General features: G+C 44.6%; 1 protein-coding gene across 1 annotated transcript; it reads left to right on the top strand.

Moving 5' to 3' along the window:
* Window positions 1-35,334: 35,334 nt before the first annotated feature.
* Window positions 35,335-41,796, top strand: Aldh3a1 (aldehyde dehydrogenase 3 family member A1). Its single transcript, XM_027922300.2, has 9 exons — window positions 35,335-35,496; window positions 36,900-37,131; window positions 37,713-37,798; window positions 38,084-38,292; window positions 39,108-39,225; window positions 39,485-39,626; window positions 40,223-40,389; window positions 40,956-41,055; window positions 41,468-41,796. Exons 1-9 carry the CDS (start codon window positions 35,335-35,337, stop codon window positions 41,794-41,796), a joined length of 1,545 nt encoding a protein of 514 aa, XP_027778101.2.
* Window positions 41,797-72,089: the final 30,293 nt, after the last annotated feature.

Consider the following 72,089-nt stretch of genomic DNA (forward strand, 5'->3'; position numbering starts at 1 on the left):
AGATCTTGGGTATTCTCAATACACACACACACACACACACACACATACACATACACACACACACACACTCAGAAGAAAATGGTGACTGAGCTGAAAGATAAGTTGAGTAATTTGTGCTGATCATTTCACAGTGTATCCAAACATCATGTTCTGTACATCAATGTATACAAATTTAATTTCACAGTTACACCTCAACAACAGTGTTAACAAAAACAGTAACCAAGAGTCTGCATGGTGTGGGCACCAGTGCCGAAGGATGGAACAAGGTCAGCCATTCTCAGGGGATGCACCCAAAGAGCCATTCAGCAGGACAGTGCCTTCTCACTGCTGAGAAGCAATCTGTCTCTTTAGGAGGTCTTGGGGATTGTTTCCAGGGAATATCACCACTCTCTAGATCAAAAAGCACTGGTGGATTTGCAGCAGGAATTACCTCACTGCTGCCCACAAAGCTCCTATCATCAGCATGAAAGGTTTATGTTTTAAGTAGGATCAAAGCTATAGCTACTTATTTTCCTTATTAATTGCTCTGTTTTTGAAGATTCTGAGTTGGTAAATTATAATTTCCTCTACTGTTCACAGTAGGTCTCTATTTAATCCTTCCATAGATAAGTAGCTTTTGACAAATCCAACAACTGAGGTTGGCCTGCTGGATGCATAAGGAAATACAAAGGAACAAGAGTTAAATATAAAATGCTTTGGTTATTGATACTTTTCATGTCTTCAGTGGAATAAAGGGATAGACCAAGCTTATATGGTGACCCAAGCAAACTGTAGCCTTTAACTGAGAACCCCTTTTGGGAAAGATGATTACAGTGGGTTGTTTCTCTTCCAGAAAACTTTATATGCAACTCTTAGCATCAGAATCTTCTCCAAAGGGGAAACTATGCTTAAACTTCACAGACAGAAGTTTCAGCATAGTTTTATTCCTAGCCTTCTTCACAGACATAAGAAGGCTAGGAAAATTCCCAAGAGAATAAGCAAGGACAGAGTAGAGTCAAGAGAGTCAAGGAGAGAGTCATATCAGCAGGCTTTAAACAGTTCTTAATAAATGGGATGAAGAAATCAGATATTGATAGAGTAAATAGCAAAGCTTAGTACAAGACTCCCAGAAGTTGTGTGGCCCCATAAGATCTCCCAGATTGTCCCAAGAAAGAATCTACTTTGTCCAACCTAGTTGGTTTGAATCCAGAAAACTTGGCCCTGAGTTTCCTGGGAAAATAGTCCCACCATCTGATCAGCACAGGGCCTGATGGAAAGGAGAAGTTCTCTTATGTACACAAAAGAGTGAAAAAATGGTCCAAAGATTGAAAATAGATATTTCTGGGACTCTTTCACACAGGATCCCCATGCACCAAACCCACTGGGGAATATCTAATTAGGGTATACTTAGCTTGAGAGGATAGAAAGCTGCCAGGTTTGGTAGAATTAAAGGAAAATTGTGGATGAAAACAAACGTTTTAAATTCTTCATGAGAATATTGTGTTTCATTGAACTGAGTGTTTTATGGAGATAGATACTGTTTGAGGAATTTTTTTAACTAGTGTTGTACAACAGAAGCTGGTAAGTGTCATCTTTTTAAAAAATTTTTATTCTAATTTCTTATATATGACAACAGAATGCATGACAATTCAAGTTACACATATAGAGCACAATTTGTCATATCTCTGGTTGTGTACAAAGTATATTCACACCATTCATGTCTTTATACATGTACTTAGGGTAATGATGTCCATCTCATTCCACTGTCTTTTGTACCCCTGTGCCTTCTCCCTTTCCCTCCTATTCCTTTGCCCTATCTAGAGTTCATCTAATCCTCCCATGTTCCCCCTCCCAACCGCAGGATGAATCAGCCTCCCTATGTCAGAGAGAATAGTCAGCATTTGTTTTTTGGGGGGATTTGCTAAATTCATTTAATCTCCAACTCCATTCATTTGCCTGCAAATGCCATGATTTTGTTCTGTTTTGCTGCTGAGTAGTATCCCATTGGATATATATACATTTTCTGTGTCCATTCATCTACTTTAAGGCATCTGGGTTAATTCCACAATTTAGGTATTGTGAATTGTCCTGCTATAAACATCGATGTGTCTGTGTCCATGTAGTATGCTGTTTTTAAGTCCTTTGGGTATAGATCAAGAACTGGGATAGCTGTGTCAAATGGTGGTTCCATTCCTAGTTTTCCAAGGAATCTCTATATTGCTTTCCAGATTGGCTGCACCAAATTGCCGTCCCACCAGCAATCTATGAGTGGGCATTTTCCCTCACATTCTCGCCAACACTTAACTGTTGTCTGTATTCTTAATAGCTGCCATTCTGACTGGAGTGAGATGAAATCTTAGAGTAGTTTTGATTTGCATTTCTCTAATTGTTAGAGATGTTGAACATGTTTTCATGTGTCTGTTGATTGATTGTCCATACTCTTTTAAGAAGTGTCTGTTCAGTTCCTTGGGCCATTTACTGATTGGGTTATTTGTTTTATGGTGTTTAGCTTTTTGGGTTATTTAAGTATTCTAGAGATTAGTGCTCTATCTGATAGGTGAGTGGTAAATATTTGCTCCCAAGATGTAGGCTTTTTATTTACTGATTGGGTTATTTGCTTTGTGGTGTTTAGCTTTTTGAGTTATTTAAGTATTCTAGAGATTAGTGCTCTATCTGATATATGAGTGGTAAATATTTGCTCCCAAGATGTAGGCTTTTTATTTACCTCACTGATTGTTTGTTTTGCTGAAAAGAAGCTTTTTAGTTTGAATCCATCCCATTTTTGATTCTTGATTTTAATTCTTGTGCTATAGGAGTCTTATTAAGAATACGACATGATAGAGATTTGAGCCTACTTTTTCTTCTGTTAGATGCAGAGTTCCTAGTTTAATTCCTAGGTCCTTGATCCACTTTGAGTTGAGTTTTGAGAATGGTGAGAGATAGGGGTTTATTTTCATTTTGTTGCATATGGATTTGCAGATTTCCCAGTACTGTTTATTGAACAGGCTATCTTTTATCCAGTTCATGTTTTTAGCACCTTTGTCTAATATAAGATAATTGTAATTTTGTGGGTTAGTCTCTGTGTCTTCTATTCTGTACCATTACTCTACTAGCCTGTTTTGGTACCAATACCATACTGTTTTTGTTACTATTGCTCTGTAGAATAGTTAAGATCTTGTATAATGATGCCACCTGCTTCACTCTTCTTGCTAAGGACTGCTTTATTAGCTTTTCTGCATTTCTTATTTTTCCAGATGAATATCATGACTGCTTTTACTATTTCTATGAGGAATGCCATTGGAATTTTGATTGGAATTAAGCATTAAGTTTGTATAGTGCTTTTGGTAGTACAGTCATCTTGACAATATTAATTCTGGCTATCCAGGAAGAAGGAAGATAATTCTGTCTTCTAAGGTCTTATTTAATTTTTTCTTTAGCATTCTGTAGTTTTCATTGTAGAGGTTGATTGCCAAGTATTTTAAATTTTTTGAGGCTATTGTAAATGGTGTAGTTTTCCTCATTTCCCTTTCAGAGGATTTGTCACAAATGTACAGAAATATCTTTGAGTTATGGATGTTTATTTTGTATCCTGCTATTTTGCCTAATTCATTTATTAGTTCTAGAAGTTTTCTGGTGGAATTTTTGGATCTTCTAGGTATAGAATCATATTGTCGAGAAATAGTGCTAATTTGAGTTCTGTATCCCTTAATTTCTTTTGTATGTCTAATTGTTCTGGCCAGTGTTTCAAGACCTATATTAAATAGAAGTGGTGAAAGAGGGCATCCTTTTCTTGTTCCAGTTTTTAGAGCAAATGCTTTCAATTTTTCTGCATTTAGAATGATGTTGGCCTGGAGCTTAGCACAGATAGCTTTCATGATCTTAAGATATGTTCCTGTTATCTCTAGTAATGAGCAATATTAATTAGACATTCTAAATTTGAACAAGATGATTGCTTGAGTCCACACAGAGAATGGGATTTGAAGATCATAGGCTAGAATCTGGAGTACTGGAATGGACAGATACTTTATAACATTGTTCTGGGTAAAGTGTAACCGGGTGCTTGCACAAAAAGCTGTGAGCCACCTCCCAATGATAACTGATAGAACTTTGACAAAGAGAGCGTTCATTCAAAGGGTAATTACTCCCTTGCTATTAGTTGAAAATGCCCCTGTAACTGAATAACAGAAAATATCCCTGAAACACAAAATATGCATGATGTCTTAGGTGATGTTGGAGGCATGGTGTAATGGGGAGGGCTGGTAATAAATGAAAAGACTTGTGCAGAAACCTACTCTCAGGAGACAGAGTTAGTTGACATATTCCTGAGCAGTTTGGTCTTTTCCCTAGGACTGACTTTAGAGCAACCTGTGGAATTGTGGGATTCTATCCCCACTTGGACTCTTCCCTTTGAACAGCTAGTGATTGACAAGCAAAGAGCTGGTTGGTTTCTGGGTGGCTGCAGGACACATGCAGTGAAATTAAGAAAAGGTAAAAGCAGATCAACTTTGTAGGTTGAATAACATGATGTTTGCTCTGCATTTGGTTTTTATCCTGACTGATGGGAGTCAGGCTCAGTCACCTGCCCTAATTATGAGGCAGAAGGACAAAGGAAAGCTGGTCTATTTAGGGATTGCCTCTATGGGGTACAACCCATAGAAATCACTAGGGGATGTGAAAGGTGCATTGAAGTAGGAGTTGCCATTGTTTACCAGAAGACCCTCCGTCCAGGATTGGGACATAATTTGAATTGACAAGTAGGTTTCCCAGTGTGCTTGCTTGAGTTGGTCACCTGGGTGCATGGTAGAGGGCTGTAGCAACACACAGATGGGCTGTTTCCAGACATGTTGAATTTGCACCCTGTGAGGTACAAGGTATCGGTAAGAACTGTCCTGTCTGTGAGGGAGGGAGGAGGATGGTGCCTCTGACTATGGGGCAGATTCCCAGAAGAGAAGGCCTTGCCCAGAGCTGGCAATTCTGTATCCCTGGGACACTATGGTCTGTACCTGTAGGAAGAGAAATAGACTCTGGACTGGCTCATGTGGTCTTGAAAGCTGATGAGTCCCAAGATCTGTCTTCAGCAAGCTGGTGGCTCAGGAGAACCAATGGTGGAATTCCAGCCTGTCCTAAAGGCCTGAACACTAGAAAGCCAATAGTGTAGTTGAGGTGAGAAGGTGGTTGGATGATACCCAGGAAGTGATGTTCCAGTTCATATCTGAAGGCAGATGAAATCCACATCATGGCTCAAAGGCAGTTGGGCAGGAGCAGAGCAGTTCACCATTACTCAGTGTTTTTTCTCTATCCAGGCCTTCAACTGATTGGATGAGGCCACTCCTGATGGGCAGGACAGTCTGCTTTACTTAGTTTACTGACTCACATGTTTCTCTCATGGAAAACAACTTCACAATCACACCCTTACTCAGGTTTTCTAAATATGTGAGACCCCTATGGCCCACTGACGTGTTGACCCTTGAAGTAAACTGATAACAATCACTTATGTTTCACTTAGTAATAAAAAACTGTCTGATACATGAGCTGTTAAATGTTTCTCATCTTCTTGACAATAATACTTCAATGACTTTACAAAACCATAAGAGATTACCCCATAAATTCATAAATCAATTTATGATTAGGAACAAAAATATACAGAATTTATATGAGTCATAAAGTCTAATTTTTCACTAGTTAATTCACAAGCTACTTGGATTAAATGTGATATAAAAATCTACAAATACATCCAAGCTGTATATAAAATATGAACAGATACATGGTATATGTTCCCTGATATATGATATTCTATCAAAGGCAAAAGTATAGGGACAAGGAAAGGATCAGTGGTTGCCAAGGATTAGGCAGAGGGAGGGGTAAATATGTGAGGCACAGGATTTTGGGGGCAGTTAAACTGTTTTGTAGGATACAATAATAATGGATACATATCATCATACATTTGTCCAAACCCATTGAATGCAGGATAGCAAGAATAAAATCTTTCATTGGGTGATAAAAATAAGTAAATGTTTGTTGTAAGAAACATATCACTTTGGTGGGGGATGTGGACAACTGGGAGCCTGTGGTAGCCAAGAGATGTACAGGAAATCTCTACCCAATTTTGATGTGCACCTAAAACTTCTCCAACAAATGAAGCCTATTAAAAACAGCAACAGTATTACCCTATATGCATGTATGATTACACAACTGGTATAACTCTGTCATGTACAACCAGAAGAATGAGAAATTTTATTCCATCTATGTATGATGTGTCCAAAATGCCTTCTACCATTGTGTATAAATAGTTAGAATAAATTTAAAAATAACAACACATTACATCCCCCAAAATAGAAGAGAGCCATGTAAATTAAAATTATTTATAATTGATAGAAATGAGAGAATGCTTAGTACTTACAGGACATGAATATATAGATTACTACATATTATTAAATAATGAGAATCAAAATATGTTTGAAGCCAAATACTAAATAACCATTAACAAGTACCCATTTTCATTTCTAACTATTGTAACCCAGCATTTCCAAGGCACATTTATAACAATATCTGTCAATGCAATTAACAAGTAAATGAATATGGAGTTTCTTGAATGTTAATCCTGCACAACAAAAGGCAAACACATCAGTTTTTTAAAAACTATTATTTTTAAAAAGACAAAGCTAATATGCAAATGTATATAATATTCTTCATATTCATGCAAATTAAAACCTCTCTACGAAAAAAAAAATACTCTGAAGTCTAAAGTACAATGAAACTTTTATTTCACATCAAAGTTTTTTTCCTACTTTTCAGTAGATGTTCTTAGTGGATTCAACCACAAGATAGTGAAATTTGGGCTCTACTTTAGGGTCCAAAAGATTGTGGCCTGTGGAATTAAACATTGTCAGGACCACATAGGCACAACAAGTTTTGTAGCAGGCAAAATCTCACCCTTGCATTTGAAAGAGAAAAGGAACTTTCTATTTTCTATGGAAGCACTTCTTGCTCCATTGCATTTTTAATCTTTACATCAGGAGTTGTAAAAATGCCAAAAAATTATGTGAAAATAGAAATTTAATACATGTATATTGTGTCATTTATTTCAAAGCATACCTTGAGAGCATATTTAAAGGAATCTGATAATTTATTCCATTTCAATGTGTGGCTATATACCATAATCTATAGCATATAAATATTTACAAAGGGCTTTGGTTCACATTTTGAAGTTTCCATGCTATGATTTGCTATTCCAATTTTTATGATGATATATAAGGAACGAATTAATCTATTAATGTTCTACCAAATTTCACTGAAGAATTTTGTTAGAGCCTAGCATTTTAAAAATATCACAACTCTGAATGCATACTGAGCATGCATATAAATCTAGTGAACCAAAATTGGTTTTCAAAAAGATCAACAAAAGTGAAAGTCCTTTATCTGTGTGTTTAATAAAAAGGAAGACTCAAATTACTAAATTATGAAAGTGAGAACATTACTATTCACTTTACATTCATAAAAAATTTATCTGTGCACAGTGGAGATGGTTGCAGTCATAGCTACTCAGGAATCTAAGGCAGACAGAACACTTGAACTCAGGAGTTCAAGGTCATCATGTTCAATATGGACCTTGACTCAAAAAAATGTATTATTAGAGAAAACTATGAAAAAGTATATTCAAATAAATTGAATAACTGGTAGTAAATATGAAATTCTAAGAAACACATCACCTTCTAAAGACTAAATCTTGAGAAATGATAAAAAAGAGAATACACATAAAACTCACAAGGAGGTTAAACTAATAATCCAAAACAACTTTCCAATGAAAAGTTCTAGACCAGAATATCAAGTGTACCAGATGGTTGATTCTGAACCACATGGATGGTTCTGAACCAGATGACTTCACTAAAGAAGTGTATCAGGGTTGGGGTTGTGGCTCAGAAGTAGAGCACTCACCTAACATGCATGAGGCACTAAATTTGATCTTCATCACCACATAAAGTAAAATAGATTGTGTCCACATATAACTAAAAAATAAATATTTAAAAAACAAAAATCTATCAAATGTTTAAATAAGGGCTGGGATTGTGGCTCAGTGGCAGAGTGTTTACCTAGCATGTGTGAGGCCCTGGGTTGTATCAACACCACATAAAAATAAATAAAAAAGGTATTGTGTACCATCAACAGCTAAAAAATTTTTTTTTAAATATTTATATAAGCATTACCAGCTTTCTTTTCCAAACTTTTCCAAAATTCAAAGAAAACACATCTTATGCATCTGAGAGGCCAGAAATAACCTGGTACTGAAGCCAGGCATAGAATTGACAGGAGAAGGAAATTCTAGATCATTATTCCTTATGGATCCTGGTGCAGAAATGTTCACAATGATAGCAAGTGCAATTCAGCAACTTATTAAAGTGACTGTATAATATGACCAAGTACAGTTTATTCTAGGAACACAGGAATAGCTCAACATGTGACCATCAATCCTTAAACCACATAAGCAGACTGAAGTAGAGGGGGAATATCATCATCTCTGCTAAAGTAGAAGAAGTGTTTGAAAACATTCAACACCTTAAGAAGAAAAAAAATTATGGTTAACAAAGTTGAACTAGAAGGAAACTACCTCAACAAAGATATTACATGAAAAGCCACAGATAACACCATACTTAGTAGTAAAAACTTGTTTGGTAAAATTGGCAAAATGTTCAGGATGCCTGCTTTCCCCTTCCACTCAATATAATATTGAAAGTTCTGGCCAGAAGCATAAGGAAAGAAAATGAAATTGAGGCATCCAAACGGGGAAGGAAGAAATAAAAGTATGTCCCAACACAGAAGACATAACACATATGTAGAAAACCCTGAAGATGTCACACAAAAGTGTTGGAACTAATAATTTCAGTAAAATTGCAGAATATAAGGGTAACATCCCAAAGGAAATTGAAAACACAATTCCAAGGCATCACACTTGCTGATTTCAACTATGAAAAGCCAGGATATCAAGACAGCATGGGACTGGCAAGAAAACAGGCACATAGTCCAGTAGAGCTGAGCTGAGAGCCCAGACTTCAACCCACACATGTGGTCAAGTCATGTTTGGGGGCCAGAAGTGCATGAGAGGGCAAGGAAAGACTGGGCACCCACACACAGAAGGATGAAATTGGACCCTTATTTTATGTTCCATACACAGAAAGGAACTTGAAATGGAAGACAGAGTCAAATATTTATCAGCCCTGAAACTCTCAGAAGAAAACCGAGGTGAAATCTCTTGATTTGGGTATTAGCAATGATTTTTTGGACATAACACCAACAAGATGGGCAACAGAAGAAAACTAAACAAGCAGGGCTACAAAAAGCAAAGGAATCCATCCATAAAATGAAAGGGTAATGACCAAAGTGGGGGACATATTTACAAAGCATATCTGACAGGAGTTAAGATGTCTCTAATAGTGGGGAAAAGGCCTGCCTTGGCATTTTCCCAAAGGAAGTGAAAGGTTACCAATAGGTATGAAAAGGTGCTCAGCATCACTAATGGCTGGGAATGCAGATTCAAAACCAAAATGAGGTGTCACTGAGCACCTGTTAGGCTGGCTCTTGGCAAGAAGTCTAGAGAACAAGCGTTAGCATGGCTATGGATCAAACGGGGGACCCTTGTACACTATTGGTTCAGAATTTCAGCTTTACAAGTAGAGAGTTTCTGGAGGTGGGCAGAGGTGGTTACTGCACAATAATGTATTTAATATTATTGAAAACATAGAAATTATAAAGATGGTTAAATTTTATAACACATGCTTTTCCCATAGTTTAAAAAATTAAAAATTAAAAATTCATGTTGAATAAAGGACTTGGAAAACAGACTTGACCTCAAAGCTCTAAAGTTGATTCTGAGCATTTGGTTTTTGCATCAGCACGTTATTCATATTCATAACAGCTTGGTACTTGGCAACAGTGCTACCTGATCATTGCTATTATTTTGATTATGCTGAAGGATCCACATGTCTTCTGTAATTTGTGGTTGATTTTTTTGGTTTCAGCAACATTGGGGTCATCTCTTTCCTTCCCAAAGAAGTTAGTCTCTTGAGAGCCTCTTCCTGTTACCTCCATGTGCAGCCAGCTTGATGGGAGCCTTGAGAAGCCAGGAGACATGGAAATCAGGGGCTGCCTGCAGCCCAGATGTTTATAATGAGGGGAGTTTATGTATATAAAATTATGTCATCTGCAAACAGGGATATTTAGACCTCCTTCATTCCTGTTTGGATGCCTTGTATTTTCTTGTCACCTCTTATTTCTATGGCCAGTACTTTCAAAAGCATATTGAATATACATGTTCTTTTGTTCCTAATCTTACAGAAAATGATTTCAGCTCTTCTCTAGTTAGTGTGATGTTGCTTTGGTCGTGGTCTCTGAACATCCTTTCTTCATGGTCCACTTTATTTTCAAGATCATTTATTTTGTCTTTGAGGCCTCAAACCTGTCTTCAAAGTGTTTTAGTCTGCTGGTGGTGTTTTCCATTGAATTTTTAATGTGGTTTATTGAGTCTTTCACTTCCAGGATTTCCATTCAGCTTTTTTTTTTTCAGAATCTCTATCTCTTTATTCGAGGGGTACTTTAGTTCCCATATTGTCTCTTTACTTTCACTCCATATGTCTTCTTTTAGCTCATACAACAATTTAACTATGAACTCTCTAAATTATTCTGACATTTCCTCCACTGCAGTGTTGATGGGATCAATTGTTAAAGCATTATCAGTTGATGGGATTGGTTGTTAAAGCTTTTGGGATGGTTCCCTTGCCTTTTCATATTGTTTGTATGTCTACCCATCTGTTGTGATAGCTGTCATTTTTTTTAAAAAAGGGACTACTTTGTGAGCCCTCGGTTGGGTGAATATGCAGATATTGGTACTTTAAGTCAATATGAGACTTTTGTTGATCCCAATATCAGCACCACTTTGAGAAATGCCACCAAACCCTGTTTACTATAATCACTCATTACCAAGCCTCCTGCTATTCAACCTTATGAGAAACACAATGTTGACATTGTTGTCCACAGCTCCTCAAATCCAGGTCTAAGCTGTAGTGAAGTTCTGGAATAGGTTAAAATTAGTTTTTCAATTGACTAAAATGCTATAATTTTAAATGAGGGCTAAAATTGGGGAAGAGGAAAGATTGGGGAAAGAGATGAGAGGGAGGAAGGAAGGAAAAGGAAGGAAGAAGGAAGGAAAAGGAAGGATGAAGGATGAATGAATGTGTTTGAGATAGTAGCAGATAACCAAAGAAGATAAATATAAAGGGTAAGAGGAGCAGCTGTAAACTGAGCCTCTCAAATAAGGATATGAAGATTGATTCCAGTTAAACCAGTAGATAAAACAGTCAAATGTGTTGAATCTTGGCTATTAGCATAACCACTATTATTCAATTGAAAAAGTTCAATGTAGACATTAGAGTTATTTATAGTAAATCATGCCAAGGTGAAGAAAATTCTTTTTGGATCTTGGTTTGGGTTTCATTGGAGTTCAGACCCAAATGAAAGATGTGCATCCTTCTTTGGCTGTGGGTCCCTCCATCATTGCTGGGGCACAGGAGCCACTTCCCTGTTTGCTGTGAACCTCCCACTGGCCAGTTCTGGTTTATCAGCTCGGGGGTCTGAAGTTGATGCTTGGAGAGTTCAGTGTTGTGTTCTAGTTGTTTCTATTGTGAGCAGGAATTCAGGAGGCAGACTGGAGTGTACCACTGATTGCCATGGGTCACTGTCTACTGCTCCCCAACACAGGATCCTTTTCATGAATGTGAATTTTCTGCAGGTACCCCCTGGCCAGTGCTACCCTCTGGGTTACTGAGGTAAAGGGACTCAGGTGGTTCACTTGGGTTCTAGTTTCCACTACTCCAGGTTATGAATGGAGGGTATTGATTCCCTCTGGTGACTCTGACTGATACAAAGTCCAGCCAGAGTCTAAACAATGCCTTTTCCTTCACCACTTGTGAACACTGGTCAGGCTGGGAGCACACATTCCCTATTGCCATGGATCATGCAATTTTCCACCTTAACTAACCTCCCTAATGTACAGTATAGAGAAGGCACTTGATGGCAAATGACTGAGACTTTTAACAATGAAAACAAATCTTTACTTTTAAATAAAATAATAAACACATACAATAAAAATGAATAAAAAAATGGCCTGGGAGTAGACCAGAGGCTCTGGGTTCCTCTCTAGATGCAGTGCTGACTGAAAGGCCAGCAGGAGATTTTCGCTTTGATGGTAAAAGGAAAGTGTGTCCAGCTCCGGTTCTCTATCAGATGGTGGAGATGTTGGATCTCGAACTGGAGCTTCCACAAGCACCAGAGCTGCTAGAGGAGTAAAGGTCCACAGACTATCCATGTTAGGTCCAGGGACAGAATATTCCCTACTGCCTTTCATACAATTCCACGCACAAACCCAACACCGGGCAGTGTTCCCAGAATGTATGAAGACAATGACAGCTCTGCCTCTCATTGTTCCTGCCCCGCCCCAGTTCCTGTGCAGTATGCTCTGCTTGTCCCTCCCTGTCCCATTGTGACATACTCATACCCCACCTCAGTCCTCCTCACCTTCAGCCTGTTCCTCCATGGGCTCAGGGTTTTCTGTCAAGGCTGGGACCTGGTGTCCTTGGTCCTCCTCCTCGGGGCCTGTGACAGTGACCTGGCTGTGGACATTACCAAGTGGGTAGTGAGGCAAATGCAAGTGAGGGAGTGAGGAGACCACCAAGAGGGATGGGGGGCAACAGTATGAGAGGCCTGGCCTTTCCTACCATGAGGTCAGTGTTCTTGGCACCCCACAATTCAGAGGAGCAGGCTGAGGCTCAGAGAGTCACAGGGCCAGTATCCGGACTCCCAAATGTATGTGACCCTGTCACCCTGGGCAGGGCTTACCTTCCCAACATTTGGCCCATCTCCTCTTGGATGGAAGAACTCGAGATGTTTGAGGCCGAAGAGAAAGAGTCATAGAAGGTGGGCTCCAGGGTCTCCTCCAGGTCCCCTGGGGAATACGCCTGTAACACATATCCAGTGCTGGCATCATCCCCTCTGTAGCCACCTTCTTGGTTGGGACATTGAGGAAACATATAGTCAGTGCCAAAGTGATCCACCAGAAGTGTCTGGGGATGGAGTCCAGTGCAATATCCAAAGCACATAGGGGCTTGTCCCACAGAGGGGCAGGAGAGCCCCAGCAGGGCAATGGCTGGCAGAGTTCAAAGAGGAATTGCTGAGGGGATAGTTAGAAACACAGCAGCTTCAGGCCAGTTTGTTATCTGAGCAGAGGTGGCAGCTCTGTGCATTAGGAGCTTATCCCCTGAGTCCCACCAGCACACCACCTTCTGGAGATGGGAAAACGGGCTCATCCCAGACAGGAGGGTCCCTGTGTGAGGACACCCAGAACATCATTCTCTGTGGTGCTGTTGAAATGGCTCCAGAACGGAATGAGGTCCAGGTCCCATAGCCCTGAAAGGCTGAATGACTGTGGAACCTGGGTCTCCCTGGAAAGTGGTGAGGCCCTGGGGGCCCAGCTCCTGCTTCCACAGTCTGGGGTGTGTTCCTTGAGGCAGCAAGTATCAGAGAAGTGGACCAATTGGCAGGAGCCTTGTGATATTTCAGCTAAACGCAGCCCTAGTAATCCTGATGATGTGTAAGACTTGGAGAGAGTGTGGAAGGACCATCAGGCCATTGCCACCTGGACACCTGGGTGTAGGAGTTATAGTCAGTTGGATGGCAGAGTACAAATCATCAGAGAATGAAAATGAAATAATGTCCATGTTGCTGTTCTGTTGTTGTTACAAATATGGGAATTGTGACCTTGGATGAGTCCAAGAACGAGGCAGGCAGAGAGGGTGAGGAGGATGGGTGAGGATTTGTTGTTCAGATTCCTCACGGTGGGGACTCTGCCCCTCCACCTCCCATCCCTACCAGGAAGGTGGTCCTGGTGGTGTCTGTGCTCTTATTCACTTTTATTCTGCTCTGTGCCCTGCCAGTAGAGTCCCCCCTGTCCCGCACTGACCCTGAGGCCAAGCTCCTGCCCATTGGTGCTTGGCTCTGGATATTCCTCAGTGGACGTGGGGTTGGAGCTGAAGCTGCAGCTCCAGTGCTTATTGAGGATAAACTGTGGAAAGAATGGAAGACAGTGCCTGGTAGCTGGCCGGGAGCCCCAGCCCCTGCTCGCCTCCATTCAGGGTGTTTGTGTCTCTTGTGGCCTTCTGCTCCCCCGACCTAATACAGACCCTGTGTCTCAGGTTTTACCCTGTAGGACAGGAAATGATACTGGGTGCCCAGGCCGTACCGTGGACACTTTCATTCCCCACCTTTTTCCCTGTCCTGGGGGTGACCATGATAGGACACGAGGCTCACAATCTCCCACCACCTTTTCCTGCCTCAGGTCCCTGTTCTCCCCTACTGAGGAGCAAGGTGGTGGGACTCTGCAGGGCTACTCACAGTGATGTTCTCTCCTGGATGTACCTCACCAGGGCTATCAGGTGTGGACCTAAAGCTACTCCTCCCACTTTCAGGAGTGCCAATTGGAGGAGGACCATCAGCGAGGCACAGGCAGCAGCACCTGAGGCAACTTCGCAGTTGTTTCCAAAAGTTTCTTCTTTGGGGTGTCCGGTGGATTGGGTCTGGGGAAGGGGCCGTGCAGCCATAGGGGGAGCTCTGGCGGCGGGGCCTCCTACGGAGTCGGCCTCCACAGGGGAAACAGGAAAACATGTTTTGGCTTTCAAAGTATTTCACCAAATGAGCTGGGAGGAGGCTGTTGCTAGGATGTGGGTGCCTGGTTACTGGGTTCCAAGTTCTGTTTGGCTCTATGACCAAGGAAGGGAGAGGCCATGTCTTGGGGTTCCTGGCCTAACCCATCCTCCAGATAAGCCCATGTTTGTCCCTCTGTTGGCTCTCCTCCAGCCCCATGACTTTTTATGTGTGTACACAGCCAACCCCAACACTGGCCCCATATCCCTTGACAGGCCTGGGTGCACCAGGGTCCCAGCTCTGAGGAGACACAGCTAGGTTTCAACCCAGCTCCTCCTCCTGTCCTCTCATGGGACTTTGGACAAGTCATCATGTCTCTAAGGCTTAACCAGTGTTCCCCTGCACAGTGGTATCATCCTAGAATCTACTTCCTAGCAATATCACCAGGCATGTGTGAGATGACACAAACCATGTTGTCACATGTCTATAATGCACAAAAGTAGAGCTAAAATATGGAAACAGGTAAACTGTCACATAGAGTAGAGCCAAGAACAGGCCTAGTCTCCCACCTCATGACTTTGAAAATGCTGTTTTCCTTCCTGGCCTTCTTTCTCCGTCTGCATCTTGAGGGATTTGAAATGCGATTAGTGGGGATGTCCTCACCTCCCAGAGCCACCCACTTTGTTACCTTGTTCTCTTTGGGATGACTGAGAGTAAGCACATCCCTGGGCACCTTAGGGACCCCCAACAATGAAATTCTGGCCTTTTCCCCCTTTCCATTCTCTGTGTCCCAGTCAGGGTACATGGAGACGGACTGCCCTTATTTCATGGAAGTGCTGTCTGTCTCTTCTTTCTTCTTTTGTTTTTTGGTCTCAGGGAGTGATCCCAGGGGCGCTTAACCCCTAAGCCACATCACCAACCTGGTTTCCTGTGTTTTATTTTGAGGCAGGTTGTCACAGCGTGGCTGAGGTTAACTTTGAACTTGTGATCCTCCTTCCTCAGCCTCCCGAGCTGCTGGTATCACAGACGTGCACCACCATGCCTGGCCTCTTTCTCCTTTTCCATGTCACCTCCTGGGACCTCCATGTTCTCTGATCTCCATGTGTATGCATCTCTGTTTTTGTACCTATTGGGAGGCTAAAAAAAATACTGTCACATGGCAAAGGCAGGCAGGTGTCCCCAGCATCATAGAAGTTCTTAATCCAAAGGAAACACTATGGGAGATGACTGAACCCTGAGCTAGGAAGTGAGGACTCTGCCTTTTCCTCTGGGGTCTATCCTTGTCCTATTCTCTGGGCCAGTCCCTGTGTGACACTGGGCCTCAGTTTCCCACTTGTCCAGAGAAGGGTTAGAGAGGAAGTGACACATAGGCCTTCTGGACACTTCTGCTGCATAGTTCCCCAGGCTGGGCAGTGTTGGGCAGGATGATGCTGCAGAGTCCCAGGTTACTGTCTTCCCAGGGTAGGTGCAGGTGTGCCCTGCTTGGTGCAGCCTGGCCTTGTGTTCCCAGCATGTATGTGCTTCCATTGACACAGGCATGGAAACAGTGCCACACAACACACTCCTGGGTCTCCCATCCTTCCTCAAATGTCAGGTCTCTTTGTCCCATGTTCCCAAAGCCAGAATGTATAATATGTCCCTCTCAACTACATGGATGTTGGGGGGAGGGGTGGATCCACAAAGTGAATGTGAGGTGCTGTGTCTATAACAAGTGGGCTTGGATGGATCTGGTGAAAGCACCAGATCCTGAGAATCGTGCATTGTTAGAGTCTGTAAACAAGTCAGGATGGCGCCTGGCATTTTGCCAGAGGGAGTGGTTTGTGAAGTAACTCCAGCGAGCCATTAAGTGTGGAGATTCCTTATTGGTTGACTGATGTATCTAGTTTATGTTAATTAGATAAACTGTGTGGAATGTATAAATACCCCTCCTGTCCTACAATACACGGCTTCCACTCCTGGTGTATCAATGTACACAAGTTGCTCGTCACCCCCCCCCACCCCCCGTTATTCTGTTGCAGCCGGACTGCGGCAGATGGTGGCCCGTACCGGGAGCCCCGGGACACTCGGGGGTAAGTGATGAAAAAAAAAAGCTTCCCCTCCATAGATAGGACAGGAGCAAATCTGCTCGTCCCTAGGCAGATAGGGCGAGAGGAAAAATGGCCATTTTGAGAAAATGGAGAAGATTGATACAGTATGTTTGTGTCTTGTTTTGTCTCAGTGTATTGTATTGGTTTTGTGCTGAAAATATGGAAGGGGTGAAAAGTAAATTACTAAGGGAAGGAAGCACCCCAGTGGAACCAAGAATAGTTAGGGCATGTGTTGATGGAAGCCCAGGAACTCTAGTCAGAAAGAAGAAAAAAATTCAGAGGAGGAAGGATTATCAAGAAAGACATTGCAAAAGGCTACTACTGAATACTTTTTGTTACCGGAGGGTGCATCAATCGGCGGCTGCCACGTGCGCGAGCTGGTCATGGCGCAGCAAGGGCTTTCCAAGCAGTGGCAAGCGGCTTTTCCCCGCCCCCCCCCGCCCCCCCCTCCCGCCCGGAGAGCGGGATGCCACTTGGAGAGCCCAAATCCAAACCTGACCCGGAGGCAGGGTCTCCTAGGCTCTTGCTCCCTGTGCCTGGAAGCAGTTTGAGTCTGGGACTCTCCCCAGGGCCATCTGGGGCTGCCCAGGATGCTACAGCACAGAAGAGGCTATCTGCGTCCCTGATGTTTGGTCATTTTCAATGCCAATAGCTAAGCTACAATGGTTCTCCCACACCTGGAGGCTGATGAATAAGGAGCACCATTAAGGCTTATTTCAAATGTAAAAATCCTTGAGATAATGTACTAAATTGTTCAGAAGGTTGTTTTCTTAGTGGAATGCTACAGGATTTTCTTTAGCGGCCTTGCTAGAGTTCCCGCCTTCATCCCAGTGCCAGTGAAAACGAAGGTGGAAGAATTTCTAGTGTTGCTGAAAACCAGACGAGACTTCGGCTGAGAAAAGGACGAGACTTCGGATCAAGCTAGCTGCCTGCAGAACTTACCTGGACTGTGATTTAAGCTAGCTGCCTGCAGAACTTACCTGGACTGTGATTTACCTGGACTGTGAGTTAATCTATTGAGACACTGCTTTACCTGGACTGAGACAACAAACTGTAATCTACAACAAATTGTAACTCGGTATCTTTGCTAACAGTGTTATTGATGGTATAATTTTTCCAAGGGCTTCTTGCATGGAGCCATCAATTGGCTTGGTATTGTGACATTTTGTATCCTCCCCTTCTGCTTGTAGCAGATTATTTATGGTGTTTGTGAAAAAACCACTATGGTCGTTATTTAAATTAAACAAAAGGGGGAAATGTTAGAGTCTATAAACAAGTCAGGATGGCACCTGGCAAATGTTAGAGTCTGTAAACAAGTCTGGATGACACCTGGCATTTTGCCAGAGGGAGTGGTTTGTGAAGTAACTCCAGCGAGCCATTAAGTGTGGAGATTCCTTATTGGTTGACTGATGTATCTAGTTTATGTTAATTAGATAAGCTGTGTGGAATGTATAAATACCCCTCCTGTCCTACAATAAACAGCTCCTACTCCTGCTATATCAATCTACACAAGTTGTTCGTCACCCCCCGGTTATTTTGCCCAGCCAGCCGGGCTGCGGCAGTGCATGACATCCCTAGCCCTGCGTCCTGATCAGACAGAAATATATATGTCCTAGAGGAGGGAAGGGTATGGCCTGAGTTCACAGAGTATTTTAAGTGTGAGCTGGGGCCTCAGTTTGGATATTTTTGCCTACGCACTGCAGAAATCTCAGCATTGTTGGATAACAGGAGAGAGGATGAAAGAGAGAGAAAAGTACCAATCTTTGTAGAGAAAGATATCCACCTGGGAAAGAGAGAGGAAAAGATATAGATCTTCTCAGAGATTGATCTTAGAGAAAGAAAGCTGTCAGTCTTCTTAGGGAGGGATAGAAAGATATGGACCAGAGAGAGAGAGAGAGATTGATCTTTTTCCTTCTATAAAAGAAATGGAAGTGTTCCTCCATGCTGACCTCACTGTGTCTATGCACTCACTTCACTGTGTTGCTGACCCAGCCTCTCTGTAGCTGGATTCCATCCCCAATTCTGTCCCTGGACTCAGAGGGTTTTAGGGGGAAAGGGTAGGACAGAGTGTCACACAGCTCTGTTGGCTCCATGGAAGCGGATCCCCTAGTCCCCACATTCCTTCTGCTCACTTCTCATCAGCTGGAACTTGTGGTCACTCACCGGCAAGAGAGGTGAAGAATGACAACCTTGTAGCTTGGAGAGTAGCTCACCCTAGAGAGAGGGAAAGATATCAATCTTCTCAAAGATCGATCTTAGAGGAAGAAAGCTGTCAATCTTCTTAGAAACCAAGTCTTAGTTCTGAAGAAATGGCCAAAGTGAAAATCATGTGTTCAAGAGCAGACTCTTTCCTTTCCCAAACCCCAAGATGAAGGGGTCGAAACAGAGTGTTCTGGGGGTCTAGGCAGTGGTTTATCTGTCACCAAACCAGGCCTGTCATGCCTGCCTCACAGTGTGATCCTCCCTGAATCTGCAAGTTGCTAGAAAGAGAGTTCATTCACGAGATGGCTGACTCAAATTCATCTCCCTGAGGCTTAGGGGTTTTATGTGACAAGAAAGCCAGTGAAAGGGGATTTGAAGTGAGGGATTCTGTTAGTGAATCTACATATCACTTGATGGGACAGGTGTTCAGAAAATGGCCACAGTAGCATGATCTGAGGGCGGAATGTTTGGCCTTTTGACATCAAATGCTCACCCATAGGACTCATGTGCAGGCCCAGTTGAAAGACTGGGGGATTTCAGCTGCTTTGAGCTAAACAAAAACCTGCCAGTTTTTGAAAAGCAACTTAGGCAAACATTAACCTGTGACCTGAATAGTTGAATTGTTATCTATGGCAAAGCTAGTGGGAGTCTTGTATTTTTTAGCTATATGAGATATAGAATTGGGCATAAAACCATGTGAAATAAGAGTGCTTATTCAAGTTTTTCTTAGGTTCATTGTAAGAGCAGAGAAGGGGAGATGCCTCCCAATGCAATAGACAGGGGAGAGGTCTGTATAAATTAGCAAGAAAAAGGAATAAGTATTAATTTGTGAGGAAATGATCAAGGTAAAGTACATAGTTAAGCAAAAGCAAAATGTTAAGAGTATCTCCCTTCGTACAGAGAATGTTAGCATGCCGTGTTAAAACAAATGCTAGCAACGTTTCTTTTACAAAATGCACATGAACCATTATGGTGAAGTAGGGCTGGTAGTAATTAAGTTTGCAGAGAGTTACAAATTAAAGCAAGGCAGGATGGGCAAATACCATCAGACAGGTGGACTCTACATTTCCAACATGTGGTGTGATGCAGTGGTGGAAAGCAAAGTTGCAGCAGAAATAAAGCAGTGAGGAGCCTGCCTGGAGTAAGCCAGATGATGGCCAAATTCCCAAAGCCAACGCTGCTAGAAATGGCAGGCAACTCAATAAAAACACATCGACAGGGAGGGGCTTCAATACACGTCTATCAAAATTAGATAAATAGAGAATAATACCTTGGATTTAGTATGTACATCATTGCTAATAGCAACAGAAAACAACATGTTATTTGTAGGTCCACAGAATCACTGCAAAAATTAATTATATATTTGGCCACAAAAGAAACCTTAACCGAGTTAGAAGAAAAAGATATATATTTAATCAAGGTCTAATAAGATTAGTATAAATGGTTGCATTTTCATTTAGAAAATTCAAGAAACGCACATCTCGAGTACACTCAGACTAAAAAGAGAACTGACTGTCGAGGCAGATTTGAAATCTGTTGAGAAAGCTCTGAAAAGAACCCTTTGTTCTCAAACTCCTGGGACATAAACAAAACTGTATTTAGCGGAGAAATTAAGTCTGTGTGACTTCTGTATTGAAATAGCAAGACAAAATAGCAGGACCTACATGGTTTAAGTACCAAAGGAAACTGGGAGGAAGTAACTGATAAAAATCAAAGCAAATTAATGAGCTGGGAAACCAAAGTGTATTTATATTCACGTTTATATCAAAAATGTAGGGATTCTGTGTTTGGGATTGAGGTCTCTGATAGCTTCATGATTGTGGCATGCTTAATGGCTAGGAAGTTTCTGTGCAAAGACACAGAATGCCTGGCTGCTGGGAAAACTTCTGTGCAAAGACACAGGAAGCCTGGCTGCTGCAGCAGTGTCCTTTAGGAGCAAACTCTGTGTTAGAGTCTTATCAGCCTCAGCCTTGATCTCAGGCACACAGCTCCTGGGAATAAAGGAACTCTCTTATTAGAACACCACAATGTTTCACTGAACCTAAACCCATCTGCATAACAGTAACTTTTTACAATGGACTTTCTTGAAAGCTACACAAAGTTCCTAACATTGCACATTTTAACTTAGTATGTGACTGAGGAATAAGCTGCATAATGTTGCTAAGTCTGTAACCTGCCTAGTAAGACAATGAACAGTATGTATTAATGATGCCAATGACCTAAAGTAACCTGTTGATATAAATAAAGCTTGGCAGCTTGGCCTCTCTGCCATTCTGCCATCTTTCTTTCCTGCTTCTGCATCTTGTCTCTGTGTCTCCTTTAATTTTCCTCATACAGAAAGGTGAGCAATCCTGTGGGTTGGTGTTAAGCAGCAAAAACTCAATCTCATCACTAGTTGCACTTTTCTTTGTAAAGGAAGAAGGGAATAGCAGACACATAGGAGATGACGCATGAGAAAGGAGACCTAAGCACAGATCCAGAGCGTGCATGGGCAAGATTCCAGTTACCCCAGGCAGGGGAGGATGATTAAAGACATACCAGACAGGACTGTGCACCCATCAGGCCATCTCTACCCATGACAGGCTCACAAAATCAGCCTTGGTGGAAAGCTATGAGGCAGCATCCAAGAAAATGAAAAATGCAAACATTCCCAGGAAACTCTTACATAGAAATAAAAACATCAGTACATTCAAGTGTGTTTATGGAGCATTGTGTCAAAAACTGTCAGCACATTGTTCTATCAGCAAGGAACATTGTGGTCACATGCAGGTTGTACATTAATGTTGATATTGGCCAGGAGAAGGAATGAAGTCAAGCTGAGAAACTACATTTAAGGGATTGCCCCCCCTCCCCAGAGTGGGAACAGAAGATTCAGAAAAGTGAGTCTGGTAAGACCGCATTTATTTTATTCCCACCCCCCCGCCCTGGCATCTGCTGAGCCATTGGTATTATTGACTTTGTTAGTTAGTTTTCCATGACTATTAGAAATACCTGAGATAAATCAACTTATAAAGAAAAAAATTGTTTTGGTTCATGATTTCAGAGGTCTCAGTCCATGTTCAGTTGGCCCTGAGGATTTTGCAGTCCATCATGGCAGGAAAAAGGACAGAGGAAGCTGCTAACATAATGATAGCCAGGAAGCAAAAGAGAAAGGCAGGAGTCATAATAGCCCCTTCCTTTACACATTCCTACTGACCTGTTTCCAATTAGGACTTCCTGGTAGTGATTCTACCAAGTCCAGATAGTACTTCAGCCTGAAAGGGTTAAAACACTTGGGCCTTTGGGAGCACTTATCATAACCTTGGCACTGTCCACAGTGGCACCCACAGATCACCATGAGAAGATATCACCTGCCAGGCCCCTTTTTCAGAAACATGACACATACAAGTGGTGAGAAAAATATTGGGAAACAGAGGAATAATCATGAGAAGCTGATGCTGAGGAAGGAGCTAACCAAGTATGTATGAAGCAAAAGCTCGAGCTAAAATGTGTACCACTTCTCTGCTTCTGTGTTAATTGACATCTTGGTGATTGTTGCAAAGAAATAAAAGTTTCCATTTTTTGAGTTCGTTTTTTGAGTTATGAGGATGCACTTGTTTACTGTGATCCAGGGTGGGGCTGCTCAAACCCAGGCAGATCAGCAGTGCTAACCAAAGCACGTCCTGGTGCATTCTGGCATGCTTGGGCTCTGCCCCCAGCCTACCACCAGGTGCATGGGTTAATAGGTGGAGGGCTCTACAGCTGGATGGGGTCCAGCCAACCTCAGACGGACTCTGCCTGGGCTAGGTGGGCCGGGCATTCCTGCTGCCAGGTGGCTGGTGTCTAACTCATAGTGATGTGTACTTTGCCACACCCTTCCCAGTAGAACGACTCCATGCTTTCTGCCCCAGTGGGCTGCACTTAGTCTATTATTATCATTATTGTTATTATTATTATTATTATTAGATATAAATGGCAGTAGAGTGTATTTTGGCATATTATATATACATGGATCCTATTCTTGTGGTTGTACATGATGTGGAGTTACACTGGTTGTGTGTTCATAATAAATATAGGAAAGTTGTGTCTGATTCATTCCATCATGTAAATATACCACATTTTCTTCATCGGTTCATCTGTTGAAGGGCACCTAGGTTGGTTCCATAGCTTGGCTATTGTAAATTGAGCTGCTGTAAACATTGATGTGGCTGCATCACTGAAGTATGTTGATTTTAAGGCCTTTAGGTATAAACTAAGGAGTGGGATAACTATGTCAAATAGTGGTTCCATTTCAAGTTTTCTAAGGAAACTCCATGCTGCTTTCCAGAGTCTTTGTACCAATTTGCTGTCCCACCTGCACTGCATGAGTGAAACTTTCTCCCCACATTCTCTCCAACTTTTATTGTTTCTTGTATTCTTGTTATTTGCTTTTCTGACTAGAGGTGGAATCTCAGTGTTTTTTTTTAATTCCAGATGACAGTTTATTGATTGTATGAAGTATTACAAAATATTTGAACTTCATAAGTCTCTGTCATTTTCACCATTTCTTTTTTTTCCAAAAAAAAAAAAAAAAAGTTGTAGATGGACAGAATGCCTTTACTTTATTTATTTTTAGGTGGTGCTCAGGACCCAACCCAGTGCCTCACATGTGCCAGGTGAGTGCTCTACCACTGAGCCACAACCTCAGCCCTCATTTTTACTATTTTTTAAAGCAAGTTTTTTTTTCCTCTCTTTTGCATTGCTGAGAATTGAAACTAGGGCTTTGCACTTGCTAGGCAAGCCCTCTGCCACTGAGCTGTGCTCCCTGCCCTAACGCAAGTATTTCTTCAATTGTTCTTCACTCTTTTCAGTGCTGTAAAGAAAACTGAAGATTGGAGTCAATCAGTTAAAAACCTTTGGCTGGGATTTTGACTCAGTGGTAGAGCGCTTGCCTAGCATGTGTGAGGTACTGGGTTTGATTCTTAGTACCACATATAAATAAATGAATACAACTTAAAAAAAAAATCTTTGAGAGGATACATCTGGGCTCATTGCCCAGAAAAGAGTCTATGTGAAATTATTTGGAAATTGTGTCTGGGAGTCTTTTCCTTCTTCTTCTTCTTTTTTTTTCACTTTTTTAAATTTATTTTTTATTTATATGTAACAGTGGAATGCATTACAATTCTTATTACATTATTAGAGCACAATTTTTCATATCTCTGGTTGTTTACATAGTATATTCACACCAATTTGTGTCTTCATACATGTACTTTGAATAATAATGATCATCACATTCAACCATCATTAATTACCCCCTGCCCCTTCCCTTCCCCTCCCACCCCTCTATCCTATCTAGAGTTCGTCTGTTTCTCCCATGCTCCCTCTCCCTATCCCACTATGAATCAGCCTCTTTATATCAGAGAAAACATTCTGCATTTGTTTTTTTGGGATTGGCTAACTTCACTTAGCATTATCTTCTCTAACTCCATCCATTTACCTGCAAATGCCATGATTTTATTCACTTTTATTGCTGAGTAATATTCCATTGTGTATATATATGCCACATTTTTTTATCCATTCATCTACTGAAGGCCATCTAGGTTGTTTCCACAATTTAGCTATTGTGAATTGTGCTGCTATAAACATTGATGTGGCTGTGTCCCTGTAGTATGCTGTTTTTAAGTCCTTTGGGTAAAGATCGAGGAGAGGGACAGCTGGGTCAAATGGTGGTTCCATTCCTAGTTTTCCAAGAAATCTCCATATTGCTTTCCATATTGGCTGCACCAATTTGAAGTCCCACCAGCATTGTATGAGCATTTCTCTAATTGCTGGAGATGTTGGACATTTTTTCATATATTTGTTCCACCATTTGCATTTCTTCTTTTGTGAAGTGACTGTTCAGTTCCTTTGCCATTTATCGATTGGGTTTTGGGGGTTTGGGGGGTGGTAAGTTTTTTTGTGTTCTTTATATATCATGGAGATTAATGTTTTTATCTGAGGTGAGGGTGGCAAAGATTTTCTGTAGGCTCTCTCTTTATGTTCTGGATTGTTTCCTTTGCTTTTTAGTTTGACTCCATCCCATTTATTGATTCTTTGTTTTACATCTTGCACTTCAGAAGTCTTATTAAGGAAGTCAGTACCTAAGTCTACATGATAGAGAGTTGGGCCTACTTTTTCATCTAGAAGCAGGGTCTCTGGTCTAATGCCTCAATCCTTGGTCAGCTTTGAATTGAGTTTGAGTTTATTAGTGATAATTTTATATCTTGCAGGGTGAGAGAGAGGGGTTTAGTTTCATGCTATGTTCATATGGATTTCCAGTTTTCTCAGCATCATTTGTTAAAGAGGCTATCTCTTCTCCATCATATGTTTATGGCGCTTTTGTCTAGTATGAGATAATTATATTTGTGTGGGTCTGTCTCTGTGTCTCCTATTCTGTTTCATTGGTTTTCATGCCCATTTGAAGTCAACACCATGCCATTCTGGTTACTGTGATTCTGCAGTATCATTTGAGGTCTGGTATTGTGATGTCTCCTTCTTCACTTTTTTCCATATGTATGGCTTTGGCTATTCTGGGCCTCATATTTTTCCAAAGGAATTTCATGGCTAGTTTTTCTATTTCTAAGAAGAATATCATTGGAATTTTAATAGTAATTGCATTAAATCTGTATAACACTTTTCATAGTATGGCCATTTTGACAATATTAATTCTGCCTATTCTTTCCATCTTCTAAGGTCTTCTTTAATTTTTTTTTCTTTAGTGCTTTGTACTTTTCATTGTAGAGCTCTTTCACTTCTTTTGTTAGATTGATTCCTAATGGGGTGTTTTGTTTTGAGGATATTGTGAATGGGACAGTTTTCTTGATTTTTCTTTCAGGTGACTCATCACTGGTTTACAGGAACATAATTGATTTATGGGTGATAATTTATATCCTGGTACTTTGCTGAATTTATGAGTTCTAGAAGCTTTCTGGTGGAGATTTTGACTCTTCTAGGTATAGAATCATGGGTTCCTAGCGGGGGATCACCGTGATCAGAAGTGATGTGCATCAGGGGTTAAGCCAAGTCCAGCATCCCTGTCTCTCTTACCCTCATCAAATAGGGATAGTTTGAGTGCTTCTTCTCCTACTTGTATCCCTTTAATTTTTTTTCTTTGTCTAATTGCTGTGGCTAGTTTTCAAGGACTATTTTGAATAGGAGTGGTGAAACAGGGTATCCCTGTCTTGTTCCAGTTTTTAAAGAGAATGCTTTCAATTTTTCTCCATTTTTATTATGGTGACCTTGGGTTTAGTATATATAGCTTTTACAATGTTGAGGTATGATCCTACTATCCCTAGTTTTTCTAGTGTTTTGAATATGAATGGGTGCTGTATTTTGTCAAATGCTTTTTCTGCAGCTATTGAGATATTCATGTGGTTCTTGTCTTTAAGTCTATTGATGTGATGAATTACATTTATTGATTTCCATATTTCAAACCAACCCTGCATCCCTGGATTGAATCCCACTTGATAATGGTGCACTATCTTTTTAATATGTTTTTAGGTGATTTCCTAGTGTTTTATTGATGTTTGCATCTATGATCATCAGGCATATTGATCTGAAGTTTTCTTTGGTTTATGTGCCTTTGTCTGGTTTTGGTATCGGGCGATACTAGGTTCATAGAATGAGTTTGGAAAGGTTCCCTCCTTTTCTGTTTCATGGAATAATTGGAAGAGTATTGGTGTTAGTTCTTCTAGGAACATCTGGTAGAACTTAGCTGAGAATCTATTTGGTCATGGGTTTGTAGGCTTTTGATGGAATCTTCAATTTCACTGCTTAAAATTGATCTGTTTAAATTTTCTGTGTCCTGATTCAATTTGGGCAGGTCATATATCTCTAGAAATTTGTCGATGTCTTTGTGGTTTTCTGTTCTGTTGGAGTATAGATTTTCAATGTAGTTTCTGATTATCATCTATATTTCATTAGTGTCCATGGTGATATTTCTTTTTTGTTATGAATTTTAGTAATTTGAGTTTTCTCTCTCTTTTTCTTCATTAGCTTGGCTAAAGGTTTATCAATTTTATTTTTTCAAAGAAACAATTTTTTGTTTCATCAATTTTTTGAATTTTTTTGTTTCAATTTCATAATTTTGGCCCTGATTTTATTTATTTCCTATCTTCTACTTTGGGTGTTGATTTGTTCTTCTTTTTCTAGCCTTTTGTCTTAACTCGGTGATTACTTCCAGTGAGTCAGCTTCCTGGCAGCAGGAAAATCCAAAGGATGCATTGATTATTGGGGATCTCTGCAGCATATCTGAGGAAGATTTCTTCTTGCTCAGTCCTACCTTCCAAGTCCGGAAACCCACAGCTTCTCTGACACAAGGCAACTGATACAGAGAGATAAAAAGTCCTCAGAAGTTCTCTCCTGCACTTCCCCAGAAGGTATGGCTGAATTCCAGAGCAGAAGGGCAGTAAGAGCACTGTTGGCAGTGAAAAGGAAGGCTGGGTAGGAAGAAAGAGAAATACAGCCTGAAGGGGGCGAATGCATAAAGATACGGGCTACTTCCATATCTTCTGAGGTCTCCCTCTGTCCCAGGCACTGTGTTAAGTGCTGGGCATACATAATATAAGCTATTTTAGAATCTCTTTAGGTTTATAGAAAAACTACAAAGACAGTAGAGTGCCCATATGTCCCAGCAACCCATCCAGGAGCCCCCATTGCATTCAGCTGCCATGTCCCTTTAGGCTCCTCTTGGCTCTGACCCTCCTTGCTTTGAATGGCTTGACCATTTAGAGGAGCAGTTGGTCAGGTTCCGTAGAATGGCTCTCGGTTGAGTGTGTCTGATATTTCTGTCATGACGGGGCTGGGGCCAGGGGCTTGAGGAGGAAGATCACGGAGAGAAGGTGCCCTTTTTATCCCATCATATGAAGGACATATGGGAGCAATGTGACACATCACTGTGGTGTTGACCTTAATCTCTGCATGAGGTCATGTTTGTCAGGTTCTTTGCTGTATCTTATTCTTTTCTCTTTCATCCACATTGAACTCTTTTGAAGGAAGTCACTATTTCTGCCCAGACAGAAGGAGTTGGGAGTGATACTTGAGGGCAGAGGATCTACATGAATGATAGTTTAGTATGGTACATTAAAATAAGTGGGCTGAGGGTGTAGCTCAGTGGTTGAGTACTTGCCTAGCATAAGGAAAGCCCTGGGTTCCATCCCAGCATTGCAAAAGAAAATGAATTAAAATAATAAAAACATACTTCATACTTAAAGTGTACAACTTGATTTTTTAAGTTCTGTTTTCAACCCTCACCACAATCAATTTTTAAACATTTCCATCTCCCCTAACAGAAAGCCCATATCCATTAGCAGTCACTTCCTATTCCTTGCCTCTAATGCCTCCCCAAAGCCCAGAAACCACTAATCTATTTTCCATCCCTATGAATTTGCCTTCTCTGGATATTTCATATAAGGGGAATCATGCAATATATGAATATGTATCTGGCTTCTTTCATTCAGCATTATGTTTTCCAGATTCATTCATGTTGGAGCATGTATCAGTTGCTCGTTCCCTTTTATAGCCGAATACTAACCCAGTATATGACTATGGCACATTTCTTTAGAGCAAATATCAGTTGCTCTTTCCTTTTATGACTGAATACTAACCCATCACATGACTATGGCACATTTCTTTTATCATTCATCAGTTGATGGACATCTGGGTTGTTTCCACTTTTTGGCTATTATGAATAATGCTGCTAGGAACATTCATGCCCAGATTTTTCTGTGGACAGGTGTTCTCCTTTCTCTTGTGTACATGCTTAGTAATGAAATTGTAGGTCATACTGTAACTCTCTGTATAACTACTCGAGGAACTTCCACACTATGTTCTAAAGTAGCTGCACCATTTTATACTCTCCCAGTGATGCAGGAGGCTCCCAACATTCTTACCATCATTGGGGACTGTCTGTCTTTTTAACTATAACAAGAATAGCTGCCAAGTCAGTGGTACCAAAGCATGTTCTTCCTGCTTACAAGTGGCTGGGGAAGCCAGCATATCAGGAGGAGGCCTGGCATGCACAGGATGAGAGCCACCTCATCCCATCAGTCTCCACAGCCATCAGCACCTCTCCATGGCAATTGGGAGACCCTACCAAGGCTGCTGCCTGCTTATCCATGCATCCATGATGGGTACTATCAGTCAGCTGGTCTCTGAGGTAGTTTTTCCAGGCTAACAGACCCTTCTGGCCATGTGGTATTTTTCAATCAAGCGGTCGATAAGTTCCCACTTCTTGGGGTCATCTGCCAGGCCTGCACTTGCCGGAATTCCACATCGACTGGAGTTTCAGGTGTTCCTGGATGTTCCCACCACATGCTCACAGACCATTCTCTGTCTGCCCATAAGAGGCATCATGTGTGGGTTTTCTTGTCCCTAGGTAAATCTGCTGAAAATCATCTTTCTAGTAAAAGATGATTTTTAATATGATGGATAATTTCTTTTTATCTTAGACCCCAGGCATCCCCACATGTAGGATGATTTGGCACATTGGGCTGCTTCCATATCTTCTGAGGTCTCCCTCTGTCCCAGGCACTGTGCTAAGTGCTGGGCATACGTACTGGACAAAAGCTGAGATTGCTGCCTTCATGTGAATTCCAGTTCATGGAGAGACAAGGAGAGAAGAAAAGCGATCAAAATAGTTACACAAAGATTTGATTGCAGATTTTTGCCAAGCTCCTAGAAGTAAGGGATGTATTATTGTGGGGGAAGGGATCAGGAAAGCTGAGATCTGAACACAGGTAAGAATTAGGTTGGTATAGAGTAGAAGGGAAAGTGTCCCAGGGAGGGAGAATGGCATGGAAAAGGCCTTGAGGGAGGAAATCTCCTGGCCCTGTTGAGGAATGCTAGTGGCCTGAAGGTAGTGAAAACAGCGGCCGGTGATATAAAGTGAAGCATGTGCAGCAGCCAGGAGCCAAGATACACAGGACTCGGAGGCCATGGAATTTTTTCCCTGTGAGCAATAGGAAGCCACTGAAGTTTTTTAATCAGGGAAGAGATATGCTCAGGCCTTTCTTCATTGTCCAAAGTCCCCATAGGCAGCCTTTTAAAGAAGATATCACGGAAGATAATTTCAGGCTTCAGGGAGAACAGGCAGGTAGTGAGGACAGTGACCCAGGAGGAAGAGCGTAGTAGCCCAGTCTAGGATGAGGATCAGGAACACATTGTTAGGGCTTGCAGAGATACCAATCTCACGAACAGGTATCGGCAGGAGTTTCTATTACAACCCAAGCTATGCCAAAGCTAAAACTCTTTTTATTTATTTATTCGGTGCTGGGGAACATAGGGCCTCATGTGTGTTGGGCAAGCAGTCTACCACTGAGCTAAACCTAAGGTCTATAAGTGAAGATTTTAACCCCCCCCCCAAAAAAAAAACAACCTTGGGGGTTTTGTTCTCTGTTATTTAAAACCTTTCAGGGCTTCTTGCTCTGTCTGATAACCCCCTATTGTTGCTACTTATGGCAAAAGCAAAACAAAAAATTATCAAGACATATCTGTATGATAAGATCATTGTTGCTCACCACCTCCCCAGCCTGACCCGACTGACCTACAAGCCTCTGTGCCCATAGAACACCATCCATCTCCCCACCTCCTGCTGGCCACACCGTACATATCACACCTTATTGGTGACAAACTGTGGTGGACAGCCTTCTCTTATTTCCTGCCTCTGTACCTTTACTTTCTGTTTCAAGGTCCCTTGCTATCCCTTGCCTGAATACCTCTCACTTGGCTCAGATGTGCTTTTCACAGGACCCTCTTCTGAGCCCCTCTAACATCCCACACAAACCCCCATTACTACAGTTTTAATTTTATTCTTAATTGTTTTTATTTATTGCACTATTCAACAAATATTTATTGAGTACCTGCTGCATGCCAAACTTATTCCAGGTGCTGGGAGTTTCAGCAGTGAACAAAACACATTCTGGTTAGTGGAGTCCAGTAAGGGGAGGCCAGGTAGCAAACAAAATAAGTACAACCATGTGTCACTTAACGACATCCTTAGGCAGTTTCATCACCATGTGAGCACCATAGAACACACTTACACTAACCAGGTGGTCTCATCCACTACATACCTGCACTATGTGGTCCATATGTGGTATGACCTATTGTTCTCAGGGCAACAATGAGCAAAGCAATGATGATTAAGTTCCCACAAGAAAAAAATGACATTATCAAAAGATACTGTAAACATATGATGTATGAGGCAGCAGAGCGCACTCTTCAGAGGAAAAAAAAATTTGTAAGTGAAAGGAATACACTCTAAAATGATAAGGGTAATAAAATATGGTATAAGCAAATACATGCACCAGTCACAGTTGTTCATTACCATCATCCTGTATCATGCCCCGCACATAGTTCTATGTGTCGTGCCTTTAAAAACCGCCATGTAGTGGATTTGTTCACACCAGCAGACATTTGAGCAAGGTGTTGCCCTGTGAGATTACAATTGCCCCACTGTCACCAGGTGGTAGGAATTTAAAACCCCATTACAAGGACCATCAATATGTGGGTTGTGGTCACGTGGCACATCACTGTGGATAGATAGCACCTCAGAAGGATAAAGATGCTCTGGAGAAAAAGGAAACAAGGACCAGGTGGTGTCATGTGACATGATGTGAAGCTGAACCACCTGGATGGATATATGCTGCAGGCTGATCCAGGTAGAAGGAGGGAGAAATGAAGACCACATCCTCAGGGGCTCATAGGTCATAATGGGGACCTTATCTTTTCCTCCCAGTAAATGGGAGACCAAGATACCCAAATGCCAGCCTCCACGTGGGGCAAGGGTGTCAGGGAAGCATCAAGTAGGAGAAGGCCCAGAGTCTGGTATAGTGAGAAGTGACAGAATACAGTGCCCCCCGTGGTGTGGCACAGAGCGGACACCCAGCAAACGTCTGTTAAACTGCGGGGAAGGGACTTCCAGGAATAGGGCCTTCCCAGGTGACCTTGCAGGAGAAGCTTCTGGCCCTTTTTTGCTAGTCAGTGAGGGAGCAGATCCCCATATCAGTGAGGACCCCCCACAGAAAGCCCCAGTCTTCAGTTTGGGGTCTCTGCCTCAACAGAGCCGTGGTACCTGTGCACATGGTGGGGACAGAGGGGAATGTGAATTTGGGAGGGGGGGCATCGCGTGGTACACTGCTGTGACCTGTGGCTCACCCGCTGCTGACCTTATATAACAGGAAACTCCAAAAACAGCATCTGGCAAACACACTTTGGAAATCTGGACAAGGTCCATGCCAGGCTGAATCAGTCAGTGGCCCCCACGCCCATGATAATCCCAGGCTACTTTTGAAGGCGGGCTATGAGCCCTGCCCAAGGCTTCACAGACTCATCTTGCCTTTCAGAATAAAACAAAAACAGACAACCCAAGACCTAATCCCCCAAGCCCCAGCCCCAGCTGTAGGAGCCAAGGTCCGGATTGTGCTACACCCCACATTTGAATATTATTTTTTCCTTGTCACGCACACTTCCTGGGCAGGGACTCCAAGAGCCAAATGGGCGGGAAGAAAGGTCCTTAAATATGTCCCCTCTTGGGTTCTGTTCATTCCAGGAGCCCCAGCCACTAAGGAGAGACTATATTGAAGGTAATCCTCTTCCCCTAGGTTCCCTTTCCTTCACCCTCCCCTCCGAGGTGGGGATACCTGGGCAGAGCCTGCACTGGGAACAGGGGCCCTTAGGGTGAAAAGTCCTCCATCCATCTGTGAGTGGGGCTGATCCCTGCCCCAGGATCATCATCTTAGGAGTGAGCATCCTCCCAGTTGGACGCACTGAGGGTCCCAGGTCAGATATCTGGTAGCTCTGCCATTCTTATAGCACTAGGAGGTGGAGGTCCTGGGAATTCATGGAGCAGAGGAACTGAGGTGGTCTTTGGGTGGAAGAGCTGGGTGGGCTGTCAGGGCTCTTCACTCCCCTGGAAGGCAGTGGGGCTGACAGAGATGGATGTGTGTTCAAATCCTGACCTTGGTAATTGCCAACTGTGACACCAAAGCTAGAGCACTGAACAGTTTTCAGCTTCACTCTCCTCATCTGTGAGACAAACCCATAGCTGTTCCTTCTTCATGAGCTGTTTACTATGGAGCATGGTGGTGATTGAAGGGAAGGCTGGGTGGGGAGCCTAGATGAGGGATGCTAGGGCAAAGTCAAAGTCAGCACAGATGAAGGTAGTGTGTTTGGGGGATGCTGGAGGACACGGTGTCACCCAGATGGTGGGCTGGCTCTGGGAGAAGGATCCCAGTTTGCATCAAAAAACGTTCCTGTCTGGGTGCCGAGCACTATGACAGGTGCTTTGTGTCACTATTAATCTGGGAAGAAGTTCTGTGGTCATCCCTGGCTGCTCACAAATGAGGCCCACAGGCTTCTGAGTGGTGACTCTGGGGCATGAGCCCAGTACCATCCTACTCATCCCCAGGCTCTTCTCCTGGTCTTAGTAGCTAGTGGCTGGTTCAACCATCCAAGGCTGAGGAGGGAGCTGTATGGCTAGAGTCAGGTTCAGCAGGAGGATCCTGCCCTACAGGCAGGTAGAGCCAAGAGGTCTCAGTAAGGAGGCTTCCCTAGCCTCCTGCCAAGTCATAGGGAGCGAGCAGTAGCACGTACAGGCCAGTAGCATGTCCTAGAGATCAGCAGGGTCCCTCTTCCCTGAACAGAAAGTCTGGGACTGGACCTGGGGCTAGGGTCAGCACCTCATGGGGAAGAGAAGTGGTGGAAGGAATCAGGAACAAAAATTCAAGCAGGATCCTATATCTATATCTAATATGATTAAGTATTATGTGTGTGTGATATGCAGTGATTTTTTTTCTTGCTTTTTTTTTTTTTTTGCAAGATGGAAATTCCCCTCCCTCTACCATGCTGCCCAATGTTAGGCAATGTCTGTGGGTGGATTAAATATCTCTGAAAGGAAAGCGAGGAACTGGTAATAGTGGCCACCTCTGGGGTAGGACCTGACAGCTGGTAGAAAGGAAGAGACACTTTCCTGTGTGACCTTTTTGTCTCTTCTAAATTTTGAATGAACACGTATGCCTATTCAAAAATGTGACCAGACATTTAAAAATATGAGCTCATCGCAAAAAAAAAAAAAAAAAAAGTTACACTAGAGAAGAAACAGAGATCACTGGAGCAGTGGCACAGGGGTCTAGTTTAGTGGTAGAGAGTGTTTAGCATGTGGGAAGCCCTGGGTTCCGATCCCCAAAATGAGAGAGAAGGGAAAGAAAGAAAGAAAAAAATAAAAGAAAACAAAGATCACCAAATATTACCTCCATCCAATGCTCCCCTGTGATGAGGCTATCTTTCTGGTCTTCTCTTGTATGCCTGCAAAAGTGCATGTACATCACACAGGCAAGCCTGGCAGTCTTGTCATTCCATAACCTGTTCCTTGTCCCTAGAGCCTGGGACACATCTCGCACACACAGAGCCCTTATTAACATGCTGAGTAACTTTATTTCATTCCTAAATACTGCCCAATAACCACCACACTGAATGCAGCACAGTTCACTTGAACTGCCTCCTGCCTTAGGGCCTTTAGAGTGTCTTCAGTATTTATTCTATACAAACTGTGATGACTTCAGTGACTGCTTAGGAATACAGTAATTACTATAAACTCCTGAATATGAACCTTTTGTGCAGGTAAAATACCTTTGGAAGCCTTTTGCTAGATATTGCCCAGTTGCCCTCAGAAGAACCAATCCAATTTGCCAAGATGGTCTCTTGAACAAGTAACGGGAATTACCTCCATATTTTTGCACAGAAACCGGAAAGCGTGCGAGTTCCTTGCTAGCATTTATCTGTGTCTCCCAGGCTTAGCACGCCCTGATTTAATGACTTATGCCTGCTTTAGCTCTTGACCAGTCACCACCAGAAAAGGTTTTCAGGTATTTTGTTGCTAGTTTTTCTTTAATCAACCTGAGCCGTGGACTCTTGACCAATGTTCACCCAATCTAATCTGGAAAGTGTGTTACAGTTCCTGGAATGTTTGCCTGGGGGTGTTTCACCAGCTTTGCAAGCAGGTAGAGGCAAGAGTGGGACACCAGAGATGCCAGGAAGAGTCCTGTCGCCAGCACACTGCCAAGAAAGAACCCACTATGAGCAATTCTGCTTAAGATCAGCATCAGGGCTTCCTCACCCTAATTGCAGATGTCAGTTTGCCCTGGGATATCTCAAAACACCAGAAGGATCCTGAAATTTGCAGTAGAAAAGGGGACCTCGCAGTAAAAATTACAATTTTCATGGATCCAGAGAAGTTAACCCTCTTCCTATACTATTAAGGCAGCGGGGGAACAGTAAGCGTGAGCAAGTCCACTGGTGTAGGTGCCTAGATGCATTTCTGAGCCAAGGACGTGGCCTTCTTTCCAACCTCCTCCACCCTGCTGCAAGATCCCCTCTGTCCCTAGGTACCATGAGCAAGATCAGCGACGTGGTGAAGAGGGCCAGGGCCGCCTTCAACTCAGGCCTGACCCGCCCGCTGCAGTTCCGGATCCAGCAACTGGAGGCGCTGCGGCGCATGATCCAGGAGCGCCAGCCGGACATCGTGGAGGCTTTGGCCGCTGATCTGCACAAGGTGCTCGTGCTAGCAGGGCTGCAGGGCTGCGCGGGAGACCTCCACGAGAGTGGGGACAGTTGTGGTTTGGTGTAGGGTATCGCTAGCGTGCATGGGGTTCTGTGCTCAACATTTTACAAAGGATCAGGCTCGGCCCCCAAAACCCTCCGTTGAGTGTCATGACCATATTATAGAAGGGAAAATGAGGCTTGGAAAGGTTTAGGAACGGCTTGGAGTCACCCAGTTCATCAACAGCTGAGAAGTGGCATACCACCCTCTCTTTTCCTCTCACTCTCAGCAGAGGGGTTCCACTGTACCCCCAGTGCATTTTGCTGTTGTGCAGGGCACTCCTTACCCTCGTCTGTCTGCTTTTACCTCCTGACCAGTTTTCTTCACCAGTTTTTTTCATCCTGACCAGGTCTTAGCTTGTAACATAAGACCACCCATTCCAACCAGTCTCCTCCTACAGGACACCCGGAGCATCTGGTGCCCTGAGTCCCACATGGGAACACCTGGCTCTCCATGCCAAGGAACAGTTTGCTGCAGCTGGGAGGCCACCTGCTCCCTGTGGCTGCAGGGGGGTTGGGGCTGCTCCTTCACTCACTCTGAGAGAATGAGACTCCTCGGATTCACAAACCTTTCACCGTAGGGCCCAGAACACATTTGAGCCTGTTTCCACCCTCCCTCTTGCCTGAGAGAAGAGAAAAGGTGTCTCTGCAGGGTCCAGATCTTTGGAGCTCACCCCTCTGCCATCTCAAGGCCTTCCCACCACCCTGTTCTGTAGTTTTAGAAGATTGCTCAGGACTATTCATCTTAAAACTAAGACGAGAAAACTCACTCTCTTGACCTCACAGCCAAAGCTCATATTTTCTGTCTGTGCCTCCCCTCTCCTCACTCTGTGCTGCCCCAGAAGCCCTTGGTCCCCTGCCTACTCCCTCTGTCACCTTGTCTCCTGGCTTCCCTTCTGACTCTCTTGGGAAGCCATCTCCCTGTCCCCATTTCTTCAGGGTGGTCTTGAGAGAGCTCCTTCCTAGGTTCAGGTCTTATTTTTGACCCATAAACTTTCCCAGACAACACAACACATTGCTCAATTCCCCCTCTCCCCCCGACACACACACTCACTAATGACCCTCAAATCTGTCTCCTCCATCCAGGCCTGGCTTTTTCTTTCAGTCACCAGCCCTCTCCCTGCCAGAACCCCCAATGTAGCAGAAGTTAGATCCACCACTCCTGTTAGACCCTCACCTCTGTTTCTCCCCCAACCCCCATGTACTCTCTATTCCTGGTCCCCCACCTGGGCTGGGGAACCCATGGTGTACAACTCCCATTGCCCTGGCAGCTGAGGACTGGGAATGCCTAGCTTGCACCCCCAGAAGCTTGGCCTTGCTTCTGGGCTAGGAGCTTACATGGTGTCTTCACCACAGAATGAATGGACCGCCTACTGTGAGGAGGTGGGGTACGTTCTGGAGGAGATTGCGTATATGATCAAGAATCTCCATGAGTGGGTCAAGGATGAGCCTGTGGAGAAGACTCCTGAGACCCAGCAGGATGAGTCCTACATCCACTCGGAGCCCCTGGGAGTGGTCCTCATCATCGGCACCTGGAACTACCCCTTCAACCTCATTATCCAGCCCATGGCCGGCGCCATTGCTGCAGGTACTAGAGGCTCCGTTCCAAGAGGGGCTCAGGCCTGGGGGAAAGAGGAGACCTGGTGGCAGACAGTGGTTTGATGTGACTTTCACAGGAGGCTGTGGAGACAAAACCATTTAGTTAGGCCTCCAGGTACCTGCATCCGAGGCCAGTCAGATGCAGATAACCATGAGAACAGCCTCCACCTGCCCATGTGTGTGGGTGGCTAGGGCAGCTCTCAGCTAAATCGACCAGGAGGGGCTAACACTACTCTCCCAACCAGCCCAAGAGCATCTCCCTCTCCTTTGTCCTTTCCTCTTTCCCAGCCTCCCAGCAACTGCAGAGGGGAAGGTGCTGCAGTTCTAGCCAGCATGAGCCTATGTGTGTACCTGTGTGCCTGAGTTTGTTCCTGTGGCATCTGCTCATGCGTGCTCCTCAGCCTCTGCCTTGTGTGTATTGCAAGTTTATGTGCTTGTGCATGTTCCTACAAGTCTTCCCTCCACGCCTCTGAGGACATTGATGTTGGAAGGAAGGCTCCAGGGTTGGTCAATAGGAGAGAAGAGCATTTGGGGTGGCCTTGTGTGGCGCTAAGTCTGTTTACTTTGCAGGGAATGCAGTGGTTCTCAAACCCTCAGAGCTGAGTGAGAACATGGCAAACCTGCTTGCCACCATCCTCCCTCAGTATGTAGATAAGGTAAGGTACCCTCCAGGGCTCAAAGATAACTGTTTGAGGTCAGGTCTTTGGGGCTTGACCAAGCCTCAGGTTGGGGAAGTATAGCTCCCAGGAGCTGCCCTCTCCTGCTGGGATGAACAGAAAGTCTCTGAGCCCTAATAGGGGAGCTCTACTTGCCAGTGGCCAGCCAGGGTAGGGTGCTGAGTTGCTGGGCCACAGGACCACTGGTCTCAGCCATGGCCTTACATGCAGGGGTGAGGAGGGAGTTGGTCTTTGCTGAGCCTTTCTTCTCTCCTTGCATGAAAGGACCTGTACCCAGTGATAAATGGGGGTGTCCCTGAGACCACAGAGGTGCTCAAGGAGAGATTTGACCACATCTTCTACACGGGCAGCTCAGGCGTAGGGAAGATTGTTATGACGGCTGCTGCCAAGCACCTGACTCCTGTCACACTGGAACTGGGAGGAAAGAGCCCCTGCTATGTGGACAAGGACTGCAATCTGGATGTGGCCTGCCGGTGAGGAGGCCATTCTTTCTGCTGTCTCTAGCACACCCAGGCTGCAGGCTAAGCACTGCAATTCTGCTCTGAATAGTACAAATGGGCCCTTTCCCCACTGGGCCTGCAGTCCTCAGCAGGAGCTCTGGGGGCGGGGGTAGTAGAAGCAGGAAAGGAACCTCATTCACAGAAAAGGTGCATTGAGTCCAGGAAGGCTTCCTGGAGGAAGAGAGTTCTAGGCAGAGCTCTGACCACTGTGTGGACATCACAGGGGAGGCAATGGTCCAAGCAGAGACTGCAAGAAAAACAAGTGTGGGGTGTTTAGGGCACGAAGAAGTTGGCCCTGACCAGCCCTCTGCCATAATTGAGGTGATAATCTGGAGATCATGACCCATGAGAAGAGCTGCTGACACTCAGTGTCCAAGGCAGGACTCATATCTTGACCTTCCGACCTTAGCCAGGGCTCTGGCCACCTCTGTGCGCCACATATGTGGTCCTTGGAGATGGGGTAGGGGGTGCAAGTAGAGGTAACACCGGGCCACGAAGGCTGATCATAGAGGCACAAAGTCCACCAACCCCAGATATCCCCCAGAAGTTCCCCACCTGCCACCAATGAGTTTAGCACACATTGGCTCCAGAAGGCGCTCTCAGCCCAGTGTCCAGAAGTGAGTGGGCTGCTTAGAAAGACTCACTGTGACCTGCTCACAGCCTGTGGCTCCCACTGACCAGTGTGCTAAGCCCACTATGCCTTGACCCTGAGCGCACGGAATAAGGCCTGCGTTCTTGGGAATCTTCCCATGGCCTGCAGGACATAATCCACTCTGGAATTTTCACAGACGCATTGCCTGGGGGAAATTCATGAACAGCGGCCAGACCTGTGTGGCCCCTGACTACATCCTTTGTGACCCCTCAATCCAGCACCAAATCGTGGAGAAACTAAAGAAGTCTCTGAAAGTGAGTATGGGGCCCTGGAGCCTGAGAGTGGGAGCTGTGAGGCAAGAGGTGGGCGACACCAGGAATGACCTCTCGACTTGAGCAAATCGTTCCTTTCTTCTGATCATACAAGGAATACACACACGCAATAGAGATCATTTCAGAAAGTTTAAAAAGCATAAAAAAAAAAAAAACTCTGCACCCAGAATCCCATCACCCAGTCTGCTGACATGTGGCTTGGAAGCCTTTGTCCTTCCCTGAAGCCTCCATCTCTTCTCAGGAGTTCTATGGGGAAGATGCCAAGAAGTCACGTGACTATGGAAGAATCATTAATGCCCGGCACTTCCAGAGGGTGATGGGGCTAATTGAGGGCCAGAAAGTGGCCCATGGAGGCACTGGAGATATGGCCTCCCGCTACATAGGTGCGTATCGGGCCCTCTAGAACACTGCCAGGCTGCCTGGTCCTCCAAGGTTCCCACCAAGTTCACAGAAAGCAGCTCAGCTACGTGACCACCAGGCAGAGCCCTCTGATGAGCATAAATTATTCTCACCAGTGGGCTTGGAGAGACTCGGGGGCCCTTAGTAGGCAGGGCTGACCATGCCTCCCAAGAAGCCCCATTCCAGCCCCAGAAGCCCATCTCCCACAAGACCAGAACGCCAGTCGATGATGGGGACAGTAGAGGTCATAATAAGAACCCCTGGTGCCTAGGATTGGGTCACCAGATGAGATCCATTTGGACCCCATTTTGTTGAAGAGACAGAAGGAGATACTTGTATCCTTCCAGCTGCTGTGCCTGCCCCATTACTCCCGTGTAGGTTAATTCAGAATAGTCCAGCGGTCTGCCATGATGGACCCCAGGAGGTGCATGGATCATGGGAAGAGCTCTTTAGCATCTCATCCGTCCCCCTCCCTAACACTGGGCAGCATCCTCTGGGAAAAGAGTAGAAGCAAGAATCAGACATGCTGGCTGGGTGGAAGGGGGTCTCAGCACTAACTCTGGCTCCTCTCCCACCTCAGCCCCCACCATCCTCACGGATGTGGACCCCCAGTCCCAGGTGATGCAAGAGGAAATCTTTGGACCAGTGATGCCCATCGTGTGCGTGCGCAGCCTGGAGGAAGCCATCCAGGTCATCAACCAGCGTGAGAAGCCCCTGGCTCTCTATGTCTTCTCCAACAATAACAATGTGAGCCGATGGTCCTCCTGCCTGGGTCCTGGGGCTTCTGGGCACAGCAGTCACATGCAAGTAGGATCCAGGGATCCACCGGCCTGAATTCAAATTACAGCTTCCTAGTTCATTGGCTGTGTGACATTGGGCAAGACATTAGACCTTCTGAACCTCTTTAGCCTTGTCTTTAAGAAGTATGTAAGGGGCTGGGGTGGTAGCTCAGTGGTAGAGTGCTCGCCTAGCAGGCGTGAGGCACTGGGTTCGATCCTCAGCACCACATAAAAACAAAGTAATGTATCCACCTAAAACTAAAGACACATAAACAAATAATTTTTTTAAAAAAAGAAAGAAGAAGTATCTAAGAAGACAGTAGCATCACCTGGTCATCGGAGCTGTTGCTCATACTACCTCCCCAGGTGGTGCTGAGGGACATGTGATACTTGGGAAGGGCTGAGATGGTAGGTAGCTGTGCCTCTGCTACCTATGTCCTTATGGCTCCAGAACATGCTGAGACAGGACAGGAAGGGAAGCCCTCGGCATCCTCTCAGCAGGAGTGGATAATCAGCAGCTTGGTCCTCAAACAGGTGATCAAGAAAATGATCTCAGAGACATCAAGTGGCGGGGTGACGGCCAACGACGTCATCGTACACATCACTGTGCACTCTCTGCCCTTCGGGGGCGTGGGTGAGTCTAGGACTGGCTCTCAGCCCACCTGCTTCCCCTCTTGCCCAGGGTTCCCACAGGGCCAGGCAGACCATCAGGGGGAATTCAGGGGGACCTGGAGCAGCCAGGAGCCATAGATTCCCACTTACCTCTCCTATTTGGACCTCTGACTTCGGCCTTGGAGCACTAATGCATCCCTGGTGCACTAATCCGTTCCACGAAGACCCCAAGTCAAGGGTCTTAACCTCTTTTAGTGGCATAGCTGGCCCAGTTTGGACTCTTCCTAGGCACTCTCTATATTGTCCCCAGCATGGATGCCCAGGAAGAAATCCTAAGGATCATTCACCTGTAGGAGGCTCAGAAAAGGGGCCCTAGAGGCTTGTAGGCACAACTTGGGGGTGGAATCCTGGCCCTGAGCAAGCTCCTCCCACAGGGCACAGCGGTATGGGGGCCTACCACGGCCGGAAGAGCTTCGAGACCTTCTCCCACCGCCGTTCTTGCCTGGTGAGGTCTTTACTGAATGACGATGCCCACAAGGCCAGGTACCCCCCAAGCCCAGCCAAGGTGAGAGGTGGAGAAGGGGGCTGCCAGGGGAAGCAGGCTGTGCCAGACAGCGCAGGGGCTTGGTCCTCACTGCCCCCACCTGTCCTTCCTTGTAGATGCCCTGGCACTGAAGAGGGCCACTGCGCCTGGCCCATCTGTGCTGTGCGGCCACCAGAGGATGAGACCCCTCTCTTGCTCTCCGACTCCTGGAGCTCCTGACTCTGGCCTCTTGCTTCTCTGCTCTCCTAGGCAAGCCCCCAACTCCCAGATGGACCCCAGGTCCCAACTCTCCAAGACCCTTCCCCTGGCAGGACACATAGGGACCAATAAAGGTTTCTGCATGAAAAGTCGTGCTGTTAATGCTTCTTCTTTTTTTTTTTGGAGGGGTGGGATTTTAATATTTTTAAATTTCTTTTTGCATTACAATTCTTAATACACCATTATACCATAATTTATCATATCTCTGATCATATATAAGGTATGTTGACACCAAATTCACATCTTCATACATGTATTTTATATAGTGATGAGGGTCTCCTTTCACCATCCATGCTATTCCCCTTCTCCCTCCCTTTCCCTCCCACCCCTATTCCCTATCTAGAGGTAATCTTCCTCCCCTGCTCTCCCTCCCAACCCCATTTTGAGTCACCCCCCGCCCTTATATCAGAGAAGACATTCGGCATTTGTTTTTTGGGGATTGGCTAACTTCATTTAGCATAATCTTCTCTAATGCCATCCGTTTCGCTGCAAATGCCATAATCTTATTCTTTTTTACTTGCTGAGTAATATTCCATTGTGTATAAATGTCACTTTTTTTTTATCCATTCATCCACTGAAGGACATCTAGGTTGGTTCCACAGTTTAGCTATTGTGAATTGTGCTGCTATAAACATTGATGTGGCTGTGTCCCTGTAGTATGCTGTTTTTAAGTCCTTTGGGTATAGTCCAAAAAGAGGAATAGCTGGGTCAAATGGTGGTTCCATTCCCAGTTTTCCAAGGAATCTCCATACTGCTTTTCCAAATTGGCTGCACCAATTTGCAGTCCCACCACATCCTCTCCAACACTTGTTGTAGTTTGTCTTCATAATGGCTGCCACTCTTACTGGAGTGAAATGGTATCTTAGAGTAGTTTTAATTTGCATTTCTCTGATTGCTAGAGATGATGAGCATTCTTCCGTATATTTGTTGACTGATTGTGTATCCTCTTCTGAGAAGAGTCTGTTCAGGTCCTTGGCCCATTTATTGATTGGATTATTTTTGGGGGTGCTTATCTTGTTGAGCTCTTTATATACCCTAGAGATTAGTGCTCTATCTGATGTGTGAGGGGTAAAAATTTGTTCCCAGGATGTAGGCTGTCTATTCACCTCACAGTTTCTTTTGCTGAGGAAAAAACTTTTTAGTTTGAATCCATCCCATTTGGTAATGCTTCTTTTGCATCCTGCACCCACTCGCCCTGTCCCACCCGATCCACTGCCTCTTGAGATTTGGTCATTCCAGTGAACCAGTGAATCCCTCCCCACAGCCTCACATCAATCCCCAGGGCCTCGAGGCGGGAGGTCAATGTTAGACCAGGACGCAAGAAAAGACCACTGACTCCAATTAAAATCAAATTAAAGCAAGCTTATTATTTCGACCGGGGAGGCTGCCTCTCCCACCCAAAACTGCGGGAACAAGACAGCTGCTGCAGCTTTCCTGCAGCCCAGCTTTATAGCCCAGAAAGTTACACAAAGGGGGGTTACAGATAACAAACTCTGACAAGCATAACACAAAGGCTAGTTTATATTTTTGCTGGCCCCGACATCAGAATTTATGAAGGTCTTTACAGCCTCAGAGAGGGTCGTTATCTGGCCAGGGAAGGCCAAGATTGATGAGGTGTCACTTAAGTTTCAGAGAGGGCTGCTATCTGGTCAGAGAGCCAGGCATGGGTGAGTTCAAGGCACGGGCAGGCATTCCAAGCAAGTTCAGAATTTGCAGTAATTTATAGTAAAGACGAAATTATCTTTTCATGGCTTTGTGGCGAAATGGCTCCCAATTTTAAGAAAAGATCAGGTTGGGTCTATCAGTCATTATGTTGGGGTGGCATGTATTCCACTCAGACTTTGGGGTATCTGCTCCATTCCTGATGTGTCCAGCTGTGGAGAAAATAAGGAGGCTGAGCCTTGACGACTAGGGGCTCCAAAACCAGAGACCAGCGCACTCTTCTTAAATCTGATTTAGCATCTAGGGAAGGGGGTCCCTCATGAAACAACACAGTGGTCAACAGGGAGCCCCCTTGGTGATGTCAAAGTGATGCTTATTGGGGCAGAAAGACAAAGTCAGGATTTTTGTTACACAGTAGCTCACCCCAGGTTCCATCCTTAGGGTCCTGGGGAATCAGGGTCCATGGAGGGAAGACTAAAGAGGGATGATGGTCTGAAAGTCTGATCAGAGCAACAGTTAAGTATCAGCCCCACCTGGGCCAGGTAGATGAGTTGGGCAGCTAAGGCAGTAACCTGTAAGGCTGGACCTTCTGTGGCAGGCCCTCCTGGTATCATGGAAGGCAGTCCCTCCTTCAAACTGGTAAGAATGACGGTGACTGAGCTGTCACCCTGAAGGCACTGCAGCCCTATGTTGCCATCCCTCCTGTGACTACACCAGTCATTGCTACTCCCAAGACAATCCAACCCTGTGCCTGGCCCACATCCAGTCCCCGAAGCCAGAATTAGGCAGATAGGCAAGGGTCAGATCCAGAGAATGGAGGAATTGAAATGTTAATTTCATAAGAGCCCTTCCCTTTTCCAACCTGTTGCTAAGGTAACCAGTCTCAGAGATTGTCCCTCCCTACAGGGAGTTATTAATTACACCCCCTTCCTGCCCAGGTCACTCCAACTTGGCCCCTCCAGCCCTTCTGCTTCTCAACTTGTGGCCATCCCACCCAGCATCTCCATGTGTGCAGAAGGAGAGAGATAAGGGAAAGAGAGCAGGAGAATAAAGGAGGCCTAGGACATATAAAAAGGCAAAACACCCTCCCTTCTTGGGATACCAGGATGCCAGCTATGGCTGTTACCCCTTTTTGAATAAACTGTGCTTTAAATGCTTGCCTCTGTGTGCTTCTCTAATGTTATACTTCAACATGTGAGGAAGCAGAATGTCACCAGTAACTGGTGGTATAATCCCCATCTCCCTGTTTCCCACCCCTGACCCTCCACTCTCTCCTACACCATTGCTCTCCTCTCCTGTACTAGATCATTCCTTGTTGGTAACACCTCACACCTCATATTTAAAACCCCTCACCCCCAAACACCCTAAACCCTTAAGCAGTTATCTGTGCTCCATTCCCTCTAGTAAGAGAGAGCAAACTGCCCTGATTGTTGGAATGTTTTTTATGTGCACCTGAGACTTGCTGTACACATACCCAGGAAGGTGAATCATAGTAGGAAAACCAGTGTCTTCTCACAAGCCAGTCCCCTCTGGTTACTGCCTCATTTCTCTACTCTCTCCCCTTCCCAGTGAGAATCTAGTGAATGGTGGTCTACTCTTGGATGTCACTTGCTTATTTCCACTTACTTCAGCCCAGCCAGGTGAGGCTCCCCCACCTCCACCCTACCCAACCACTCTTGCCCAGTGTACCAACAACCCCCACTGATACTGAACCAGACCCACTTTGCCTGCGCAGGGTGTGCCAATCACCGAGACCACCCGTATTGCAAAGCAGTTTATGGCTGAGAGTGGAAGGGGAGACCCTGTCATAGGACAGGGTATAAGGTCAGGCAACAGCAGCGACCAAAAGGCCACTGAACAGGGCTTTATTGAGATTTCACTCCCAGGTGGAACTCTCGGACCCGCAGAGTAAGAAGAGGGTCTGAGGAGAAACCGTGCAGGGGCTCTACCAGACTGGAATTTTTATTGGGCATAGGGCAGGAAGGGAGGGCTTGGGACAGGAAAGGGAGTTTTTAGAGTCCTTTGTCCCGATGGAGTTGGGGGGGGGGGTTGCGGGGGGTAACTGGCTGAGATCCAGGATTGGCCAGGAGTCCCCGCTGATTGACAGGCTGTTCCATCAGTGCCTGACCAGTGTTTCGCACACACAGGCTGCTGGATGCTTTGTTCCTGAGTCACTGCCATCGACCTGACACAGGGTATGAGGATACTTATGGAATAAGGAAGAAAGGAGATTTAGGGCACAGGGAAAGGCATCTGTGGTGAAAAAGTCAGTGGTTTTGCTACAGGGGTCGCTTTATTGTAACGGGTCCACTTCATATTTTAAATATAACCTTGCTTCTCAACCACGGGCAACTTTATTTTTTTTTTTTATTGGTTGTTCAAAACATTACAAAGCTCTTGACATATCATATTTCGTACATTTGATTCAAGTGGGTTTTGAACTCCCAATTTTACCCCAAATACAGATTGCACTTTAAAGTAACATGTTTTTGCTCCCTGTTCTCCCTCTTTCCCTCCCAACCCTGAGGGGAACAATATGAATGTTCTTCCTGTCCTGAGCCAAGTTATCTGCCCCTTCTACAAGAATAATGAAACTCTGGATCTACAAATTGGAACTACAGCTCATTCAAGGATATAAGTTAAACATTAATTAGCTCTACCACTAATGATATGTGGGAAAACTGCCCTCTTTTAAAGCCCTGTGTCCCCGCCCCCAGGCAGTCAGAATGCCAGCTGTGTGAACATGAGTTCATTGTCTTTCTCCTTCACCAGAAAGACAATAAATCCTCTTTTTTCCTTTTTCTCAAAACTTTGTCCTTGTTACTGGATCGGCATCTGGGACAAGGACCAAGCTTTTGGTTTCAGTCTGTGCACAAATAATTGAGAAACTGATGTGACTCCATTTTTAAAAAATAAATAAATAACAGCAGCTTCTACCTCAAGGCCTGTCCTAAGGAAGGGGGCATGACCCTTGTCCTTGGAAAAACCCACAGAGCACTCCTAGGCACATACCCACCCCTGCTGAGTTGTTTGTCAGTAAATAACAGGAGACTCAGTTAGGCTAGGTGAAGACCCATAGCAACCCCCTAGCAACCTCCAATCAGCATGAGACAGGGAAAATACCTGGGATGCCAGATGACCCCCCAGTAGTTTATGGTGGTTGATAACATGTTGGGAAACCATGTAGTTTAGCATGTACACCCCTGGTGGCCTAAACCAATCAGTTCAAAGGAATTCCCCTCTTGTACTAACCAATCACCCTACCCAACTTGTTCCCACCAGTGAATGCTGCTAATCAATGTTAAGAGTTGTTATTTGACTTTCCCGCGGTATGGAATGATTTGCTGTGTGATGTTGTGATGCATAAAGTATCCCCCCAAAACCTATAAAATCTCACTGGACAAAGGACCAGGACTCACTCCCTGGGACCACTGCATCGGAAACAGTTGTGAGTCCAGGCTCGAGCTTGCAATAAAGACTCTTGTGTGATTGCATCAGATTCAGCTCCTGGAGGTCTATTGGAGTCCCACAAATCTGGCATTACATAATCAAATTCCTTGGCTCTTCATGGCACTCATGTTCTTGAAAATGACAGCATTAGCATGGTGTGAGGATGGAGTTTTCAGCCCCCTGACTTCAAAAGTTCACCAATCGGACACTTGTGCAGACCCAAGTGAAGAGTCAGTGATTGTGACAAAAGCGACATTCAAATCCTGAAAAGTAACCTAAGCAATCACCATACCCCACAGGTCGGAAGTTTTATCTACAGCAAAGCTAGTGGGAAATGAAGAACATAGTTCTCAGCTGTGCAACTTCAAAAATGAGTGCTTTTAAAATTCAACTAAAAGCAAGTGAAGTTCGAGGATTTGTTTAGTTTTCCCTTGGTTGCACTGCCGTGGGTGTCCCATAGTCTCCTGGTCATCTTGAGAAGCGGCACCTGCTGCTACTAGAGTTGTAGGGCAAAGAATTTGGCTTCAGGGATTCCAACAGACAATTCTGCCATCCATCCTAAAATGCTAGTTGAAGACACAAACAATGGTGTTTGGATCGGCTTGTCTGCTGCTTGGATACCACCAGTTCTCAGTGATGGTTACCACTTAGGAGTTCTGCTTCCTCAAATGTTGAATTTTGGACATTAGAGAAGCACCAAGGCAAGTGTATAAAGCAGGTTTTGTTTAAAAATAGTAACACAGACTTCTTCCAAAAGGGAGAAGGTGGGGCATAGCTGGTATCCTGGTATCCCAAGAAGTGAGAGCATCCGACACTTTTTTATATATTTTAGATTTTCTTTGTTCTCTTGCTCTCTTCCCCCTAATCTCTCTCCTTCCTGTGTAGTGACTAGGCCCAGGAGATGCCAGAGAGATGGTCAAAAGGTGAGAAGCAGGTGGGCTGGAAGAGCCAAGGTGGACTGATGGGGCAGGAAGGGAGTGGCAGCCCAGAGGGCATTCATTAGCTGCTCTCTGTTGGTTCAGGGGTGCTTCATTAACATCCATCTGGGAGGTGCAGTTTAAGCAAGTAATCTTGGTTCTCACCATCTGCACGAGCTGGATTCAAAAGAGCTGGCTATAACATAAAACTAAGAAAACAGCAGAAATCATGCAACACAGAGATGTGAGCTTCTCAGATCGAGGGCAAGATAGCTCTGCAACCTTAAGGGTCAGCTTCCACGCTGGACAGCGCTGGAAAGAGCATGCACCTGAAATCTCTTTATTTTAAACGGGGGACACACACAAAGGAGCTTCGATGGAATGTTCTTCGCCAAATAAGGCAGGGGATAATATTTCGAAGGTGGAGTTTTGCTTTGTGATGTCTTGTGGTCAGCAGATTGATTGACATCTTGGCAAGTCACCCATCTCAGATGCTGTGTGGGATCACAGGCAGGGCGAGAGGAAAGGCACACCTGCGTCACGCAGCCCAATCAGTGCGCTACACCAGACCTGTCCCCTCACATCGCTCCAAGGTGCATAGCTCACACACATAGCCCTTGACACTTGGTAATCAAAGCACTCCCGGGGCATTAACATTCCAATCTCCCAAGGGCAGTCTCCAACTTCCCAGACTCAAATCCGCCTCCATTTTCTCAGTCCAACCCAATTGTCTATCTACACTGACGGCCTGTCTTTAATTCTTGCTTCACTGTGTCCAAAAGACTTGAGAAAAACAATTTGAGGAGGAAAAATTTATTTGGAAGCTCATAGTTTCAGAGGTCTCCGTGCATAGATGGCCAACTCTGTTGCTCTGGGCTAGAGGGGAGGCAGGAAGTGGGGTGGAGAGGGAGATTCCCCTCATCACCAACAAAATACATACCCCAATGATCCATCTCCTCCAACCACACCCTACCTGCCCACCATGACCACCAAATTAATTCCTATGAGGGATTAATTATCAGGGGATTACCATGCTGATTATGTCAAGGCTCTCATAACTCAATCACTTCACCTCTAAACTTTCTTTCATTGTCTCCCACGTGAGTTTTGCGGGGACACCTAATATCTAAACCATAACAAGTGGTGAAGGGAGGAAAGGAATGTGAATCGACATAGCTATAATCCTGGGTTACTGGCATGAGCTCCCAGGTCATATATGGTAGAGAGCCAGAAGTACGCACAGTCAAGCAGTCTTGGTCAAACTAAAGTCGAGTTGATCATCGTCTCAGGATTGGTCCAGAGGGGCCTTGTCAGCAGATAAGAAAGTCGTTGTTGCCTGGGGTGTAATTTCCACTCTTCACAAGCTATTTATCAATCAGATCTGCTCCCAGAATCCAAAGTGACTGTGGGTGAAAATGACTCAGAGCAAAGGAGACAGATGCAAAATGCAAGCAGAGCTGCCAAATTTTAATCCTCGTTTTAGTCACCCACGGCGCATCTTGGGTCAAAGCAAAGACTCAGTGTTTTTAGCAAAGCAGACTCTAGGTCCTTGTAACACACTCTCAGCGTCCACCTCTTCCCACCTCCTCCCAACATTCTCTTCTCTGATTTCCTGGATCCCACACACTTCAATTCTCCTCCCTCACAAGCTTCTGTTGCCAAATTAAAGTCTCCAGCCCTGACTCTGAGCTCCTGATTCTTAGACCCAACTTACCTCCCTGGCATATGAACTTGGATTCTGAACAGGAACTTCACACTTACCTCCAAAAGAGAACTCTTCATTTTGCCAACATGGCACCGTCCTTCAGAGAGCTGCTGAGTCATTCTTGCCTCACTGCTTTCCTTCATGACCAGGACCTCAGAAACTCTCAGGAAAATGTGCCCTTCTCTGCATTTCCCCATCACATCCTGGTCTGAGCACCATCCCATGCTTCCCAAGTGGACATCTTTGCTCTGTGATTCGCTCTTCACTGAGAATACAGATGAAACCCCTAAAACAAAACTCAGGCCATGACATCCTAAGGGACAATTTTAAAAATTAAAAGTAACAAGCATAATCCTCCTGTTGAAGATAATGCAAGGGATTTCCCTGCCTTGTATTGGATCGATTACTTTGGAAAACTGTCTTTGCAAACACTTTCTCTTTGAAATGTGTGAACAGACTTTTTAGAAGCCAAAGAAGACTCCTGTTGGTTTAAGAGCCACTAATGTCTTTCTCAAGGGTCTGTGAGTCATCTCTTTAAAATGCAAATTTTGGAGACTGCAGGGAAAAGTCTTTGCTTAAAATGCAATCATTAAAGGAAAGGGCCCCCATCTCCTAGTTCCTGTGGCAGGCGTCAGAAGAGGAAATTAAAGCAAAGGTAGTAAAGTTTAAAGGTCTTGGTTGGCTTTTATTTGCACTTCTAGAATCGGCAACACCTCATTCTATGAAATAGGATAAGTGTTTTACTGAGGGAGGAGGTTGGCAGTATAGACAGAGAAGTGCCAAAAAGAGCAGATAAAACGAGAGAGGATTGCTGCTTCAAAGTTACTTTCCTTATAGGGTTAAAATAGAAGGATTAGGAAAATTTTAGGCTCATTTTGATTGGTTACTCTGAATTTCCTGGTTTGTTTTGAAAAGTGGCCTGCTTCAGAGTTCAGTTTATTCATTTACTTTTGCTGTGCTGGAGATGGAACCCAGGGTGCTCTACCACTGAGCTACATCCTCAGCCATTGTGGGTGTTTTTAATTTTATTTTGACACATTCTGCGATATTGGGAGTTAGGACTGACTGTAACATATGGATTTGGGAAGGGTGTGGGGAAGGATCCACACGATTCAGCTAATATCAGTCAGGAGGAAGTGTGTGTGACAAATGATGTTGTTACATCCTCTTACTTAAGGGCTAGTTATTTTTCATCTTGAAAACATTATATGAAGGGGTTATAATTGATTGACTTATAAGGGGATACGCTTCCTTCCTATCTTTGCAAATTCTTAACAAATTGCTTTAATGCTTATTCAATAACTAAACTATTTTGCTGGGTTGGAAGATTGTGGTTTTAATTATATTTCCCCAATACCACTGAAGGAGTTCAGGGGATGCCACCCAAAAATATGCTAATTTGGCATACTGATTTGTTCAAACTAAGAGCCAGAACTATGGCTAGCGCATAGTAGGTGCTTAACACATATCTGTGGAGTAAAGGAAGAAGTGAATGTTTTTAAATGGTATCACTGGCGGGGCTTTTTTATTGTTGTTATTCTGATTCTCCTCCACCTCATGTCATCATCCTATCTGAAATCATGTTATTTTCAATGATGACAAGCTTCATATGAACCAGTTTTGTGGGATGAAACAACCCAGACGTTTTACTATTTATTTATTTTGTGTGTGTGGTGCTGGAGATTGAATCCAGGGCCTCACACAAACCAGACAAGCACTTCTACCCCTGAGCTAAACCCCCAGCCCCAGCCCAGAAGTTTGGAGCTATAGTAACAAAAAAGGCAACATCTTAATCTAAGATGATGTATCCTACTGTCTTCCTCAGAGCCACTCAGGGCCCATCCAAGATGAGAGACCCAGAGGCACCACCCTGATAAATGACAGTTGCCCCCTAGTCAAATGGGAAGAAGGGGAAAGGCTTGGCTGGTATCTCTACCTTCTCTCCCCACCCTTACTCCCCAACAGCTTTATAGAGCAAGGACATAGACCCAGGTAAAGAGTAGGAAACTGAGGTTCAGGAAGTAATGCCACTTGGCCACGGTCTCACTGTGCCGGTCACAGGGACCATGGCTCAGGAGCATCTGCTCTTTGCCAACACCCTGGTAGCTCCTCAACACTTCTGTCTGAAGAGCTGTTGATCGAACTGGAAATACTCAACCTGGAGAAGAGAAGGCTCAGGATTTCCAAGGGTGTCCTCGGTATGTTTCGTAGTATCTACGGGTAGTGATTATAGATGTCTCTCCTTCCCCTCCTCGCCTCCTCCCTCTTCTCTTCCTCTTCTTCTTTTCCTCCTTTTATTTCTCTTTTCCTATTGATCATTAGTATTATAACACAATTTATACTATAAACTCTTTTAGTCATAAAGTTTCAAACCTGACCTGTTCTCCACTAATCCCTATTTCCAAAGTAGATTTGAACTTAAAACAATTAAAGAGAAAAAAAAAAAAAAAAAACCACTTGGCCTACCCCCAGTACCCTGATTCAAACTACTATTTGTTTTTTCCATTACATGGTTAAGGAATGGGCTAAAAAGCTATGTGCACAATTAGGATTCAACCCTTTTAAACAATGGCCATCAACCAAACATAAATGGCCAAGAATTGTCATAATCTGTGAGTCCCCAGGGAAAGCAGGTGACATTCCTGGTGACATTGCCCATCACAGTCCATGACACGCTATGCATAGTGCACGGGAGGATACCTACGACATCCCAATTCATAGCCCAGGATCCACAACCTCAGCAAATCATTCTACTGTTCCATGGTTGCTTCTAGTGTTTAGATTCTCAGATTAAAACTTTTTTTTTGTTTTTGTAATCATAGTCTCTTCCAATTTACAAACTAAAAAGCAAAGTTTCCCTCCATAGGAGGCTTCCATCTTTGTTACATTCTGCTGGTACCCTTTATCTTTTGTTGTTATAGAACAGAAAGGAAGATTTCATCTTCATTGGTTCTCTCAACAAAAGTTTGTTGGGTGGACTGTTCCAGGTGCTGGGGATGACAAACAAGCTATCATTTTGAGGACCTTATCATTTAGTCAGGATAGGCTAGGTTACACAGTCATAACAAGTTCAACTTAGAATATTTGTGGTTAACACAGTAGTGTTAGCAATCAATAGAGGGCTCTTTAGATCATGAAAAAATGAAGCATAGCTTCTATGGTGTTACCAGCTCTCAGCTGCAAATGTTGGCCCCTCTCAGAGTTACCAGTTGTCAGGTTACCAGACCTTAGAGCTACCAAATCAGCTGAGGGCTAAAGTCCACTCAATTTAAGGTAGAAATCACAAAAAGGCAAAGCAATACCATGCAAATGAGACTTTTGTGGGGCTCATTCTTCAGAATGATAGTGCAGTGTGTGGGCTCTCTCTCGTCCAATGAGGAGGTCCACACAACAGGGCAGAGGAGAGTGTAGCTGTGGAGTCGCTAATCAAGACTTCCAGAGACCAAGCAGGAAGCAGGTCTGATTTTTATTGTACAGTTACCATGTATATATACTCAGGCAGCAGCTAAGCAGATTACAGGCAGCCACAGTGCAATTTCTGGCCAATTCCCCTTGCAGCAACCAATTGAGGAGTGCACCGTGGAGCAAGCGCAGGGACTGCAATACGTGGCCTCACGCCCAGGGCTGGTTTGCGGCTCACACACCTAGCACTTAGAATGGGGGAGTGGTTTGCCACTCAGACACCCTTAACGTATGCCGTATATGCAGTTCTCCAGGCACTTGTCCCCACAGTGCAGAAATTCTGCAAACAATAGCTGACTGTGTCTTCGAGAGCCGGCCCCATCGTGCTAGTTCAGCTCTTTGCTTTCAGTTGTCATGAGATGGTGAAGGAGCTCCCTGTCACCACCAGGAGGCCAATCAAAGATGCCCTGGCAAGCCTTGAGGACCACCATCCACACTGGGTCTGGCAGCAGCAGCTGGGAGCAGGAGAGAAAAAGCAGTAGCTGTCAGCACACTGGAAGTCACAGGGGAAGTGTCATGGTGGTGGCAGCAGCTGTGGTGGTCAGAGCAGTGGTTTCTGGGTCAGCTGCATGAGCAGCAGTAGCCGACACAGCCAGGACAGTGTTGCTGCCTCAGCCTCAGCAGCAACCTCCCTGCGGTGCCCAGAGTCTCCAGCAAGGACAGGGTGGGGAGATGGTGGCCTCCCCCGCAGCCTCTTGCCCTATCTGGGTCCTGAAGTGATGAATGAGCATCGCAGGTGGCAGCCAGATCCCCATCCCTGCCTGGTCCAGCAGACTGGTGTGGCCGTCTGGCTGCACTCTGGAGCCACGGCAGCTGTCAGCCCAGGGGCTGGACACCAGGCAAAGGGGTGCGTGCTCCCACAGGCCCAGGCACCAACAACATCCTTTGGGGGAGACTCCGCCCTTCCTCCTCTCTTTCATCAGGAGGTTGGTGGGATTCTGCTTCACCAAGTCACCTAGAGGCTCCATCTCCATGCAGGGCTGGGAACTTCAATCAAACAAGGGAAGGAAGAATCTGAGGGGGTGCAACCCCACGTCACCTTCACTCACACCCCAAGGACCAAACCACAGCCCGCAGAGCTGAAAGGGTGCTAGGAAATGTGGAGAAGCAATTTGTTGAGCAGCAAATGAATGTCTCTCCCCGTTGGGGAGAGGAAGAAATGAAGACACAAATAGACAGTTAAGAAAACAGCCTTCAAAAATGCAGTGCTGTGCAGAGAATAATCTGCTGGCATGGTGATGACCAGTAGAGGAGGGGACCCATGGAAAGGTAGGTCATGCACCCCATGTCACAGGCCTTGACCTGAAATGACCTTGGCCCCTCCACTCCCCACTACGGTCACCCCAGGTCATCCCCACACCATCTCCTTTGAATAGGGAGGCCCACATCTAGAGTTCTGTGCACCACCACCAGGCCCGACTTCAGTCCCTGGTCATCTCTCTGTCCCCACACTGGAGTCCTCAGGGATCCCAATCATCACGCCTCAGGACAGGCTTGAAATAACAGCAAATCCAGATTCCAAAAGGTTGAACAATGAGAACATGTGTCCCCTCACACCCCAGAAGTCTGGAGGGAAGGTGGAGGCCAGTCTTGAACCCAGGTCTCCCGCTCTGCTTCTGCGATTTTCTTGGCTCCATTTCTCTTGTGGGCCAGCACTACCCTTGGGTGACAGCAGGGTGGCCTTTTCTCTTGAATCCTTTTATTTCTCAGAATTTTTTTGGAGTCAATGTGACAGGCTTGGATTGACCATCTGCACAAGGTGCGTGTGGCAGATATTGGTGTTGTCAATGCCAAATCCATTCTTCCTTCCTCTTTGCTAACAGAACTCAATTTTGAGAATTTTTCTTTAACAACAATGATGCCTAGGATCCTGAGGTTTTTATTCTTCAAGTGATTCTAACCTGCTGCCACGATTGGTATGAGTCAGTAATTCAGTGTGCTTTCCAGCCACTCATGAATTTAAAATGAGCGCATGACCCAGCTATGGTGTCCACTGGGGCATTCTGGAAAAACTTCTGTAGGAGATTAGCTTGACATGACTACAGCCATCTTGGTCATAACCACCATTTTACACACCAGGTGATCATGGATTTTCCCTATAAGGCAAAAATGTCATTAAGATAGTTGGCTGAGTGTGCTGTGCCAGCCACTGATGTCCAGACTGTTTCTTAACAGGCATTGAATATGTTAATAGGTTTTAAGAAAGACCAGGTACATTCTGATTAGCTGTGGCCAACCTTTGCACCTCTTAAACCCTTCCTCCTCCCTTGGGGTGCAGGGACTCATCTGACTTGTTTCTGCTCAAGATGCACTTCTGTCTGTAAATGCCCAGTAAATTGCACTTTGTGCAATCCTGGATCTGTCTGCCTTTTTTCTTCAATCTCAATCCCTACCACCTTGAGTACTGGATTATTCTGAAACAGATTCCTTCCTCCGACTTTTTAGTCCATTCCAGTTGCTTATAAACAACAGGAATTTATTTCTCACAATTCTGATGCCTGGGAAATCCAAGATCAAGGTGCTGACAGATTCGTATGCTGGTGGCAGCTCTCTTCCTGACAGTACATTGACAGCACCTTCTTGCTGGGTCCTCATGTGGCAGAAGGGGTGAGAGGGTCTCTCTTGGGTTTGTGTTTTTTATGAAAACACCAATCATCTCACAAAGATCCTACCTTTGAGTATCATCATCAGGGGGTAGGACTTCAAAATATGGATTTCAGGGGCTGCACAAACATTTAGACCATTGCATCTGATGAAAATAGAAGCATAAGAAAACATGGTGCCTCTTCTACTGGAATTGGCATGTCTGCATGTGACAGTTGGAATAGCACAGCCATTTTGTGCCAATGAGGACAGCACCTCCAAAGTTAAGCAGATCTAACTGGGAATAATATGGTAGAGATCTGGAGACAACAAAGCTCTTTGAAGATAGAACTGAGCTCTGAAACTGCCTTATCTTTGAATTTTTTGTTACTTTTTTTTTTTTTTTTTAAAAAAAGGTATTTTGAAGTGTTTTCAGGTTATTTACATTTGAAAGAATCTTAACTGATGGAGGGAATCAACCATGTTGCCAACATGTTGTCTCTTGTCTCCTGTCTCCCCTGAACTGGTATCCTGCTCCCCTCCTCTTGCCTCTTGGTCCATTCCTTATTCTGGTGTCCTCCGAACAGTGCTCACTGTTCTTCTGGCTGAGAGTTCTGCTCATACTCCCCAGGGGCTCCTCCCTCCAAGACTCCTCTTCCCCAATCCTGCAGGCTCAGATGTCCTCTGAGGCCTCTTGATTCTGGCTCCTTTCTCAGACCGCCCCCAAGCTCTTTACTCTGATCTAACGGGAGAGCTGGCAGTGGGTGTTTGTAGTTAGGAGACCCTACATTAGTCCCAACTTTGCTTCTTTTTTTGCTCTAGGGCTGTATCGGCCCCCTCGTGCTCCAGAAGACTGGAGGGAGGGTGGATGCCAGTTCTTGGACATGGATCTTCAGCTCTGCTTCTGAGGTTCTCTTGGCTCCACCAAGGGAGCAGAAACCACTCTAAGTATTGGCTCCACAGGAAACAGAACCACTCTAGGTATTTTCAGCAGAAAGAGATTCAATAAAGGCATTTAGGTCTCTGCAAAATCATTGCAAGGGCTGGCACAGCAGGTTCTAGGCTGGGCCTCCAAGAACAGTTCCTGGGTTGTACAGTACTACCCACCAGAGTTCATCCAGAACTCTGAAGTGCAAGAACTCACTACCCAAGGATCAGTAAACTGGGACTGGGAATCGGACACCATCATCTTAATTTCCTTTTGGCTCCAACAAAAGAGGTGACTGGATAAAGGGATCCCCACATTCAGACCAGAGCATCTCCATTCCTTATTCGCCCAGAGAAGCCAAGTCTCACAAAAGTGCCTCTTAAGAGCAGAACTTAACTCTTACCTAGAACCTTGGCTTTAAGGGAGTATGAGAAATGTGGGTTTTAGCTTTCTAACCATTGATGCGCAGAGAGCTGTGAACAGAAATGCGGAATGATGCTGGAGCCCATTCTCACATCCAGCGCGGGTGAGTAAGGTATAGTCCATTGCTCAGCAACTCGGAGCCTATGTCTTGTTCTACAAATTGATTACACTATGCATGCTTAACTCTTAGCGGTGATGTGGGGATCGAATGAGTTCATTCACGTAAAGCTCTTGGCACCTTGCCTTAGCAATAGATGATGAATGTGAGATATTTTTGTTTCAGATACTTGCAAACTTGACACCTTAATCTGAAATAGGCTCCGGATGTCTTTCGGTTAGTAGAAAGTTTGCAGAAGATATAGAAAAAGCGGGCTTGAGAGGGTGGTCATGTGATGAGTCAGGGACAACCAAGGCCCTTGGGTCATCCAGAGCCTCTCTGGACAGGCTGCTTCCTGAGCTCCTCCCAACTGCTCAGTCATGCCAGGCAGAGCAAACTCTCCAGCCAGAGATGTTATATAAGCTGCATTTTTTTTTTTTGTTTACAGGAAAATTTGAAAACATCAACGGGGCTTGGCCTACGCTGCTTAATTCCTAAAGTCAACAAAAATTGGGCAAGTAAGGCAGGCATGTGCAAAGCATCTGTTTAGGCCCAGAGCCAGGGCTAGCACGGGCAGCCCCTGGTCATCTCTAGCTCAGCCTACTCTTGGTCCCAAGATTCAAAATCTGAAATGCCTGGGGGAAGCCATGTACTCGTGGATGCACGGCTTCCACGCACACTCACTATGGGCCTGGACCCTCTGCCAGGCGCTGAAGTTCTCTCCCCTAGTGGCAGCCCTGTACTCTGCTATACTCTGGAAGGCTCAGAATGCTCTGGAAGATCTCTCTAGGCATTTTCCAACACTTCAGACAGGGTTCAGTCTCTTAGCAAAGCAGGAAGAGTGGGAGGCACCTCAGCTGGAGAGGGAAGACAGAGGTAAGTGGACAGAGGGTGTCTCCTCCTTACAGTCTCAAACTTCTAAAGCTCACAGCCTTTGTTCTCTCACATGACAATGGTGCTGAGCTGGTGCCAAGCTTCACAAGCAACTGCCTTGTCCCTCCTGGGAATTCTTCCCAGGGCTGGTCCCAGGCTGCTGCATTCACAGAACATCTTTCCTTTGAGCAGGAGCCAAACATGATCTCACAAGTCCTCATGTGGCCTTCTGGGAAAAAAATGTTTGTGCTGGTAAATGTTTGGCTTGAGAAAGAACCCTGTTTTCCAAAGCTCGTATGCTTTACAGGAGATTACAGGGTTGGAAAATGGAAGAAACTGGAGTAACACTATCCTTACCTCGAGAAAGGCAAAGGGGTAAGGGCAGAGAAGATCCAGATCCAGATAGATGACCTAGCAGGAGGACAATCAGGCTTCCTGCGCATCCTGACACTGAGTTCTTTATCAGGCCAACAGTGGCTACACAGAAACAAATATGTTTTCCTTCTGCTTCTGCTCCTAAGCTGGTGCTCCTTGTGATGTAGGTTAGAGAGGCTACCGCATAGCACACGTGCATTACTCCTTCATCCTGTGCCTGGGGCAGAAATTGAAAATTGACCACCACACACTTTTCTGCTGAATTTTCAGAGGTTCACGGCACAGCAGTGCAGGACAATGTGGCCAATTGTGCAGAAATAGCAGGCTGGAGAAGATCTGTTTGCTATTCGTTATGGTTGAAGGTTTATCCCTGAGACAGAAGAGAAGGATCTCACATTCCCCAAGAGATCCTGTATTTTTCTTTCCTCCATCTTTGTGTGTGTGTGCCTGCACATGTGGGGTGTGTTTGTTACTAAGAATTGAACCCAGGGGCACTCTACCACTCAGCTGCGGGACTCTATCATAGTCCTAGCCCCTTTTATTTTTTATTTTGAGACAGGGTCTCATTAAGTTGTCCACACTGGCCTCAAACCTGTGTACCTCCTGCCTCAACCTCCTAAGCAGCAAGAATTACAGTCATGTATCACCACACCAGCCTCTTTTTTCCATCTTTGACATTTGCCTCACAATCAGCAGGTTACATCAGACACCCATGATTGCTTCAGGAAACATTTGCTTTGACTGCAGATCCATTCCAGATAGCTCTGCCCTATGGTATTTCTGGAGAACTCCACCCCTCTGAAGCCACTTCAGCTGTCCACACCCGGGACTTCGAGGAGCCATTCCCCTATCCATGACTAAGCAGAGAGTCTGCCATTAGCTAGCAGGACACTGTGTGCATGTGTGTGAGCCCACATTGTTTTTGTTTTGTTTTGTTTTAATTTAAGCAGTCTTCTTTACCTTATCAGAACAGTTAATTGTGCTACTCCCTCTTATGATGCAGCACAAATCCTAATATAGCCTTTTTGGGATAGTTTTATTTTGCCTACTCATGATTACTATCTTGAGTAGAAGAGGCTGAGCAGGTATCACTGAGTCTGCTGGTACTAAAAATGGCCAACAGCAGGAACTGGTAACACTGAGGGCAGCTGGATCCAGAGAGCTGTGGGTGAGAAACTGATGTGACTCCATTTTTGAAAATAAATAAATAACAGCAGCTTCTACCTCAAGGCCTGTCCTAAGGAAGGGGGCATGACCCTTGTCCTTGGAAAAACCCACAGAGCCTTCTAGGCAGATAGCCACCTTGCTGAGTTGTTTGTCTGCAAATAACAGGAGAGATCTGCTGCGCCAGGTGTCCCTGACTCAGTTAGGCTAGGTGAGGACTCATAGCAACCCCCTAGCAACTTCCAATCAGCATGAGACAGGGAAAATACCTGAGATGCCAGATGACCCCCAGTAGTTTATGGTGGTTGATAACATGTTGGGAAACCATGTAGTTTAGCATGTACACCCCTTGTGGCTTAAACCAATCAGTTCAAAGGAATACCCCTCTTGTACTAACCAATCACCCCTACCCAACTTGTTCCCACCAGTGAATGTGCTAATCAATGCTAAGAGTTGTTGTTTGATTTTCCCACGGTATGGAATGATTTGCTGAGTGATGTTGTGACACATAGAGTATTCCCAAAAACTTATAAAATCTTATTGTAGGGACAAACGAGGCAAGGCACAAGATAACAGGAAACAGTTTTATTTGGCTGCAGAATTTTATACCCAGCATGTCAGGCGAGGGGCTCAGAAGTTCACAGTCTGCAGAAGTTCACATAAAAGCAGCTTTTTCTTTCACTGTTCTGGGCATGTTAACCCTTCAAGGACAACACCTGAGAAGGGGAGAGCTTCTTCTCCCCTTTCTTTCCTCCCCCTGCCAGCTGTTACCATGGAGCCCATTTGTAACTTATCTTAAAAATGTAGACATCTCTGTGAAGCCCAGCTCAAGGCCAGAGGCCTTGTTTGCACATTTCTACAAAGTACTATACTGGATACGTTTGAGAAAAACTAGTAAGTGGGTGTCCAGCACCTGGAGTGCCGGTATCTTCCTGGCCAGTGGCCAAGTAAAACAAGGTGACATGAAAAAAGGAAGTTTATCTACATTGAACTCTATTGCAGAAACTCTTTTGCTGACAGTCCTAAAATCAGCCATGGTGAAGAGGGCTTTTCTGTGGAAAAGAACAAAGGATCGGGGCTCACTCCCTGGGACCGGAAACAGTTGTGAGGCCAGGCTTGAGCTTGAATAAAGACTCTTGTGTGATTGCATCGAATTAGGCTCCTGGAGGTCTGCTGGGGTCCCACGAATCTGGCATACATCAGTAACTGCTGGTTTTGGCTACTGGAAGATCAACGAGGAGAGCTGCTAACACTGGGAGGTGAGAACCACTGACACTCAAGGATCAGGGCTGCTATACATTTTCCCAAACTACAGAACATCTGTTTTTCCACGTTAGATCACAGACCATCTCTATAAGTAAACAACCTTGATGTAAAGGGGCTTACAGCCTCCTTCCCCGGCTCCACAATTTTTAAATAGCTTTATTGAGATACAATTCACACACCACATTCACCTTTTTTGGGCATACAATTTAGTGGGTTTAGTGCATTCACAGGTATGTGTGATCATCAGCACAATTTTACAACATTTAAACCACTCCAGAAGAAACACTGAACCCCTTGGGACTGTCATCCTCAGTCCTCGTCCCATCTCCAGAAAGCATTCATCGACTCTGTCTCTACCAACCCACCTGTTTTGGCTTTTCACATCAAACATGTATGTGTTCTTTCACGTCTGACGTCTTCCACTTAGTGTGATGTTTTCAAGGTTCTGCCATGCATCCATGTAGCATGGATCAGTACTCATTCATTCCTTGACGGTGGAATGATATTCCACTATGTGAATAGACCACAGTTTGTTCATCCTTTTATCAGTTGACAGATGCTTGGGTCGTCTCCACTTTGGACTATTGTAAAGAAGGCTGCGGCTGCATTTACACCGTGACATGTAAAAGAAAAAAGGGCATTTTCCTTAGAAACCTCAATAAAATGCTTTCCATTTTCTAGTGTACTTTATTTTTTAAAGCAGTTTTAGGCTTAAAGAAAACTCTTGTTCTTTTTTTTAATTTTTTTTTTTTTTTTTAGTTGTCAAGGATTTTATTTTGTTTATTTACATGTGGCGCTGAGAATTGAACCCAGGGCCTCACATAGGCCAGGCAAGTGCTCTACCAATGAGCCACAACTTCAGCCCCAAACTCTTGTTCTTATACCCCTTTACGGCTTCTCCACTACCCTGTCATGTTCCCCTATTGTTAACATCTTGCATGAGGATGCTGTATTTGTTCCAATGGATTCACCAATATCGATTCATTATTATGAACTAAAGAAGTCCATAGTGTACATTTGGGTTCACTCTGTATTATATATTCTATGAGTCTTGATGAATATCTAGTGGCATGGATTCACATTACAGTGTTCTACAGAGGAGTTTCACTTTGGTAAAAATCCTGTATGCTCCACCTGTCTACCCATCCCACCTTCCCCCCAACCCCTGGCAACTCATGATCTTTTTTTTTTTTTTTTTAATATTTTTAGTTGTAGTTGAACACGATATCTTTATTTTATTTATTTATTTTTATGCGGTGCTGAGGATAGAACCCAGGGCCTTGCACGTGCTAGGCGAGCGCTCTACCACTGAGCCACAGCCCCAGCCCTCTTGATCTTTTACTGTCTCCATATCTTTTGCCTCCTATGGTCGAGTAGGCAGCCTCTTCAGGGTGACTCCCTTCACTTACTAATATGTGTTTAAGTTTCCTCCATGTATTTTCATGACTTGGTAGCTCACTTCATTACTGAATAACATTTATTTTTATTTCTTGTAAAACTTTCACCAGAGAGAAATAACCTCACCGTCTTCTGGGCCTTGAAGCCCTAGCACTTGGCAAGTATCCAATGGGGGCTTCACTGTCATGTGGAGAATTTCGCCAGCTGGCTCTATCCATCCTCTTGATACCGGTCTTGAAAGTCTAGGAGCAGGTCCTTGTTCCCCAGGTGTTGAAGATTACAGAGGCAAGAAACAAGGAGGCAAGCAAACAAGTTTTATTGAAGAGACAGAACAGAGAGGGGGTGGGTGGGGACTGAGGCTCCTCCAAGAGAAGCCAGGAACCCATAGCTGGTGCCTGTGGGAGTGGGGGTGTTTTGCATTTTTATAGGTCCCCACTTCTTTCTTCACTGGGGATGTGCCCCAAAGCCAGGAAAGAGTAGCCCCAGGGGGAAATCGCTTGTGTTGGGAAGTTGGATACTCCCCCTCCCCTGGAGGTGTTAGCAGCCCCTTGATGGGAAGCACTATCTCCTGATTTCCTTCTCTCTTATAATCAGCTACCTGTCCTTTGCCCCTGCCTCACCCTCACCCACAGGCCTCAGAAATGCCTTGGAGCTGAGCCCCAGGTATTTCTGGAGTCCCAAGGCCTGAGCCTGGAAGGTGCCCAGTGAGGTCTTGTAGGGAGAAAAAAACAAACAAACAGGAAAGAGTAAGGGGTAGAGGGAGGAGATGTTGGGGGTAGAGGCAGTGAGAAAAGGAAGCAGCTACCAAAATCTAAGAGGTAGTAGAGGGGGAGACCTGGGGGCTTCAGGGATTTGGGAGATGTTGGTCACCCTCAACAGAAGAGCCAGGGACGGGAAGGAGGCAGAAAGCTCAGTCTTCCCTGTTGTCCTTCACCCTGATGATATATATGAGGCTGAGCCACCAAGAGGCCAGAGACCTCAGTCTTCTCCATGGAGAGCTTGGGGTTTTGCAGTCACAGGGCAGTGAGGAAGGGCACAGGGAAGGGCTTTGGCCCATGACCTGAGGGTAGACTTCTTAGAGAGGTCTTGGACCTGGTAAAGCATAACTGAGTGAGAAAAGGTTGACTGAGACCCCAGCCTCAGACTGTACCTGGCCATCATTTGTCCTGAGAGCCAATTACAAGACCCTTCTTCCCAGTGGGCCCACAATGACTGAGTCCTGGTGCTTTGTAAATTCCTCCTGGCACAGGAGGCTACTGGGGATGGGACTGCTCATCCCCACCCCAGCTAGCAAAGCTTCCCCTGGCTGCTTGGAAGCCTCCTTACCCCACGTATCTCCCCTACCCTACCCCAATCTCTGCCTCCTGCCATTCCCAGAATTTTGTAACTTTAGGTCTGTTACAGTTTGAATCTGGAGTGTCCCCCAAAGGCTCATGTGTTGAAGGCTTGGTCCCCAGTTGGTGGTGCTCTTGGGAGGTTATAGGAACTTAAGGGGGTAGGGTGTAGTCAGGAGAGCAAGGTCACTGGGGAAATGCCCAGGATATATTTTGCCCCTGGACTCTTCTGATCTCTGATTCCTAGCTGCTATGAGGTGAGCAATTCCATACCACCAGTTGCTGCATGCCATGATGTTCTGACTGACCACAGGCCAAAAGCAACAAGGCCAAGTGACCATGGATTGAAACCTCTAAAACCATGAGCCAAAATAAATCTTCCCTCCTTAAAATTGATTTTCTCAGTTATTTTGACACAGCGACCAAAATCTAACTAATATGGTGTTTTTCTTCCCTGTGAGGGTACTGGGAAGGCCCAAGTCTCCTTAGAAAAGAACACCAAGTTCAGGGGAACTGCTCTGCCCTGTCTCAGTGATAAAGTAAGAGGAATGGGTTACATAGAAAAGGAGAAGAGAGATGGAGGATGGAAGAGGAGGGGAGAGAAAGAAGGGAGAGTGGTGGTGGATTGCAGAAGCTGCAGACTCTCAGCCGTAGAGATATGGAGGTTGTTCCTCCTTCATTAAATATTGGTCCACAGAAGGGGCAGAAGGGGCATGGGTGACCTTCCAGTCTGGGTGTTGACGTGCATGTAGCTTCCACTTGTATCCTGGAATGTCTTGTCTTCTGATGCAGCTCCTTGCTGAGAAGCCCTGTGAAGGAGGAAGTAGTGCTCTGTGTGACAGCTAAGGACAGGCACCCCCACCACCTGTGAGTGAGCCCTGAGATCAAACTAGTCCGGTTGAGCCCCAGGTGACAACAGTCACAGCCAGGACCAGGTGGACAAACACCACCCAGCTCACCCCAGGCAACCTAGAGTCATGATGTGAATAATGATGTTTGAAGACACCAGGTTCTGGTGACATGTATTACGCAGTAATAGAAAACCAGAACAGAATGTGCTGGCACGTTCTGCACAGCATCCCATCCTTTGGAAGGACCACGCTGCACCACTCCAGGTGGTTCCTGACTCTTCTCCTTCCTACCCTTTCTGTCTCCTTTCCCATCATAAGTTGGTCCTTTTCTCAATCTTCCTAGAGTTTGTCTCTGGGACTGAAGGTGTTTGGAGCTGTCAGCTCAGGGGGTCTCCCTTGGACAATCTTGAGCGTTCGAAATGCCATGATTCTTTTCTCAAGGATGGCTGCTCCGTTCTCTTCGAGACCCCCTGCTAACAATTCTTCCCCTCCTCCATCTTTTGCCAATTATCACAAGTTAGTTTCTACCGTTTCCATCAAAGAGCCATTACTGACACAGAAATTGGTGTTAGGGAGGAAATCATAGGCCAGGTACCCCAAGGGAAATAGTGGGGTGGGGTGGGAACACATTATCATCTGGAAGGGGAGAGGTTGTAGATGTCACAGGGACTGGCTTTCATCATCTAGGGGAACATTAGCCCCTGTTTGAAAGAGATGAGCTGCTGATCAGTCTCCAGTGTGTGGTATCTGAGACATGGTTGTTGGACAAAGAAGAGGCAGAGGCTGAAATCTCAAAGTTCTTACCTGGTTACAGGACGATGCTCAGGTCTGTCTTTAAAAACCTCATTTTGGCTTCCAAGGGATGAATTCCAGAAAAGCAAACCCAGAGGGTGGATGAGCCTACTGATTGCTGTGCAGCCCAAGCTAAATTTGCTAGCACCACAATAAATACAGGGCCTTTGTTGGGAAAGAGAGGCATCACACCACTGGAAAGTCATTCCCTGGGAGATCTGGAGGACTAGAGAGCCCTGAAACCCACACCTCGAGGAAGCAGCTCCCACTGTGCCACCTTCGATGGCAGTGGGGAGGGGCGGGCAGCAGCTCCTGCACTGCAGCAGTAAGTTGATACTCGCCTGGTTGAACCGGCCAATCTGGGTTTTGAAATTTTGGATGTGTGGGAGAGAAGAATTTGGTCATGAAGAAATAAATGTTAGAGTGCAGAAACTTCTATCATAACAATCCTGGGGAATATTGTGGGAACGGATTTTGAAGATGCTCAGACAAAGATATGCCCTTGAGAAGATGAACTGACCTTGTGGGTCAGCACTCTGAAAAGCTTTGACCCCAAAGAATACCGAGCAGATGGTGGGTCATTTGCATTAAACACCATCCATCTTGGTAAGAACGGGGGAGTGAGTGGATTCATGTTTACTTTTTACTATCCTGCCCGAGTCCCCATAACTGGGGCCCCTGATACCTCCCCATCGTCACACACCCCTCTCTGCACAGCATGGCTTCTGAGTGCAAGATACACAGTCCTGTGACAGGAGCTAAGCAATGGAAGGCCAAGAGGGTGACCGCTTACCCATGTGCTCCGTCACCTGGAAGCAGCCGGCTTCACATAACAGACACTGGGGCTCAGAACCACCCGGGGGGATGAGGGAAGATTTGGGCCAAACTTTCAAAAGAAGCCGGCTGACCAGCGGAGAGCCAGCCAAAGACAAGAGGAACACAGAAAAGTCATCGAAGGAGTGAAGTAATAAATGCTAACAATTACCCTGTAGTTAGGGTGCCAGGGGTTCCAACTGTATTTCTCTCCTTTTGTGTCCTATGATAATAATCACAATGGCAATAAAATGTCTTCCCTCTTTGTGACATGAGGATATGTTCACAGATTTCCCTGACCTCCAATGAAAAACAATTGGGACCCCAACCTTGACTCACTCCTCTCCTCACCCCCATGTTCAGCTGTCTGCATGCCGTGCGGGTGCATGTCAGAGGCCCCAGAGGACGTTGGTGGGTTGTGGCTGCAGTGGCCTACAGATGCTGCTCTGCAATACACTAGGCCACTAGAGGGCGCTCTCCCTGGGGCTCCTGGCTTGCCAGCGGACCTGGAGACTGGGCTGGTTCCTAGCTGCAATTTACCAGCAGAATGACATGACAAGCATGTGCCTTGGCCATACTCAGAATGAATAATGCCTTCCTCCATGGGTGCTTTTGAAAAACAGTGGAAACCATAGTGAAAAGAGGTTGGCCAAGGCATGCCCGGGAGCTAGGGCTCAGGAAATAGCTGCAACTATATTCTACAAGCAGGCTGCAAAGGGAGGGTGCCACAGGCCCCCTATGGAGGCATCTACTGATGCCGTTACGTGCTGGCTCTGGCTCACACCACTGGACTGTTTCACAGAGCTCTACCCACCAAGGCACTGGAATGTCTGAGCATCCAGGGGACAGCTCTTTTGCACAGCTGTCCCTATAAGAAGCCCACGGTGGCCATCCTACAGAGAGGCATGCTCTTGCAGCCATTCTGATGCTTTTCTTGCTGTGCACTCTTTCTTTGAAAAAAAAAAAAAGTGTGTGTGTGTGTGTATTAGACATCAGTGGACTTTTATTTTATTCATTATTTATGTACAGTGCTGAGAGTCAAACCCAGTGCCTCACACTTGCTAGGCAAGTGCTCTACCACTGAACCACAACCCACAGCCCCTGTGTACTCTTTCTTGATTCCTAGGACATCCTGATGCTCTTCAGGCAGGCCATGTCCAGATTCTGTGTGGCTCCTACTGGGAATCCCTGGCTTGCCCCAGACCCAAAAGGTCCTGGGAAACCCAGATTCTGGATGGGAGCCCAAAGAAAGCCCACCCACCAGAACCCGTGCCTTTCTTGGCAACAGATCAGGCGGGACCTCTGCAGGGTTCCAGGGTTCATACTCAGAGGGATCCTCCTGCACAGTATGCCACTCCAGCTCCGACCACCAGGGGGCAGAGAGACAGCCAATTTCAATTTAGAAGGAAAGGGGAGAAATAGCTTAGGATCTGCATTTGATATGCGTCTGTGTCCAGATGCTAGAGTTTCATAAATGATTTTGAAAAAATAAATTGTGCCATGCCCCATTATTCCAAAAGAGGAGAAAACACACTAAACCAAATTTTGAAGAATTACAGACCTTATTATTAAATTTAGAAATGCCCTCTCATGGGGATGCCTTGTTCATTTTATATGTACACTTCATTTGGTTGTTTTGTGATTGTGATTTGAAAAAAAAAATTTATTGAAGAAAACATGGAAAATATAGGGCAGAAAAGTTATGAATTATCTATATTCCTACCACCCAGAGATAAGTTAGGTTACTATGTATTTTCAGAATTCTATTAAAACAAACATGTATTGAAGTGACGTCTATCAGTGTATACTGTATTATAATCTGCTTTTTCCCTTTAAAATAGGTCATTAGAGCCTAGCATGGTGGTGCACATCTGTAATCCAAGCAACTCAGGAGGCTGAGGCAGGAAGATCACAAGTTGGAGGCCAACCTCAGCAATTTAGTGAGGCCTTAAGCAACTTAGTGAGACCCTGTCTCAAAATAAGAGGGCTGGGGATGTGGTAAAATGGTAAAGCCCCTCTGGGTTCAAATCCCAGTACCAAATAAATAAATAAATAAATAGATAGATAGATAAAATTGGTCATTAGTCTCTTGATATGATTAAATAGCCTTCCACAACATCAATTTTAAAGGTCACCTAGCATCTCATGGTTGTGCCACAAATTATTAACCAGTCACTACTTATTAATTTATTTTTACACATTTTTATTGGTGCATTAGAGTTGTGCATACCTGGGGATTGTTGTTACATATTCACACATGTACACAATATAATTTGGCCAATATTACTCCCCAGCACGTTCCCCACTCTCTCCCCTACTCCCAGCCCTTTGGTCCCTTTCCTCTACTGATCTCCCTTTGACTTTCATGAAATCTACACCCACCTTTCTTTTCCTTTTTCCTTTCTAGCTTCTGCATATGAGAGAACACATATGCCCCTTGACCTTCTGAGTTTGACTTATTTTGCTTAACATGATGATCTCTAGATTTATCCATTTACCTGCAAATGACAAATTTCATTTTTTTTTGTGGCTGAATTAAATTTCATTGTGTATATATACCACATTTTCTTTATCCATTCAACCACTGATGGACACGTAGGCTGATTATACAACTTGGCTTTTGTAAAATGTGCCACAATAAACATGAGCATGTATATATCTCTACAGTGTGATGACTTAAATTCTTCAGGATAAATATGGAGGAGTGTTATAGCTGGGTCATATGGTGGTTCCATGTCTAACCTCCATACTGATTGGCATAGTGGTTAGACTAATTTACAATTCCAGTAACAGTGTAAAAGTGTTCTTTTTCCGCCACATCCTTTCTAGCATTTATTATTATCTGTATTCTTGACAACTGCCATTCTAACTATTGTAAAATAAAAACTCAATGTAGTTTTGATTTGCATATCCCTAATGGTTAATGACGTTGAACATCTTTTCATATATATATCAGCCATTTGTGTTTATTCTTTTGAGGAGTGTCTGTTTAATTCATGTGTCCATTTATTAATTGTGTTATTTGATATTTTGGGTGTAGATATTTTTAATTCATTATTCTAGATAGTAACCCTCTGTCAAAGGAGTAGCTAGCAAAGATTTTCTGCCATTCTGGGGGTCTCCCTTCACATTCCTAATTCTTTCCTTTGCTGTGCAGAAGCTTTTTTAAATATTTATTTTTTAGGTTTTTAAAAAATATTTATTTATTTTTTAGGTGAACACAATGTCTTTATTTTACTTTATGTGGTGCTGAGGATCAAACCCAGGGCCTCACACGTGCTAGGCAAGCACTCTACCACTGATCCACAATCCTAGCCCAAGAAGCTTTTTAATTCAATACCACTTCATGTATTCACTCTTGACATCATTTCCTGAGCTTCAGGGTTCTTATTGAGAAAGTCATTGCCTGTGCCTGTCGGCTGGAGTATTGATCCTACATTTTCTTCTAGGTATAATTCATGGTCTAATTCCTAGGTCTTTGATCAATTTCGAGCCAATTTCTGTGCAGGGTGGGATATGTATGGATAACCAGTTTTCTAAGCACCATTTGTTTAAAAGGTGTCATTTCCCCCAGAATGTGTTGTTGACACATTTGTCAAGAATCAGACAGTCATGTGTAAATGTGTGGCTTTGTCTCTGGTCTTCAGTGCTATACTGTTTAAAGTCAGCTCTTTCATTGGTATGACTAAAAGACCTGACTAGAACAATTTTGGAGGAGGAAAAGTTTATTTGGGGGTTGATGGTTTTAGAGGTCTCAGTCCATACACAGCTGGCTCCATTTCTTGGGACAGGAGGTAACATTATGGCAGAAGAGTGTGGCAGAGGGCTTCCGTCCACGTGATAGAAAGTAGAGAGAGACTAGGCTCAGCTCACCAAATATATACCCCAAAGGCATGCCCCCAATGACCCACCTCCTCCACCCACACCCTACGCAGTCAGTTAATCCCAACAGGGGATTAATTCACTGATTGGGATAAGACTTTCATAACCTAACAATTTCACTTCTAAGCCTTCTTGCATCATCTCACACATGAGCTTTTGGTGAACACCTGACATCCAAACCATAACATGTACCATTGGTCTATTGCCTGTTTTTATGCCAGTGCCATCCAGTTTTTTCTCTTTAGTATAATTTAAAGTCAGGTATTGTGATGCCTTTCAGCATTTCTTTTTTAAGCTTGGAATTGCTTTGGATACTCTGGGTCTTTTATTCTTCCAAATTAATTTAAAGACTTTTTTTTCCCCTCTAGTTCTGTGAAGAATGCCATTGTTACTTTGATGAGGGATTGCACTGTATCTGTATATTGCTTTTGGTAGTATGGCCATTTTAACAATGTTAATTCTGCTTATCCATGAATATGGGAGATCTTGCCATCTTCTGAGGTCTTCCTCAATTTCTTTCTTCACTATTCCCTAGTTTTCATTGTAGAGACCTTTCACCTCCTTGGTTAGATTTATTTCTAGATATTTTTTTTAGGCTATTGTGAATGGAATTATTTTCCTGATTTCTTTCTCAGCAGATTTATTGTTGGTACATAGGAAAGCTATTGAGTTTTGTATATTGATTTTGAATCTCCTATTCACTCTGCTGAATTTGTTCATGAGCTCTAGCAGTTTTTTGATGGAGGGTTTTGGGGTTTTTTTTTTTGGAGGGGGGATCTTCTAGGTATAGGATCATCATCTGCAAACAGTGATAATTTGAATTCTTTCTTTCCTTTTTTTATCCATTTTATTTCCTTATTGTTTTTATCAACTTTTCACTATTGCAACCAAAAGACCTGGTTAAAACAATTATAGAGGAGGAAAGGTTTATTTGGCTCTCAGGGTTTTAGAGGTCTTAGTCTGTGTATGTAGCTGGTTCCATTGCTCTGGGCCCTTGGTGAGGCAGAACATCATGGCAAAAGAGTGTGGCAGAGGAAAGCAGCTCGGGACGTGGCACCAGAAAGCAGAGAGAGAGAGAGAGAGAGAGAGAGAGAGACTTCTCTCACTACAGACAACACAGACACCAGAAAATCATGCCCCAATGACCCACCTCCTCCAGCCACACCCTACTTACCTACAGTTATCATTCAGTTAGTCCCTATCAGGGGATCAGTTCACTTGATTAGGTTAAGTTGCTCATAATCCAATCATTTTACCTCTAAACATTCTTGCATGGTCTCATACATGAGATTTTGGGGGTCACCACATAACCATAACACTTCTTTTGCAGAAATGCTCTGGTTAGAATTTCTAGCACTATATTAAATAGAAGTGGTGAGAGTGGACATCCTTCTCTTGCCCCAGATTGTAAAGGAAATGCTTTCAGATTTTCCCCATTTACTATGAGGAAATTGGCTTTTGTTTTTCACTTACAGCCTTTATGATCTTGACACAGATCTCTTCTATCCCTAGTTTCTTTGCTGCTTTCATCATGAATGGGGTGCTGAAAGGCCTTCTCTGCATCTGTTAAGAAGACTGAGTGATCTTTGTCCTTAATTCTATTTATGTGACGAATTAACATTTATTGATTTGTGAATCAAGGTTTCATTCCTTGTATCTCTGGAATGAAATCGACTTTATTGTGGTGTACAATCTGCTTAATATATTGTTGAACATAATTTACTAACATTTTATGAAGTTCTTTTTTTGTTTTGTTTGTTATCAGGGATTGAACTCAGGGGCACTTTACCACTGAGCCACCTACCCAACCCCTTCCTTTAAATTTTTTTTTTTTTTTGGAGACAGGGTCTCACTAAGTTGTTTATGACTTTGCTAAATTGCTGAGACTGGCCTCAATCTTCTGCTCAACCTCCTGAGTTGTTAGGGTTTCAGGCATGTACCACCCCATCTGACTTTTTTTATAATTTTTTTAGTTGTAGATGAACACAATATCTTTGATTTATCTATCTATCTATCTGTCTATCTATCTATCTATCTGTCTATCTATATGTGGTGCTAAGGATCAAAGCTAGTACCTCATGCATGCAAGCGAGGCAAGAGCTCAACCACTGAACTATAACCCCAGCCCCTGACCCTGCTTTTAATAAGTATTTTTGCATCTATGTTCATCAGGGATACTGGTCCGTAGTTTTCTTTCCTTGACGTGTCCTTATTTGATTTTGGCATGAGTGAGATACTGGCCTTATAGAATGAATTTGGAAGTGCTCCGTCCCTTTATA

The sequence above is a fragment of the Marmota flaviventris genome, chromosome 17 (genome assembly GCF_047511675.1).
Source record: "Marmota flaviventris isolate mMarFla1 chromosome 17, mMarFla1.hap1, whole genome shotgun sequence".
Lineage (NCBI taxonomy): Eukaryota > Metazoa > Chordata > Mammalia > Rodentia > Sciuridae > Marmota > Marmota flaviventris.

Bases quoted from the DNA above. Each gene is read 5' to 3' on its own strand.
- Aldh3a1 (XM_027922300.2), top strand. From the start codon at position 35,335: ATGAGCAAGATCAGCGACGTGGTGAAGAGGGCCAGGGCCGCCTTCAAC. The intron at 35,497-36,899 runs GTGCTCGTGCTA...TCTTCACCACAG, and splicing joins TGGCCGCTGATCTGCACAAG to AATGAATGGACCGCCTACTG. The intron at 41,056-41,467 runs GTGAGTCTAGGA...CTCCTCCCACAG, and splicing joins TCTGCCCTTCGGGGGCGTGG to GGCACAGCGGTATGGGGGCC.